Here is a 72,089-nt window from a genome sequence, read left to right as displayed (position 1 = left end):
TAAAAGTGCCATGGTACCATATGGAGGATACGGATGATAACAACATAAGAGGATACTAAAACCGCATTTCCATCTATATAATAATATAGTGTCCTATACAATGCACAACTGTTAAATACATCTTTTGAAGAAAACATTATAAAAACAAAGAAAAACCCACCATGCAGTACATTTTGCTCCCAGCAAACCACCCACACTTCTCAGTTTGGAAATGTGTCCTTAGGGTATTTTTGCCAGAAAATAATTTATCCTTCTCCATGTTCACATGTTTAAAGAAATCTTTCTCATTTCTCCCTCTACTTAAGGGGTAAATCTATACTTATGAGACATAGGCTTAGCCTATGTTTTAATGCATTTTTCCTTTGGCAAAATACAAACTCGGTATTCATTATCTTTGGCCTCACAGAAAATGAGTCTAAGTGGATTCCAGGAGCGTTGGCTGGAGATGACTTCCACACAGTGACAGCCTTCGCTGCCAGGTTGTTATGCTCTCAGGGTTACGAGCATATGCTAACTCAGATTCCAAACTCCTGGGAGAGAGAATAGATTAGAAAGAGCTGAGGTCAAGCAACCATCATCTCTAATCCATTTACCTCTGGCCAGGCTTGGGGCTGTATATTAAGAACATGGCAGCTTTCAGGGAAACGTGGCAAAGGGCTGAGAGGAAGCCCCACAATTATCTACTGCACAGCTAACCAGGGCTCATTCACCCACGAGATCAAAAAGAATCAGGGAAATAAATCGGAAGAGTTATCCTTGCGATGTGATTCACAAAGAGCGTGAAGGTTAATAAACGGCTCTCCAGGCTTGAGGACACACTAGTGTGGGAACGGCAAAACAGAAAACCTAGAGGTATCTTATTTGGAGATCTTATTTTTTTTATCCAAGGTCAAGGAAAGGCAAGATAGTTTAACATGACATCATTCCTCTCACGAGGCCACTGAAATAGAAAAACGACTGTTCCAAAAGCTCTGATCTTCTGCCGTGCTTTTTTAAATGTGATGTATGCACACGTGGCCACAACGAGATACCATAGTTAGCCTTTTCCGACTCCATGCTTTCTCAGACGAGTGGCACTGCGTCTGAGTGCCAAGTGCTCTATTCTTAACATCAGATTTATAGTAATAAGAGCACATATTTCATTTTTAATAAAGGCACTTGCTATGTTCTTAGTTGCAATATTATCTTTATTTAATAATAGTCACAATAAAGAAGAAGAGAGGGGATATTTTATGCTTTTAACTTTTAAATAAAAATTCTCAGCATGTGAAAATCTAAACTAATATAGACGGGCCTATTTTAAAATTTATATTGAAAGGTACAGGCTTAGCATAGCTAGGCCAATCTTGAAAAAGAAGAATAAAATGAGAGGAATCTCTCTGCCTTGTACCGAGCCTCACCATATAGCTACAGTAATCGAGACAGTGTGGTATTGGCGAAGGGCTAGACATCTAGATCAATGAAACAGAATAGAGAACCCATAAATGGACCCGCACTAATATGACTAACTTGTCTCTTTGGAAAGGTGCAAAAGCAATTCGGTGAAGGAAGGATAGTTCGTTTATTTGCTTTTTAAAGGGTATCAATCTAAACCTCACATTTTATACAAAAACTAACTCAAAATAGATCACGGAGAAAAATGTAAAACATAAAACTATCAATGTTCTAGAAAAAATATAGGAGAAAATCTTCAAATTTTAGGCAAAGTATTTTTAGACTTGATGCCGAAAGCGCAGTCCATAAAAGGATAAATTGACATACTGGACCTCATCAAAATTGGAAACTTCTACTCTGCAAAAGACCTTCTTTAGAGGATGAACAGAGAAACTACACACTGGGAAAAATATTTTCACACTGCAAAACTGACGTATTTAATCCACTGAATGTGAATGCTTAGCCTTAGATTCAAAAGCTAAGATCAGTGAGAAGGAGACAAATACTCCCTTCTGAATGGAAATGAACACATATAAATTCTATAAATTCTGGACATTATGGCTTTGTTCAACTAACGTCCTTTTAAACTATAACTAATTTGGGCAGAGTGTCTTGCTCTACCAAATGATTCAGACAAAGCAGAAAGACTAAGACTGTGGATAAGCATAAGTCGTCTCAGAAGAGAAAACTAGTATCAAGTAAGCCAACCTCCCTAATATTCTGACATTAGAGACTCCACTGAGATTTCTGGTAAAAGCCGTGGACTCTCTCTTAGGTACTAAGCCTTCACTAAAATATTTACATATGTGTGTGGGGAGCTTCTGCATCCCTAGAAGTATTTCTGTGTACTCTCTCATTACCAGAAAGCCAAAGTCAAACCTCTGGTCATTCGTTATTTTCCATTCCCAGTGTCGCCATCCTAATTTAAGCCACATTTATAATATTCCTGGCCCATGTTGTCCTCTCCCATTCTATCTTGCTGAGTTTACACATTGTTCAGTATGTCACTATCCAGCTTAATATTTTAAATATTTTTTCTCTACTACTAAACAGAGTTCAAACGCCTTGACTCATTATTCAGGCCTCTCTATGATCTGATCAGTTTACATTATCTTTCTATAAATGCTATAATCCTGCCTGCTTTATTTCTTGGCTATTCCTAATAGAACTCTTCCATCTTCATGCTTTTGCTTATAAAGTTGCTTTTCTTGTAATGCCTTCCTTTTCATCTAAACCTATCAAGTTCGAGGCTCAATTCAAACACTGAATACTCTTTAATATTGCCCTCATATCTTTCCATACTCTATGTTCCCGTGGTATTTAGGTTGTGTCTTTTATATAGTACTTGGTATATATTTATTTATGTTGCAATCATTTGTACAAGTGAACTACCTCCTTTTAAGGTAGCACTTTGGGTTTGGGATATGCCTTATATATCTTTTCTTTACCCACATTTATTTATTTAATAAAATTTTATTGATACCAGTTATGTGCTTTAAATCCAGTATAAAGTTATTAGCAAAACATACATGGTCCTTGCTACCGTAGAAAGTATAGATAAACGAAACGCAGACAATAAATTAACAAATAAACAATTATGAAATGTAAAATTCTATGAAAGAAATAAACAGAGAGCGTAGTCTAAATTTAACAAAAAGGCCTCCTCAGAATGATCAGGAAAGGTCTCCCCAAGTAAGAGACATTGAACTGAGAGCTGCAGGGGGAGAGAGAGGCTGCTATGAGGAGAGCCTACGGGAAAAAACGTTTCAGGTTGAAGCAACAGTATGAGCAAAAACCCTAAGATGAGAAAAAGAAACAGCTTGGAATATTCTCGAAAGTAAAGGAGGATCCACGTGACTGACTGAAGCATAGTGGATGAGAATGGGAATTGCACCTAATGCGGATGTAGAGAGAAATAGGCCTCAGATCTTTTAGGGCTTGAAAGTCCATAATAAACCTTTTGGATTTTATGCTACGTGTGGGGAGCAGATGAGACACAGGGTTCGATTTGTGTGCAAAAGCCCTGTGGCCTCCTGTGCGGAGAATAACCGGAAGGTACAGGAGCAACAAAGCATCTGGACTTGACGCTCTAAGAAGGTAGCAGAGAGAGATGGTTGGTGGCAGCCACAGAGAAAGGGCACCCTTTTAAGGAAGACGATTTCTTGAAAAGAAGGTGAAATGAATGGACCTCAGGGATAGATCTCAGATGAGAACGAGAGACAGAGAAGAACCACACGCCATCCGTTGTGCCAAAGCAGTGGGATTTCGATTTCAATTCACAGCACGGCAAGTGAGCAAAGGTCAGGGCCCTGGCCAAGCCACACTGTCACAGACGAAAAGGTTCTCTGCCCATCCATCGCCCAGGCTGTCATTCACAACTCGAGAGTACTAACCCTGTCTTTTCAAAGTAAAGGGACTACGGTCCTGCTGAGACGCCTCACTAGGAAACAATGGCTACAGGATTGAGTTTGTGTGCCCCCGCTGGACTGAAGAAACCGCAGGATTGTGGATTTAAACGTAGAAAGTGTCTTAGAAGCCCTCGAATTTATAATTTATTTTTTAAAGATCAGAAGCGGAGCCTCAGCGGAGTCTAAGTAGCCTGATCCAGCTGCTGTCGCCGCTGGGTGTAGGGCTGCAGTGAGCCCTGCCCGCAACGCGTCCCTTCCACGCGCACCGCGGAGCGGGGACACGCAGGGCCAAAGACTCTCCCCTTGCGGTGCGGAAAACTCAGGCACCACCTTTACCGCCAAAGCCAAAGACCGATAAGTACTAACAGTAACATAAGCTTGTCCCCAGATCGGGTGTACAGAGAAATGTGCTCCGAACGATTTTAAAACAGATAAGATCAAAGAGCAACTAGAGGGGAAAAAACCCTGAAAATTTGATGTACGGTTGACACTTCAAGAACTTGGGTTTGAGTTGTGCAGGTCCATTCACGTGCAGAAGCTTTTCAGTAAATACGTACGGTACTATAAATGTATTCTCTCTTCCTTGTGACTTTCTTAATAACTCTTTTCTCTAGCTTACTTTATTATAAGAATCCAGTATATAACACATATATCATGCAAAATATGTTAATCAACTGTTTGTGTTACCGGCAAGGATTTAGGCAACAGTTGGCTATCAGGAGTTAAGTCTGGGGGAGTCAAAAGTTACACGTGGGGGTAGGAGAGTAGGGGGTCTGCACTTCTAACACCTACGTCATTTAAGTGTGTCAACTGGATATAGAATTTGAAATACCTATTCTGACTTCAGCGGAAACATTCTTAAGTATTAATTCTACTATTTTAAAAAATGTTTACATGGACTTGTCAAATACGTCTTTTCAACAAATTTACCCATGGAAATAGGATAAAATCTGGCTCTTGGACAAATAAGATTATATTTTAGCTAATGCTGAAATTATCTTAAGCAGTGCTAAATATGGCAAGAGCGTGAAGTAAGCCTATTATTCAAGAACAGGCTTTATTTATCCTGTTAACATTTCAGATAAAGTGAAAATTTCAGCCAACAGCATATGTAGAAAGGCATCTTAATTATGAAGAAGTGAAGAGATTTCTTTTCCTGAGGTTTAAAACAAACTCTCATGACTATAACTTGTACCAATAGCATAGTCCTGATTTTTATATAGTATAATAGTTATATAAAGTGTAACCATTGGCGAAAACTTGGTGAAAAGCAACTTCCTATCAATCTATAATTATTCTTTTTAATTTAAAAAAAATTAACTCATGAGGAAGTTAATTAATAAAAAACAATGCATACTCATTGCACATCATTTCTTGACCTATTAATAACATGATCGACTGTTATTACATTAGTGTGTAGTTGGTCTCTTGTTTCTGCTGTGACATGCTAATTTTTTAGCCTAAGTTAAGCACTATCATAAATTTAAGGTAGACTCATTTCCAATATCAGCATCACAAGCAATTAACTAAATGCCAATACATTTTTTCATTAATTCAAGCTGTAATTTGTACCATTTAGGTACCTAAATCTTCACATCGGTTCATATTCCACTTTGCCTGATATTATTTATTGAAAAATAGTACGTTAATCTCAGGTTACAGAGGAATGTCCTCTGTATTGGTTCACTTAAAGATGATCAGGGTTGACTTCTTTTAGTTGTTTAACTTCTTAAGATGCAAAAAGCTTGGGTCGAGTAGAAATGACTGTGCTGCCCCGGCTTTCACATCAGAGGACTCCGACAAGGAGGGCCGCACCTGCCTCGCCCACCTGCCTGTCTGGCCGGCAGGGAAGGGAAAGAAGTTGAGTAATGGTGAAGGTAGAAGCCAGGTGGGACCACAGTGAAATCTGGAGTGAAAACCAGGCCGGTCCAAGGTGTCCTGCAGGCTGTACAATGCAGTTTAATCAGAGCGCCATTTTTTGTTGTTGTTGTTGCTCAAATGATTTTAATTATTGGAATGCACGAGTTTTTCATATGCAAATAAAAAGTTTTAAAACCTGAAAAAATTTAAAAAAGTGCAGAGGAGAGAGGATAGAATGACCTCACAGCAGGAAAGTACAAGTCATGAGCACGAATGAACACTACAATCACAGATCTTCAGATTCAGAAAGGAGATAATTAGGACCCGGTCCTCAATAGCCTCCTATATCTTGACCAGTGGCTTTTGATTCTGCTTCAATATCCCCAATCATGGGTAATTCACTATCTTCCAGAATAAATGGTTTAATTTTCTGCCTTTCTAATTGCCTTCCTAATTCTGTCCTTCCTAATTAAGGACTGTCCTTAATTTTCTTATGTTTTCTTATGTAATGGTTTGAGCAGGAAGTAAAAAGAAGGGAAAATAATAATAATAATAATAATAATAATAATAATAATAGCAGCTCTTGCTGAATCTAGGCCTAATGGTTGGCCAGTATCACAATTTCATTGGTTTTACTTACAGGAATAATTTAACCTCAGTATCCATGAATTGCTATGGATAAGCAATTCTTGGTAAGCATTTCCTTTGAACTTATTTTGAATTTTATCACCTTAGCACTGTTTAATTCTCAAAAAAAATGTCACATTATTGTGACCAAGTTTTGGAAAAATTCCAGAATGAGCGGTTTCTTTTTTTTTTTTTTTTTTTAAATATCTATTTCAAATACACAGTTTGATGTTTTCAGGCCCTTGCTGGAAGTGTGAAATTGTTCCCACAGCTCTGGTAATGCTCTTTAAATTTCTTTTAAAAAGAAAAAAAAAAAGTACAGAAGCATAGTATATAGAAAAAAAATAATTTTCACAAACGTGACTAATCCTAGATGGAACCAAACCCACAATGTCCGTAACCATATTTGCAGTCTTCCAAACGGCTAAAAGCACGTTCATTTTCTTCTCTCCTCAAACTGGACATCAGTCTCTGTTTCTTTAACTAGATGGGGATTATCTGTTTAAGGAGGACAATCAGAACTAGCAAAAAATGAAGTGACTGTATTTCAGAGGAATAATTTGTGTTTTTTCTAACTCCACTGTCATCATATTGTAATAGCTAATACACAAGTAGCAGGAACTTGTTTTCAGTCTTCGTGGTCCCAAAAGAGCAGGCTTTTTCAGTTTCTCCGTGTATGTAGCTATGGAAGAGGGTCGCCGTGAGGTCGAAGGGTCTAACTCTCAAGGAGTCATCCGTTTAAGAAATGAAAACTATTTCAAAAGGGCTATTTATCCATAACTGCCTAAACAGTGAAGATTGTTGTAAAGTTATACAAAAAAGAAAGCCTACTGGTTAAATATGCCTAAATTCTTCTAATAAAAGTTGTGAGAACGGGGCAGTGCAGAGTTTTCAGAAGGAAGGCTTCAGGCAGTCCTGAATTTGGATTCTGCTTTCACCATTGATGTTTACAGGACCCTGAGCAAGTTATTTAGAGTTCAACTTGAGCCTATAATTACATGTTTAAGGATAAGGCTAAGACAAGTATTTGACCTCGTCAAATTCCTCTTGTGAGAAATAAATGAGATACACAAAAAATTATCTCCTATAGCACTTAACACATAGTGGTACTTAATAAATATAAACACTATGATGTTATTGCTTAATCCTGAATTTTGGAAATAGGTATTGTGTCTTCTATATTCCTGTTTCTGTGAGGTACTGGAGATACAAGAATTTGAAGTTCTTTGCTTTTTTAGTTCTTGAAATCCTAATAGAGAGGAGAGAACCCCAAATGAATGGCATCTACTCTGAAAACTGCAGTGACAGAGGGACATGGGAACGTAGCCTAAGGGGATTAAGGCAGCATCTCAGATAAGACAGCATTAACCTTTTGGATGGCTTTGTAGCTGAATATCATTCCATCGCTACAGACTTCTAGAAATGCTTCTGATACTTAATCCACTATGCTAGGGGGTCCGCGGGTAAGAATTCTGAGAACAAATTATGTGCTTCTAAAATCTGCCCTAATTTTTCTAGCTTTTAAGGATGCTGTTTGGCCACTATTCTAGTGATTATCATTAGATCAGAGCATTTGGTGTGTTTCCAGAAGTGTCAGGAAGTTCCGTGGGGTCTCCTGGGACCCTTTGCCGATGGGAGAGCATATGTCATCTTATGTGAGGTAGTGGTGGTTTAAGTATGGTCTCTGCAATCAGGCCGCTGGGATTGACTTCTGATTTTTTCCTGAGCACTGGTTTGTTATGTCGAAAATACACAGTTTCTCTAAGCCTCAGTTTCTTCTTTTATAGAATGGGGAGCATAATGTTGCTTGTTTTATAAAATTTTATGAGGATTCAAGGAAATAATATATGTAAGGCACTTGACAGATGTTAAGTGACTAATAGATGTTGGCTGTTGCACTCAGTTGATGAGCTAAAAACTGTTATTATTTCAGAAAAGTCGCCATTTTTGTTTGTTTGTTTCATTTGTCAGGACCACGACCCAATAATCAGAATAAAAAGCAAGCATATCTATTGGCGAAAAGGAACAATCTAAAGGTGCCAGAAAGAACACCTCTATTTGTAATTTAGTTATTTTCTATTGCCCGGATAGCAAAGGGTGAAGGATTTTTTAAGTGTCAAATTAGATAAGGGCTGGTTTCCATTTACATTGCTGTGATAGCTCTGTTTTCTGTGTACTTGTTCATAATGTTCTCATTTAATGTGTAAATATGTTTTAGTCCTGACATAATGTGCTCTAGGTTTTATGACCAAATCTGTTGCCATGCTGCCCGTAGTTTCATTTTTTTTATATTTAATAAGAATCCACTGGTTTATCCTTTTCATCAATTTCTTCTTGTGAGAAGATTCATGTGAGAATCAGCCCGAGCTTAATAACAACCCTTTCCTAAGTATCCGAGACAATAAAGAAAGGAAAGAGCAGGGTCTTGCGAGGAAGATATGTCATCCATAGAAATATCAGTAATTGTCTCTGGACACAGGAAGTGGTGGGAGTGTCTTTTATACTAAACTAAACACGCTGATTAATTAAAATTCCCCTCACTAGGCCTTGCCTGTAGGCTCTCGCTTGTTAGTTTCACCAGCAAAGCTGTGTTGTCATTCTCTGGTTCCTAGTGATTATTGTCTGAAACGTTTTTTTTGTAACTGAGAAAGCAGTTCCAGAATCACCAACCATTCCCCACCACATAAAAAATTTTTTAAAAATCATACGTTTGATAACTTCTAATAATTATGCATGTATATATATTGTTTCATTAGGAAACCAAACTTGTATGATTTAGTTGTTTCAATTTCTAACCTCGAATTCTTAATATATTCAAATTCGATGGTATTTATGGGAGACTTTCTGCTTACGCGGACTTTTTTTAGCCTTTTTAAAATTGTGAAATATCACATACATACAGAGAAGTGCGCAAAGGATAACTGAAAGCATAATTCATAAAGTGAGACATGCAACATGCTATGCTCTGAGACTTCCTCTACCGTCTCGTCCAATCCCGTTCCTTAACTCTCCTGCTCGAGGTCACCATTGCCCTGACTTTTACAATAATCACTTTCTCTGTAATTTCTCTAAATATGTGCGCACCCCAAAAAATGTAGTTTAGTTTTGTGGGGTTTTTTTTGAAATTCATGTGAGTAGAATCATATACGAAACGTATTATTATTTGTCTATTTTCATTTATTCAATATTATCTGCGGAAGAATTGGAATAGAGTCAGAGTTTATTTAGTTTTATCGCTATAAAATATTCTAATCTGTGAACATGCTGTGATTCTTTATCCATTCTACCATCTTTGGACATTCAGATTGTTTCTAGTTTTAGATAATTAAGGATAATGATGCTATAGACATTCTTTTGCATACAATGTATTCTGGTTCATGTGCAGAAGAAATTTAGCAGGATCTGTTCTTAGGGCTGAAAGTGTAGGATAACATATTCACATCTTCAGCTTTACTAGCTAATTCCAAACTGTTTTCCAAAGTGACTGCACCCATTTACAGTCCTACCAGCATTGTATGCAACTCACACTATTCCCATTTTAGCCAGAGTTATAGGTATGCAATGGTATTTCACTGTGGTTTTAATTTGCCATTTCCTGATTACTAAAGACACTGAAGAAGAACTTATATTTTTAGCAACAACTTAAATTTCCCTTTTGATGACACTCGTTTTTTCCATTTTTTTTACCTAAGTTTTCTCCCTTTTTCTTAACATTTTAAATAAAATCTGGATACCAGTACTTTGATTTAATTTTCCCAGCTTGATCGAGATATGATTAACAAATAAAATTGCAAGATTTTTAAAGTGTACAATATTTAAAGTGTACAATGTGATGACTTGATATTTGTATGCATTGTAAAAGGACGTCCCCCTCCCCCCTCGTCCCCCCCCCATCAAATTATTTAACATATGTATCACCTCACATATTTACCTTTCCTTTTTTTGTCAGAACAGTTTTGTTCTCCTTTCTTAGTAAATCTTAATGGTACAATATACAACATTACTAACTGTAGTCACTGTTATAAATTAGATCCTCAGACTTGATTTACCTTATAACTGAGAGTTTATACTCTTTTACCAGCCTCTCCCTTTCCCTAACTCCCAGCCCCCTGCAAACACTTTCCTACCCTATTTCTATGAGTTCATTTTTTTTTTTAAGATTTCACATATAAGTGATACCGTGAAGAATTCGTCTTAGCATATCATGCCGTCCAGTTTCAACCATACTGTCACAAATGACAGATTTCCTTCTATTTTAAGGCTGAATGATATTCCATTTTATACACACACACGCATGCGCGCGCACACACACACACACACACACACAGCACATCTTTTTTATGCATTATTCCACTGATGGAAACTTAGATTGTTTCCATACTTTGACTACTGTGAATAATGCTGCAATAAACATTGGAGTGCAGATATCTCTTTGAGATACTGATTTAATTTTTTTGGATATATACCCAGAAATGGGATTGCTGGTTTATATGCTAGTTCTATTTTTATTTCTTGAGGAAAGAAATGTTCCGTACTATTTTACATTCTTACTACAGTGAACAATGGTTCTCCTTTCTCCGCCTCTTTGCTAACACTTACCTCTTGCTTTTTTGATAATAGACATCTTAATGAGGTGATATCTCATGGTGGTTTTAATTTGCATTTTCCTAATGATTAAGAACGTTGAACACCTTTTCAAATGTACCAGTTGGCCATTTGAATGTATTCTTTTGAAAAATGTCTATTTTTGTCCTTTGCCTATTTTTGAGTTGGATTTTTTGTTACTATCTCCTTATTTTTAACCTATGTGGATCTTTATATTTACAGTTTCTTGGATATTTTGTTAAAATTTGGTCAATAAACTGAAAACTTGGTCCAGTTGCCAGAGGTAGAACACATAGGGGTCTCCCTGTGACTGGGTCCCCTTGGAGTTTTTAACTCTAAGACTTGTCCACGCTAAACCTCCACCAATTCATCAATTACAATTCAAAATTTTTTTATACCAACACTTGTTCCTATGGAGTTGTCAGCTTAGCAATTTCTGCTACACAAAATTGTGATTCTCTGTGTCTGTCTCTCTACTTTGGGGAGCAGCAGTTTGTTCTGTATGGATTTAAGAAGAGTTATTGGGTTTCCAGTTCGCTCAGCCTTTTACTTGTTAGGGCGGGTGACAGCTTCCAAGCTCCTCACTTGCCAAACTGGAACCAGAAGTTGGGGTTTCTTTTTGGAGGTACGAATATGCTCTGGAATTATAGAGTGATAATGATCGTGCAACTCTGTGAATATACTAAAAACCACTGGGAAACACTTTAAAAGGTGACTTTTATGGTATGTCAGTTATATCTCAAAATAAATAAATAAATAAAATAAGAGAAAAAACTGGCCAGAAATCCAAATGACTGTCACAGTTTTCATTTCTAATGTCAGAACAAACAACACCTCAGGCAAGGATAGTTTTCACAAAGGTAGTCCTGTAATAAAATAGAATTGCTTTATAAAATGTCAAAAAAAAAACCCCAAAAACAAAAAACAGTCTATAATGGTCTATAACATAGGTGAAGGGGCAGTTGTGTAATTCTGTCAATAAAAGTTGCACGGTATATTTTTTGGTTTGAATGAAATAATGTTCACTTTCAGTAAATTTAATTCAGGGTGCTTTGCATTTTCTCCCGAGCAGGATTCAGGATGTAGAAGTCAGGCAGGTGGCAGTCCTTGTTCAAAGACTATTCAGAGGGCAATTTCTCAGCCTGCGGGTTAGACCAGGGGACTGAGTACGCAGGGCGATGCTTTAGGCTCCAAGCAGAAATTGGTTTAGTCAGGTTTAAAACTCTACTCTTTTATTAGGAAAAGGATCCTAAAAGTTGACTCAGGCATTGGCTGGGAATCTGGGAAGACCAGGGATAGTATAAACCAGGAAGGCATTGGGGATAAAGACCTGGAAAAAAAGGAAAATGGATTTGCACTGATCATCCTTGGGTGGAGCAGATCTGTGTCTCAATGCTGCAGCTGTGCCTAAACCACCGTGATTAGGAGTTCGTGTTCGACTTTAGAGAACGGCTTTGAAAAATATCTGCTTTAGACCTTTCTGAGGTTGGGTAGAGTTGGGGCAAGCCTAGAGTGCAGCTAGAGTGAAGATAGATTTAATAACAGAAAGACGAGAGGCAGAGCTTGGGGAATTCAGGTGGAGCCTGGCATGTGCGAAAGGTTTTCAGTGTGTTAAAGACATTCGGTCAGGAACCAAATTGTCTGGATGTCAATCCTGGATGTCATTTACTAGCTGAGTGACAGAGAAATTACCTCTTTATGCTTCAGTTTTCTTTTCTATGAAATGAGGAAAGAAATAGTATTTTGTAGGGCAAATTGCGATAACTGCTATATAGGGAAGTTTTCATTAAAAAATAAGAAAATGAATAGCAATAAACATAACCGCATTGTAAAATTATATATATAATGTTATATATATATATACCCTTATGATGTGTGGCATGTGCGCACATGCTTACCACAAATATATTAAAAAAGAAATCATCGAATAAAAAAAGATTTAAGTAGTCTTATTAACTTGCTCTAAAAAACTTATGCTCTCATTTTCACGGGCTCAGGCTGTTAAGTCTAACACACGTTGTTTGATGGACCACAGGGATAAGCAGAAGAAGAAAATATGAAGGCTGTGAAAGAGTTCACACATCTCACTAAAAAATGCATTCTCCAGCAGAATCCTAAATTGCTGAGAAAAGCAGTCCTGGCTGTGATGAAAGACCGAACAATGTCCATAAACTCAATGAATCGCAGTAAGGGAATCAGGCTGGAGTTACCCCTAAAACCTCAGCTCGAATCTGCCTCTTTCCACCACTTTTACTGTAGCTGGGGAAACACTTTCATTAGGAAAATATCCATTTATTTGAGTGTCAAATTTTGAAGTTATAGTACAATATGCATTTATATTTCCTTGGAAATTTGCGGAATAGAAGAAGGGAAGAGAATATCCAGTTAACAGTAAATAAATAAAGTTAATATGAATAATCACATTTTATTTTTAAGTATACTCTAATTCAAAATGAAATTTTGGATGAAAATAATCATAATGGCCATTTTCTCTCAACTTTTATTTTTCACTCCATTTCTTGTAGCAGCTACAATCGGAAAGGTGAATAGTATATGTTATACCCTAATAATGTAACTCGTAAAGAAAGGAAAAAATTGTTTTCTAAAATTCTATCTCGGGTTCCGCTCCTTGATTAGTTTACTAGCACTGGACAGACCTGGGTTTGATTTCTGCTCTATTTGTTACTCAGTGCGTTACTCAAATTTTTCAACTTGAGCTTCAGTTTCCTCTTACGTAAAGTGGCCATATTAGTTACACATCCTCACAGGTACTTAAGTATTTGACACAGTACTTAGCACATACTGTTTAAAAATCCTGACTATTATCATTTTATCCTAAATTTATATAAGCTACACCGTAACTATGTTCTTATAGTAAGCCAATAATTATGTTGTTCTTGGATTTAAGAAAACCCAATGGTTTTATAGTTTGTATTTAACATGGACATTTTTTTCTTCTTGAATGATACTGGATCTGCCTTGACCCCCAGACTTTACTGTTAGTTCATCAACATTTTTGGATAAAAGAGAAGAATTTGATATTCGGTTCATTATTTCTGTAAAGCAAAGGAACCAGCAGCCTGCACAGCAGAATGAAAATCCTAGAAATGGCCATCTTAGTAAAAGTGTTGACAAGGAAGCACCTGCCTATTAAGCCTGGTCTCAAGGAGCAATTTGTTTCCATAGCACCTAAGGAGAGAAAGACGAAATTTCCCATCGTCCTCCAAAACATAAAGACATCAAATAGTTTAAATTGCCAGGTTTGGGTAAGAAAAGATGATGATATTTTCCAATATACATTAAAAGTTGGTTTCAGAATATTTTTTCTTATTCAATACAACTAAAAGGCATTCTTAGGCTATAATTTGAATTCATATTAACATTCAATGTAAAAAATCCTTATACTTGTTTGACTCATAAGACTAATCGTGCGAGTTTATAAAATCTACAAGTCCTTTTTGCTTAGTTTAGAAGGGAAAATATCATAGTAAAAAACACCTTCTTGGTAAAGATGGACATATGAGGAGGAGAGGCCAAGGAAATTTCAGGATGTAAGTCAATTCGATCATAAATGAGAATGAAGGAAATTGGGTTATTATTAATTCATTTGTTTTAGAAATATTTTGTTTTAAACTTCTAGGTTCTTGGCACTGTGCTAAATGCACTGAGGACACAGTCCCTGCCTTCAAGAAACTTCAAGAAATAAAGAAGGGAGATTGGGCCATCAACAGTAATACCACTATAAAAAATGTTTTATTAGCAAGCAGATACAGGTTGATGTGGGAACGTCATAGGAGGGAAGATATGAAACCACACACACATGCCCGAAAGAAAGAAAGAAAGAAAGAAAGAAAGAAAGAAAGAAAGAGAGAAAAAGAGGAAGAAAATAAAACTGAAGAGATACAAGAGACCTCAAAAAAAGCAAACAGAATTTTTAAAAAGAAAATGTCTACTCTTCTAAAATCAAATACATTTAATACTTTGTGTGTACAATACATCAAAGATATGTCTTGTTCTTTAAAATATCTTTTCTCCAAATGTTTCTGGGGCTCAATCATGATTACAGGATACATGAAATTAAGAGTATTAAAATGACGCAACTACTCAGCACTCAATATAGTGCATTATTTATAAGACTCCACAAGGCACACAATTTATACAAATTAACATGGACTATACGAAGCGTTCCCAGTTTTCAGGTATTTATGCCTGCTAGCCAGGGTAAACGTTCTTTTAATCTTGTACCTCGGTGTCCTCCTTTGAAAGACAGACATTGAAAATTTAAAATGTTACTATATAGGCACTGATGTATGAAAAATATACTGTGTGTTTTTTATAGACTGTAAGCTGGAAATGCTGTTTGGATTACGTGTGTATTTATGCTAGAAAGCTTGACAAACACTGAACAGTATGTGAAGAATGGAAAGCCTCTTGACCATCAACCCAAATAAATATAATCCAACTATCTGCAGTATTAATTTAATCGCTAAGCTGATTACTCTGAAATCCTTTGGTTGTCCAGTACCAAGATGGTTTTAAAGTTAAGGAACTGCTTTCTCACTTAATTCTTGTGGGTGGCTCAATTCCCCATGATATTCAGAGCTGTGAAGTTACTTTTGAATGCATTTTTATCTTAAGCGATAATCAATTAGGAGCAAAATAAATCCTGTCTTATAATTAAAAAAATGAAGATCACTCCGGAATGACTTTAGTCTGTATGTTTGCAAGACACAGACTCTCTTTTACCTTCACATCCCGATTGCTGCTTTTGCATGCCGTCACCTCTGTAATGGACCAAAATGATGCCTATTGTCACACCAAGATCGCCCGATCTAGTGACAATCTAATCTAATCTAATCAGGATGGCCCAATCTAGTAAGAGTATCAGGTGTAGTCCTTCTAAAGTCAGTTAATAGTATTACTTTAAAAAAAGTTCGTTCCAATAAATACAACATATGCATAAGTTTACAAAAAGCACTTCAAGAACGTCTGGTCAAAACTATGGCCAGAAGATTGCGAAGTCCGTACATTTTGGGTCCAAATGTAATTTTGACAGCTACAACAAAAGCAGTAGAAAGCAAGACAAGAAAATCCTGGTTTTTCCTCAATGATTTCAACCCCATTCCTTGGTTGAGTAGGTAATGAAAATACGCTGCAGGTTGCGCCTCTTTTGAAACAGATGTCAGACGAACTCGCACACTACAGCAGTTTCAGATCTTTTCATTGTCATTGTTGTTGATCTTTTTAAATGCGACTGGGCTTGCTTGCTTCAAAGACGTCTTAGAGACATCCGTGTGCATGGTGGACATGGCTATTGTTTCATAGTCGTCATCCCGAGACCGGAAATCGCAGAAGTTGAAGAAGAACTGCAAGTCTCTCTGGAAATTTTTGTTCAGGAATCCGTAAAATATGGGATTGACGCAGGTGGATATCATCGCCGTGAGGTGGCAGAGCAGGAATAACAGGTTATGGTTGCACGTGGCAATGATCTGATGGTTCCAATCGAATACGGTGTTGAAGATGGTGAGGGGCAGCCAGCAGACTGCGAACGCCACCACGATGGACAGCAGCATAATGTTGATCCGTTTGGTTTCACTGGACCTGTATTTACTGTCTCTTATCTTGTCCATCATGTTGTTTCTCCTTTTCAAGCGTATATAGATCTATAGAGGAAAGAGAAAAAAATGAGTTCGAGTGGAACCATTCAGTTAAGAAGACATTCTTGGGAAAGAAGATCAAAATGGAAACGGTAAGTGGGGAAAAAACGTTTTCTTACCTTGAAGTAACAAATAAAGATAAAACAGAGCGGGCCGAAATACTGCAGCGCCAAGAGGAGAGTGGTGTAAGACAACCTGTGAGAATCTGACGGGAATTTATCAAAGCACACGTACTTGTCCTTGTATGCGTCAAGCGTAACGTTTTGGAACGGTTCATCGGTCAAGACTTGGTAGATCAGGAAGGGTAGAGAAGAAACTACCGCAAGGGCCCAGATGACAGCAATCCCTACGTAAGCGTGTCTATTATTTGGCCTCCACCCTCGTGGGTTGATTATCAGCTGATGTCTTTCCACAGCAATGAGAACCAGAGAGAAAATGGACACGGTGATCGAAACACATTGCACGAAAGGATTCAACTTGCACATCGCCTCGCCAAAAACCCAGTGGTCCATTAAAGTGTAGACGAATGTGAAGGGGAGACACATAATGGCGACGAGCAGGTCTGAGAAGGAAAGGTTCACGATCAGGATGTTGGTGACGTTTCTCATCTCCTTTTGTTTCAAGATGATTATGATCAAGGCCAGGTTTCCAGTGACCCCAAGAATTATCACGGCTCCGTAAGCTAAAGCTAATGTAAATATCATGGCCAAGGGCAGATGACAATCATCATCTTCGAAAGCCAAAAACTGGGAATTCTTCTTTGAAAAGTTATAGTAGATTGAATGATTTTCGACCTGGGAAAATACTGTTGAATTCATTTCGATTGGTTTGGTTGTTATAGATTACTTTAGAGAAATGGACAGTATGTTCCTTCGAAGCAGGTCAAATGTTCAGCTTATTCTCATTCCCCATATTGGAATCCACTTATCAGAATCATCCTGAATTCTTCATTCCCTTGAACTGAACAATCTGTAGAGAGAAAACGACTGATTGTATTACTAATTTTATTGAGGGCAGTCAAAACAAATTCTGACTGATAGTACTACCTAAAATGAAGACACCGAAATAAATAAACGAAATGAAATCTGTATAAACATCTTTTTAAAATAGCAGAAACAGTGCCAACACTTTGAAAAAAAATCTCACACTATTTTCATTGGACTTGCCTATACGTTGTTTCAGCAAAACATAGTAGCCTGTAAATTAGTAATGCTCAACATCTTATATAAACAGTAGTATCAGCACGTTCCTCAACACTGTAAGAATATGAATGTATAACAAAAAACGTAATGCACAGCTCAAAACATAAGAAAAACAAATGAAACAAGCAAAGAAAAACAAAAAAAAATTGACCTAATTCTTCCTCTTACTAGAAATAAAAGAATTCACGCAGGTCAAGTCGTACTAATAGCTCTGCCATACACTGAATTACTCTTTAAGGCAGACGTTAGTTAACAGGTATAGTCTAAAGGAGATGATTAATACAGTGAAACATCAGAAAACTTTGTCATATGAAAGACTGTTGAAGGAACAGATGTTTAATCCAGAAAAGACTTACTAGGAATGACACAGAGGCCTTCTCATATTTGAATGGGTCGCTTGTGGCATAAGGAACTGGGCTTAGAATAGTATGTCTAAATATACAAGTTAGAAGTAGAACCGAAGGAAGTATGTTATATTAAAAAACCAAACCCAAACAAATTTCACATCATTATGAGCAACAAAGTTTTAATCAAATGAAATGAATTGCCTTCGACTCTAGCTAGTGTTCACACACGGAAGTTTATTCCTGCTGCATGTAAGACATTGGAGGATTGTGTAGAAGATTCAATTGGATAGTTCTGTTCTTCCCAAGTAAGAGTCTATGATTTTATTAGTAAGGCAAGCTTTCAAAGGATTTCTACGGTTCTTTTCGTGTAAATACTCCCTCCCCTTTAGAATGTACATACTTACAATACAGAGATCTAATTTTAGTCATAATTTTAATCTTCCACAGCATTTTTCTGATATAAATGCTCTTTGCTTAGCAATAAATTCGTTTTGTAAGATTAAAAACTCCTTTTTAAAAATCTCTGATTTACCCTAGATTACTAGGTAAATATATGAAATGAGATTTCTTATGTTAATTACCAGGTCATCGTGCCTGAGTTATGAAAGTGAATTGGGTTTACTTCTTTCTTATGTGAGAACAATAAAGAAAATCATGCAGATTTGCTTCTATTGAAAAGGAGATCAGACATTTAATGAACCAACAACATGTTTGCCTTTTAAGTGGTGCCCCTAATGAACCTTCCCTTGACTGTTTCTGCTTTCTAGAATATGGAGTAATTTTTTTTATTATAAAACCACAACTTGGATTTATAAAACTGAAGAAGAATAAAAATAAACGTTGCTAATATTAAGTGAGAATGAAAGTATTAAGATGAGAAATGGTAGTGGAATGATTTCAAATGAGAATATTGCTAGAAATATGGTTCTCCCCTCCTCTGGGCGAAAACCTATAACTGTAATGATTCCTAAACTTACATGGTAATCACACTTTTTCTCTCAGGAATACCAAAGGCAGAGAGAACGATTTCTGTCTCTTAGTGTCTGGGAATAAACCTTGAAGAAGCAAGTAATAATCTAAACATTCTTCGGAAATTTCTCACTTAAGATTTCAAGAAAACTTTGCATCATACTTCATATTCGGGTTGTTATCAACATATTTAACATCGCTTATTAGTTAATTGTGAGTTTCCCTTCACTGTTTCAAGTAAAAATAGCTTGATAGGAAAACACATCTTTATCCCATGACTTCTCCTGGCTCCCTGTCACCAAGTGCCACCAGGGAGAGTAAGTACCCAGATGTGACCCAGGAGGTGTGGACCGCTGAGTACGTTCCTCAGCCTGATGCTTGAAGAGCTCTACATTATGCCTCTCTTCTGCTCTTCGCCCTTGCTCTAATAACCCCATTGTGAATGCTCTGTTCCAGGCAGGTCGGTCTCTTCACCGTCCACCAAGCGTGCCTGGCTTGTTTCCGCCTCTGCATCTTTGTCCTTGCCATTCCTTGCTGGGCGTTCTGTCTCATCATGATCCAAATTCTACCTCTCTTTCAAAGCATCATTTAGTTTCATGAATCCTTAATTGGCTCCTCTCAATTAACATGTAACCTCTTTAAGGTAGGTGCTGCGTACACCTCATGGTTAATACCTTGCAAATATTAGATTTAGAATCCAAATGTGTTGACTGATATGGTCAATGTGTGGGTAGAACAGCAAGTTCTTTCTTGAGTTAATCTTAACATCAATAGCTAAACCTATCCTAGCCCTTTTACAGGCCAAATACATGCTAATTACAATAGTCGGTTTATTGGGTCAGGTATACAGGAAAAACGTTCCACCTGGTGTTAAAAAGAGAAATTGTTTCTGAAAGAAAATTTATTCATCCAATAAGTATTTATTGAACACTTATTTGGTGTCAGACTTGGTTTGAGTGGAGACAGAAGTGACATTTTCATTGAGTTTCTAGTCTTGTGGGCAGAGAAAGACAAAATAATAATAATAATAATAATAATAATAGTAATAAAAACAGTGTGCTGATTATAGTAAATGCTATGGAGAAAATTAAAGCAAGTAAAAGAAACTATGATTGTTGGTAGTTGCAATTTATTCCTGGGTAACAGGGAAGGCATGTGCATTAAAACTTGACAGTGCTGAGCAAGGAAGCCATGCGAGATCTCAGGGATTGCAACCCATTTGGAAAGAGTATAAACTCTTAAGGCTGCAGTGTACCTGGGGTGCTCAACAGCAGTGAGAAGTTGAATAAATACAGGAGAGACTAGTATGAAATTCATTGGGAAAGGTAAACGGGGGAGGAACAGACCGTGTCAGGGCCCCCCATTCCAGGGGACAATCTTTGACATTTTCCCCTGAGAAAGATGAGGAGTCACTGGAGAGTCCTCGGTAAAAAGGTGAAGTTATAGAACTTGTTTTAAAATGATTGTTCTGGCTGCTGTTTTCAAGAGACTTAAGACAGAAGAGAGACGTAGGGAGATTCACTAAGAGACTAGGGCATTGATCCAGGTGAGAGATGATGAAGGTGCAGACCGAGGTGTTTGCAGTGCAAAGGAAGAAGACTAGGAGTTGTCCATCCGTGACTGACTTTGACAAAATTCATCATGTATGGGAATTAATGCAAATATTTCTTAAATTATTACAATTATGGGTTACAAAGACAGCTCTCTTGCAGATGAATTTAGGTAAGTACACTGAAACTCTACTCTGATACCTTTGAAATTATATTTGATTGGCATTTCCTATGAGGAATAGCAGTTAAGAAGTTAGCTATAGAGAAAATGTAAACTATTTTTAAAAAGTATTTGCTAGCCTCCTTTGCTAAATGCATGTTGAGTAGTCATTTCGTTTGGGTAAAACAGTTCCCCATTGGATAAAATGTATATTTTAAGCCTGCCTTAGTATAATTTAGGAAAGGGTGATTTTCAGAAAATAACAATACTCGGAGAGAATTTATATACATTATCTTTGCAAAAGAAAATAACTCGATATTTGCTATTCTAATATATATTTCTAAAATAAGGTATGTAACTACAGATACTGCTAAAATTAAAGATTATTAAATCTCACGATAGCTGTCATGTGCATTTACAGACAAAACAGAGACACCGCAGACATCACCAGTTGTCAGATTAACCCCTTTCCAAATAAATGGAAATTTCTCCTTTCTGGTCAGAACACTGGCCTTTCGCCGCTAGCTGTTCTTCGTGCTGTTAGTGACTACCTGAAAATACAGCTCTCTGGTCATATCTGCTGCAGATAAATTTTTCCATATACTCAGCATTAGTTAGCTGTTCACCTCCTTTGCTTTGGAAAAGAAATGCCAGCCTTGTTACCTGCAGCCTCCCAAAGTTACTGCGAGTTTATCTCCCATGAATTACATAAGTCTCTGTTCCTTCCTCCCTGGGGAGGGCTTGCTCAACAGACGGCTGCCCTAAAGCACTAAGGAAGACTAACGAAGCCCCAGCGACCCACGGAAAGGCACTGGGTCTTTAGTGACGGGCGGGGAACTGGGCTGGATAGCTTTCTGCCGTCTTGCTTCACCAGGAAAGCAGCCTGGAGTCTTGGGACTGACAGCTGCCGTTTCCCTGTTCACAGAGAGAGACAGGCAAGCCCTGCACTTACCCCTGCCTCTAGGTCACCTAAAAAGTTATGGTTTCTTCTAGGATGCAGGTGGCGGTGGCAACTCTGAGGGCTTTTTTTTTTTTTTTTTAAAGGGAGGAGGGGTGGAATGTCTAATTACACTCCTGCTCTCCCCCATCCCCTAGGTTTTTCCTGTGCTGCAAGCTTAGGCGCCCCCCTTTACTGTGGAATTAGGTGAATTGCCCCAAATTTTCCTCATTCCTGACGCCCCCTCCCGCACACACGATTGCCACTCATCTATCAGGGAATGACTGACTCTACTACCTATGAAGATGAGACTGGCAAAACAGAAAACATCCAAACCAACTAAAAAGAATCAAGCAGAGCCCAGATTCGGCCGGTTCCCTCTGGCCCAACATCGGTCCCTCAAATGCTGCTGCCTCTGCCCAGTCTACTTGGGGACCCACGGAACACTCCAGTCACCTCCACCTCCGGTCCATGCCCAGTCTCCCAAGCCAGCCTGGCTCCGACGACACTTCTAAAAGGAGCTACAGAGTTCCACGGTTAAAACTCGACAACAGGACGGGGGTCAGAGTGTCGACCAGGGCGCAGCGACAGACGGTGGGGACCCACCATAGGCGAACGCGGCTCCATCCCAGCCCAGTCGCCGGGACCCACCCACAAGCGTCCCCGGGGGGCCACGCCTGCACTGGGGTCCACGGCCCCCGGGCGGAGCCCCGGCCTCCACCCGCTCCCCGCCCCAGCACCAGCTCCGGGAAATCGAGAAAGAAGGGAGAGGTGAGCGAAAGACCACGCAGCGCACCTGCCCCCGCCCTCGGCCTGAGCGGCGAAGCCGAGGCGGGCAGAACTGATCCCGTCCAGAAATCCATCGGGAGCGGGGCGTGCGGGTGCCGCGTCCCCACAGCCCGAGGCGGGAGTCCTGGAGTTGTCGCATCTTCTGGAGCATCGTCTCGCAACCTGCCCGAACCCGAAAGGCTGACTCCACGCCCCGCCACAGTTCCCCGGAGCCAATGTCGGGCTCTTGCACGCTTTATTCTTCCTCACCGTTCACTCCAGCTGCGGGAGATTTCTCCGAAGTCCTCTAAAAGGGGCCAACTTGAAACTTACCCCTCTCTGCTGGATTCGTCTTTTGCGCCCTTGCCGGGGGGAGCGGGGAGGGGGGCGCCGGCAGGGAGCGGACAGGGGAGGGAAGAAGATGCGATCCGCTGGCGTCTCTCCTGCTCGGATGCCGAAGCTCGATGGAGAGAGGAGCAGAGACGCCCCCTTAAAGCCCGACTCCGGCTCAGCCCCGGATCACGTGACGCGCCCCACGAGGAGCGCCCGAAGCTCCCCCCACCCCCCCCGCCCCCCGCCGCCCCCCCAACAAACACCTCACCTTGGATGTGCACCTCGGGGGTGCGTTGCCTAGGAATTCTGCAAAGAGACGCGATCAAGCCAATCCGGGCGCGGCGCAGAGGGAAGTCCTGGCTCGTTCCCACTCGGTCCTTGACTCGGCGAGGACGAGGCGGTGCGACGAGGCTTTTCAAAAGTCGATGCCTCTGCGTTTCCCTTTGTTTGCAGGTCAGTGCCATCTGGTGGCCAAAGTGACGCGCGGCGGGGAAAAAAGCTGGACCGTGGAGCCCAACTCAAGAATGAAATGGGAAATTCACCGTGACACACGCTGCTATATGTTTCTTGCTTTTTTTTTCTTTTTCTTTTTTTTTTTTTTGGTGACGTTCAAACCTTTCTTAAGCCAGTGCTGAGGTTTTTGGGTTCCCCTCCCCCTTCCTTTTATAAGTGAAAAGATTTTTTAACAAGGCAAAAAACAAAAACAAAAACAAAAAACAGAGAATTGGATGAGAGAGCCTGGCCTTTCGGTCCTCCTTTCTTGCCACTAACAAAGTGCATTGAGTCACCTTTGTTCTCAGCTGCTTTTTTTAAAGGGGAGCACGATGAACGGAACATTTCCGTGGTCAAAGAGTCAGGACCATTTCCTCGGCGCCTAATCGACTTCTGTCCCGAACATCATGGAGAAAAGAATAGAACGTCCACAGTGTACATCGATGGGGACCAGCCCGCCGTGGTCCCCGATGATTCAGAATAATTAATGACGCCCTGATCGCAGATGTTTTACATAGTTCTATTCTACTTTGAAAAGTTAGAAGTCGTGGCATTTACACACACGGAAATTATTTACCGATGTGGATGAATAAAACTCCTTCCGAATCAAACTGTCACAAATAAGAAGTCTTCCTGAGTAAAGCTACAGGGCACTGCATTGGAGATGTATAAAGGTTTTATTACATAACAACTATGACTCCATTCTGTTTCCAAACTAAAAACAAAACAAAATCCCAAGGCAAATGGAATTGCCTGAACTTTCCACTGCTAAGGAATGTTTTCTTTTTCTGGTTGGTTGTTAGGCTGAATAAACACTGTTTAAAGTTCAATATAAGTCATAGCTCATTTATTTATGTAGATAGTAATATACAAAATCTGTTTTTCCCCCCAGGAAAGCTTTTTAAAATATCTGTCATTAGATATTTTTATATAGATGGAAAGGGATATGATCAAGAATTAAAATATCATGATTATGTACTAAGTGTACTATAATAGACATGAGCATACATTTTTTTTTAAATCCCACTAATGGTTAAACAGAGTAAAAAGGCATTGATATTTTCTTTTCTCTCCTTTTTTTTAACCAAAAATGAGAATTAAGACATTAATAGAAGCCTAAATGAGTTATAGCTTCATTCAATTGTCTTTTGAGTTATAGCTCATTTAGGCTTCTATTTGCCCTCTGTCCACTCCATTCACTTAAGTCATATTCTGTTCTTAGAAACAAGTTTACCTCAAGGTTTGGATCATCAAATTGGCTATTTTTAGCCTGCTGTGAGAATTATAAATGAAATACTTTAAGTCTCTGAGAAGAACATATTTTCATGTAAACGTTTTTTGCTTTATCAGCAAGTATTTTGGACTTGAGAATATAATTTAGACTCGATAGATACTTTCCTTTATGTATTTTCCAAGAATGCTAATAAAGGCATGTCTGCAAGAATGCCTGAACTACTGTGGCCATTGTATTTTGTTATCTTAATTAATTTTTATGAAGTATCCCCCTAAGGCAAATTTATAAAGCTGCATTCTTGAGATAGTCATATCAAATACCAACCTTCGATTGATCATTGGTCTCAAAGACTTTTTCTATGTCAAATTTTGTGGTACAAAGAGAAGTTCTGAAATGCTCCTCAATGTTAGCAAAATTTTTAACACTCTGGAAGTATCATTCACCAAGTACTCTTTCCTAAGTGTAAAATAGAAAAATTAAGCATAGCATAATCAACAAATATAATGTAAGATCCTAGTATAATATAATCTTGGAAAGACAGGAATAAAGTAATCTGAGTTCCTCAGAAGATATGTGTCAAGTATCCGAATTCCTCAAAAGATGTGTTAAAGAGACATTAAATAATTAAAAATCATTTCTTTTTCTACTCTTAGGCGAATAGTCAGTCACATACTTTTCTATTTAGGGTTCAAATTAGAGAAAACCTTTGCCAGGGAGAGAGAATTTTTTGCATGTTTTGTATTTCCTTCTGAAATGTCATAATAGTAAGACCTATAAACCATAAGTAGAAATAAAGTAATGACCTATTCTCATAATCTCCTGAGCATCAGTCTTGTTCTACCATTTAAACTGAGGGGTAGGATCTATTCATTAAACCTCTGTAGATCTTAAGTTTAGCAGACAAAAAATAGAACATCTTTATGATTTGACCCTTTAAATTCTATGATTCAATAATTGTCTACATAAACGAGTGTCACTATACTTGGTATAGGAATGAATCCACTGTAATTACGTTATTGATCTCCTGATGAATTTCTTCGGCAAGTGCTAAAGTTTCTGAAATACTATTAGGCCTCGATACAGGAAACTTACAATAATCATTTAGAAAAAATCTTGATAGGCATTAACACTATGTACAATTAGAAATGTAAGTAGAAAACTAGAATGTAGATGATATTGATAAGGAGGAAATTCTACTGGGGTAGAACTTACTATCCAGTATGTTGGTGAATCAGTTCATATTTTATGAATTAATTAGGTGCCAGGTTTTTTTTTTTTTCTGTGACTTATCTACTGCATTTTTTTTTTTTTTTTTTTTTTTTTTTTAGATCTATGATGCCACAGAATATAAGTTGCATTGTTATTTGATCGACCACCAAGAAAGAAAAAGATGCTTCCAGGAAAGCAAGGACATACAATCAATTGCAAATGAATCTCAGAGTATTAAAATGGTAAAGAAAAAAATCTTGATGCTAGAACCTATAATATATAGTAGTTAAAGAGTTTTAACTAACTTGATTAGCATGATCAATTAGTCAATACAATTACTTCATTCAATTGTCTTTTGAGAAAGTTAACTAGCAGAAAGAACTGACAACGAATTTAGTTAAAATGTTAGCATATTAGTATATAGACAAACAATTCAGTTATCTTCCTAGAACAGAGGTCACCAAATACTATTTATGGATTCGTTCTTGATTTGAAATAGAAATGCACTTCAAGAAAGTTCTCATTTGGTTACATAGACTACAAATTTAGAGCATTTTCTTTTAAAACACTGACAGAATAAGACTTTAGAGGACCAGGATCTTAAAATTTAATAAATATCCAAACATTTTCCTGAAGATCTCATCTTGTCAGACACCCTTTAGTAATTTGACAAACGTGTAATGCTATTTTTCAAAAGAGTAACACTTCGTATTTGTTGCATGCCTAATGAAAAGAGCTTTGCCACTGTTACTATTATTTTTTATTATAATTATTACCATTCATGTCTCCTTTCAAAGAAATGAAGTAGGAACCGTTAATGAAAAGGGCAAGTCTGAATGCCACCACTGAACCTTCTGCGATCAACAACAAATGTCTCTGACTGTTCATCTTGCTCCCTCTCACCCCTACCTGACCCCCACCTCCATCATCTCAGACTCAGCATTACACCTCTTCACAATACAGCACTTCAGGGAGGCAACATGAGGAGATCGGATTTGACCCCAGGATGTAAAACTATTCCACATCCCTGAGATAGGGCAATTTCCCCAAAGATAAGAAAAAGATTCCTTATGTGCATCTAAATAATATCACAAACAGGCACAGGGGTGGTATAAAGTATTCCCAGGTATCACTTTGTTTAGGTCAGTATCTTTTTTTTATTCCTTTGTTTAAGATCTAACTGTTGCTTTTCTCCTCCCACCCCCCAGGTATGTATAAATCTAGAAAGAGGATAAATATTCAAGGAAAGAATGTGGAATAATCTGACTCTTCTCCACCCAAGAAATTACTTAGCTACCACTCTCTGCTGGCATAGCATGTAGTTAAAAATAACTCAACAGATTATTACAACTACAAGTTCAAAATCATAGTTCAGCCTTAAATATTACCTAGAAATTCTTGGGCTTGAGTGACGCCCAATTCCTCTCATCTTAGAAGATATTTCAGATTGTCCCCTCACACCTTCGGTCTCAATGGACTCCTCTTCCTTCTGAAGTGAGTTAAAGCCGTAGGGTATTTACTCCCTAACTTTCACATCCCTCACTTGGGCAGTGGGACCTTCGGCCCAGCTGTTGCGGCCTCCAGGCTTTGAGTCACCTCAGCTCACTGAATTTTCCCAGCTGATGCCCCAAACATCATGCAGCAGAGACAAGCTATGACCATTGTGCTCTCCCGCTCCACCCTTGAGCGTAAAATCCACGGGTAAGGCGTTTTGTTCTACTGAATTCCGGAAGGTCTGTTAAACAATAACGTAACACCCATGTATTCAATAATCCAGTTGTCTTGGGTTAACATTAAAACAAAAACAAAATCCCTCGCTCCTTCTCGTTATAACTCCCTCACCCACGTCATGGCTTCTCTGGCTGGCTTCTCTTTCTCCAAGAATAAGGTACATTACCGTCCTCTCATTTACTCCTCGAATATGGCCACCCTGAAACGGCTTTTGCCCAGGACACCGATGACCAAAACCAGGGGACACAACTCAGACTTTATTGCATTTATTTCTCATGTTGCATTTGACTCTCTTGACCATTCTGTCCTCCTGGAATTTTCTTTTCCTTCGACGTCACTGTGTGTTTCAGGCTTTTCTCTTTCCTTACTGGCTGTTCCTCAGTCTTCTCCCCCAGGATCTGCTGTCTCATCTGCCTCTTAGATGTTTTTCTCCCTGGGATCCTGTTATACAAATGGGCCAGAGACGGCACCTGTGCGTTGAACCTTTTCAAATGGTCCTCATATTGTCGACTCCTTCAAAGCAGGCTACGACTATCAGCCCGGAGCCAGACAACACCAAACTCAAATTCTCATACATCTAATTGCTTTAAATGTAGTCCAAATAAATGTATTTTTGGCTAGTTAAACCCTACCTACTTTACAAACTCTGAGGAACGGCACTCATCTTTTGTTAACTATGGAGAAGATAAATCCTGTAGCCATAAAAGACACCAATCTGCTGTTATCTTTGGAGCTCTCTGCCTCAAGTCTCTCTACCTTGCTGCTGAGGGATGCTGCCTAGGCCTAAAAGTTCCCTTTCTATATTCTCCTCCTCCAAGAGTCCCCTTGTCCTATCCCCCTTCTGGGTGGTGGCCCCGCATGTCGTCTCCAGAAGGTCTCTTACTAAAAAGAGACTTCCCCTGTCAATCAAGCCTGTCCAAGACCACCAAATAATGCTTGTGTGTTACTTGCATTTTGTGATTCTGTCTCTTCTGCGATCAACCCTGAATTGCTCAAATTTACTGAAGATTTCATTCTTAGTTTTCTCCTTTTTTCCCCCACTCATAATGCATAATCAAACCCCCTGTCATCAAGTACATGCTTGCAGGCTCCTAACCCTCAATGCCTATCTAAAGTACAGATCTTTTCCACCTGTCCTTGGCAATGTGCTTCTCAGAGAGCGGGCTAGATGGCCATCATTGCCATCATCTCTATCTCTATCCCTTGAACCAGAATCTAAGAATCATCCCCAGTAGTTTCTTCTCTCATACTCTCAAATTTGATTGGGCAGATTCTCATTTTTCTCATTTTACTCCCTACGTACCTCTCAAACGTGTTCTCTGACACCCATCGAGCTCTACTTATTTCTCTACTAAATGGTCTCTCCGTCACTAACTGCTTTCACAACGATCCAATTATATCCCTTGCTCAAACTGTCTAGTTGCTCTGCAGATCCTTCCAGTAAAGCACAATGTCCTTTTTAACTAACACTTTCAGCATCATCCTCCATCACTTCCCACACACTGCAGTCATACCAAACTATTTGCACTTCTCTGAATGTTACACTCTATCACCTTCACACTGTTTCTCCACTTCTTACTCGCCCATCCCTGCCATCTGCTTTTTTGAACTCTCACTAGCTCTGCAAACTCCAGCTGAAGGACCTTCTCGGCTTAGAAGGTCTTATACCCTCTCTTATACCTTGCCCTCTCCCCCAAACTCCCCATTAGCTAAGTTTGTTTTATTTTTATTCCTGCAGCTCTCCAAGTTTATTTCTGACACAGAACTTATCACACCGTGTTGCAATTTATTATTTATTCGCACAGATCTACAACTACACTGTGGTTACTGGAAAGCAGTGACTACTTCTTTTACCTTTTTAAACTTAGAGATTGGAATGATATCTGGTATACCAGAAGAAATTGGAAAAAAGTTGTTGTTAAAGGATCGAAAAACATTAAGGTAGGATTGCATAAATCATGAGCGTCACAAATCAAGCCGTTGTTCATCCCAAACATTTAAAAAATGCCTTTGGCATTTTAGCTACGATGGATTATTGCTATTTTTATACATACACATAATGCTGGTATACGTGTCTACATTTTATGCGTACATATGCTTCCTACTGTACTACTCTTGATGATTCTTCTCATATTTTTAGATGAGAAGAGGCTCAAATAATGCCTTTGAAAATGCATACGATGGCTAGCAGAGATGTCTCATATCTTTTTCTTCCTGCTAAATAATACACTTTTAAAAGCTGAGTTACCTGTAAGAATAAGAGTAAGAATATGGAAACAGATGCACTTTTCAAGAGCATATTATTAAATCATCTTAATTTTTTGATTCTGGGCTTATGCTTTGAGCAGTTTTCTAAATAGTCTTTTTAAGGACTATTCAAAACAAAACAACATTCCAAAAATAAATAAGTTCTTTCCCTTTCATATCCGCTTAGAGTAAAAACTATATTTAGGCTTACAACTAGACAAAATATTAACTATTAAAAATTAGCTAAGAAATGAAATTTTATTTTTAAAATACAACATTGAGGAGATACTTATCAACAACACCACTTTTTGTGAAGAGTTTTGATTCGAAAGAGGGGAATTTATGGTCATATATGGATTTACGTGATAGAATGTATGTCTCCAGAAGAATCCATGCTTTTTTTTTATGTCTTTTGTGCTGGAATTTTAAAAATAATATAATTAGATAAAGAGTTGACCTGTAAGACACCCACAACTTTTTAAAAGAATGAATCAAATATCATTATATAGTTATTATATAGCTACAGGAAAGAGAATGTGCCAGTATATTAACGGGAAACTTAACAATATTTCTTCATTTTTTCTTATGTGGAGGGGAGAGAAACAATTTCTATGACCATTAAATTTTTCTGAATATCCAAAAAAGTTATTTTTCTACACATATGTCTGTAATGCATGCTTGTTAATGGCATAAAGTCATAGGTATTTAGAGCTCAGGGGGGTGCTCCAGAACTGCTAGTCAAAACATTTTATTTTTTCAGACAAAGAAAGTGAAGACTTAAAAAGATCAAGTGCTTTGTGTAAAGCTAGATCATTAATTGGGGATAAAAACCTGGCTGCAATATAAGTGTTCTGACCTGTATTGTCCCTTACACAAATATGTATGTGATTATACAACTATATATACATATGTATCACATATGTGTGTATGCATTATTAACTTGGAAAATTTACTTTAAAATACCCTGTTTACTTTTTTAAAAAATAGTTGTGTTCCTTAGAAAATGGTATGTATTTCACAATTATAAGTTTTTCCTTGTTTTAAGTTCTAATATTGATGATATGATAAACTATTACTATTCCACAAAAATCAATGAAGCAATGAGCATAATGAAAATATTTTGATAACACACAGAAATGGTTCTTTCCACATCTTTTAAGAATTAAGGATTTAACTTTACCATGATAGAAACAGTGGATAAAGAAGTATTACTCTTAATTCATATATATAAAAAAAAAATTCTCAGAGAAAAAAATGCATCAAATAAAATAGTCCTAGTTTCTCTACGTTATCTACCCCACTGTTCCTATGACTAATATATCCAGATCATGTCTCATTCGAGATTGTACCAAAGCACTTAGTAATTTTCCTCCACAAATGGTAACTGTTATTAAAATGCAGCAATAACTTCAACGAAAACAACAGACACGTTTCTCGAGAGAAATGTTACCCCAGGCATTGTTCGTAGCATGTTTTACTATTCAATAATTTGTCTTAGGAGTCCCAAGTTATTTTAACTTTCACCTTTATAGGTAAGCTATTTTTCATAACTGTTAAAGAATCATGACTATTGGGAAACAGCCAGTTTAATTTTGCAACACACATAAAATCCAACTTAATTTCCCAAATGAGCATTTTATAAATAGTGAGTAGGAAAATTACTGGAGCAGAGGTGGACATTACTATTTCTGTTCCCAGAGGTAGTACTATCCCTGTTCGCATGTTACTTCATAAAACAGAAACAAAATTTTTCTGTTCTACAAAGAGTGATGATGATTAGTCTTGAATCCCTCCTGGGAAATTTAAAGATAAAAATATATGTATTTTCATATCTTCCTCTTTGTGTAGAATATCGTTGGGATTTTCAAATTGCAATTTCTTCCCCGAAAAAGGATTCTTAATAATACTTTTTTTCGACTCTGTGTACATCTTATGTGTATTTAAAGAAAAAATTCTGACTCCCTTTTTAAGATTTGTGTGTTTGTGTGTGTAGTAGGAAGGGAAATGGTAGGCTAATCAAAATCTTCATCTTAGTGACGTGTCGGCCTTTTATTTTTAATACTCTAATAACAGTTAGTTTAGCCTAAAGGTTCAAGTCCTCCAAAGAACAAGAAAATTTGTGGAAAAGAAAAAAATAAAATTCATCCTATATTTTTCATATAGCATAGACTCGTTTTTTGGAAGACAGTCACAAGGAGGTTGCCTTGAAAATTGTTTGAAAGCCACTGTGCATGTGACGTAAGTGTGTTTTATACCTGTGCAAGGGATGGGAGAATGGAAAGTTACATGGCAATGTATGGTACACTAACTGTCCAGATGTTGGAGTTGAGAAAGTCTAAGAACCGAGCTCTGTTCTCTCACTCATCTCCCTTCTTGAGACTTCCATCCCTCCATGGGTCTGCTGAGACTGCCTACTGGGTTAAAATGTGAGGGTGAATAGACTAGAATTCCAGAAATAGGAAAGAATGAAATAGGAACTAGATATACTTGAGGTATTTTGAAGCTCTCTGGCTGGTACGAAGACCATCTATACAGATCCCTTGAATATCAAATGCTAAAATTCTGCAGAAAAAGAGCACGAGAGTTTGTGTCTGCTTCTGGAATAACGTAAAATTAGATTTACAAACAACATTGCTCCCAAAGGATACTGTCCTCTCTCCTTTACAGAGTTCCAGTCCCACAGAACTGCACTCATCGCCAGTCCCCAGACTCACCATGAAGTGACCGTCATTTAATCGCTTTTAGTTTTAAAGTATACAATAAATACACCCTTCCTTGTGCGCGGCTCTCGCTCTCTCTCTCTCTCTCACACACACACACACACACACACACACACACACACACACACACACACCCCTAACGACTAAAAACAAGGCAAATACACAAATACACATCTGGGGATGGAAATCGCGTTGGGGAGAAACAACAGAAAGTTGTTTTCTCTTTGTCTTTTTAAATCCGCTGTAGCACTTTGACGCTCTCGACATCTCTTTGTCACTGAGCCTCGGTCCCCAGCTCCAAGCTCGCCCAGGCCCGCAGCTACTCCTCCCGAGCCGGGGGATCGATTCATCTTTTCCTAGCACGCGTGGCGCGTCGCCGCCGACTCTGCGTCCCCTGCACGTGCAGGTCAACCTCTGCGCCCAGACTTCTCCCTTCCTCGCTCCCAAAAGGTGCAAAACCGCCATCGGCGGTCTGTTTTTGCTCGTTGGTTCTGGTTTTCGATCTTTCCGGACAAAGAGAGAACCTGGGCCTGACGGCTTTTTCTCCGCGAGCCTCAGCATCTTGGAGATGCCCCTGCGCCCCGAGTCCGCTCCCCCGGGCCGGGGTAAGCAAGGGCAGGAATCTTCCCGTTCGTCAAGTTAACTTGGCTCCGGCGACGCCGCGGCGACACGGTGCCATCCCGGGGGGGGGGGGGCTGCGGCTCCTCTCTGGTGCCCCCGAACAGCAAGGGATGGGCTGGGATGCCCCGGCCCGGTCCTTGCGAAAGGCTGGCGCGGAGCAGGCGCCCTGGAGCAGGGTCTCGGGGGTCGCGGGGGGTCGCGAGAACAGTCACGTGTCCCCGAGGCACCTCTAAAACCCCTGCGGCTCCCCGATCCCTTCTCCTCACCGCCACCTCCAGGTCGCCTCGTGCAGCCGCCGCGCTCCGCCGCGGCCCCGGGAGCAGCGGCGCCGGCAGCGGCCGGGGCGCCCCGAGGTACGGGGTTCGGCCTCCCCCCGCCACCCCCGAGCGTGGGTGGCCCCGCGGGGAAGGAAGGGCGCGTCGGCGCGGGGCGCTGGGAGCCGCGCTGCGCTCTCCGGCCCCCCGGGCGATTTCGGGGCTCCGGAGAGGGCGGGGCGGGGGAGCCGAAGGCAGCTCGGCTGCAAAAATGGGGGTTTGGGGGTGGGGGCGTGAAGGGAGAGCGGGGAAGGGATCCGGAGGAATTCCTTGGCGCGGGGCAGGTACTCACCCGGGCCGAGTCCGGGGACAGGGAGGGTGTCGGGGATCCGCGGGGATGGGGGGGCGGTGGATCGGAGCGAACCCCGCGCTCCCCCTCGGCGAGGCGAGCCCGGGGCGCAGCCCGGCTGGCGTCCGAGGCCGGGGCACCGCCGTCCGCAGCGGGAGGCCCCGGGGCGCAGTCCCCGCGGAGTCCCTCGGGGCGCCCGGCTGCCGCGCGTCCCGCAGCCGTGACCCTGGCTGTGCGCTCCCGGCTGCGAGGTGGCCTCGGGACAAACGCGAGCAGTAGTGACACGCATCCACACACACCTCGGATTCCAAAAGCTGGGGTTACCCCCAAGTTTACCGACCTTGAGCTTATTATTATTATTATTATTATTATTATTATTATTATTATTATTTTTAAAGGAACTGAACTATCCCGGTGGGTCACAGCCAAAAGGTTTTGCCATAGACCATGGAAATAGCCCCTAAAGCGCTCTCAGTAGAATTGTGCAGCCAGAATGCAATTTGAAATTTCAGATTTCTCAAGGGGAAGAGAAACTCTGCCCTTAGAACTGAGAAGAGAGGGGGCCGAGTTGCCTGCGTGTGTCAGCCGAGCAGCATAGCTGTGTTTATCTTTCGAATTTTGTCAGATGCTGGCTTTAAACACATAAATCATGGGAGTGTTTGAGAACCTGGAATCTCGCCCTCGTTCCAGTATCACAGCTAAATAGGCAATAGTTGATATTTTGTCATTGCTGGAGGGGAAAAAATTACATTCGTTTTATTCCGGCGTGTGATTGGCGTCCTTTGTGAGAAGAAATGTGTGCATTTTTATCAGGCAGCAAATTATCCTAATAAAGAAACGTTATTTACATGTATAAACTCGATCTTTCAGCATCTTTTGAGTTTCCTGCAATGTCTCCTATTATTCTAAGAACTATCCACTTAACATACTTAAAGTCTACTCCGAAAATTTCACTTGTCATTGTCAGATATAGATAAATTTTTATTAAAAAATTACGATGAACACAATTTGATGAAGAACTTTTTTTTTTCACTTTTTACTCAGAAGATTAAAATTGTATGTTTCAGCGTGATAACTGAGACGGTGGAAGATAAAGCTAGATACAAAAGAGAAGAACAAAATCTTCTATTTTTAAGCACAACAAAGGTTTCACACAGTCGGTGTCAAATTACCTCTCAAATAATGTTTCATTTTGAAACATTCTCTCTTTGGGTTATATTTCATAATTTCTCTGGGATCTGAGATAAAGAAAAGTTCACATATAAAATTACTTTTATTACATATAAAATCTTTATCTTGCATATATTGTACAGCATTCTAACACCGTTGAAAGACAAACATATTTCCATTATAAGTTTGCTTACTGTGCTCTTCAAGAAAAAGGAAGTGAAGGAGTAAGTTTAAGGAAAGAAATTCTTTGGGCATTTTTTATCTTTTATTTTAAAGTGATTCCTCTAGCTTAGATTTTCAATTAAAAAAAATAAAACAGAAGACTTACATCTTATTGGATAAAATTTTCCTTATGTTAAAATAGTCCCTGGCTATAGGAAGGCACTTGTAAAAAAACTGCTTAGCATCTGCCCCTGGCCCCATTTGCCATACCATTATTTAGTTGTCTGAAGTCTTTCAGTGGAGCAAAGAGTCATAGAATGCTCGTTTAGTGCAGAGCACCAAGTAAGATGTCATATGTGTGTATGTGTAGAGATGGGGTGGGGTAGGGCTAGAGGAAGACCAGGAGAAGATTGACTGCATAGTTGCACCAAAATAAAATGAATTCATGAATGTTGAGAGAGAGGGAAAAAAAAACATCAGAAAAATGATAGTTTATCAATCTACCAATAGGTACAAATAAGTATCCGTTACATTTAGGAACAGTGCAAGTAACTAGGGGGAAAAGTACATCACCAGCAGTCGGGAGAACGTCATTCGTTTATTCATCAATTATCTATTTAAGGCCTTTTGTATCTCAGGCACTTGCAGTCTGCCATTACTCACTGTGTTACCCTAAATGAATCCCTCACAGAATATTCCTCACGTAGTACCTTGTTTTAACTCTTTATGCTACCAGAGCCTAGTAGAGCACCTAGCATGTTAAATGTTCAAGAAACGATAGTTGAATGAATGAAGGAAAGAACCAATCATCTTTCTTAGCTACTCATTAATAAAAGGGGCTTACCCTTTACAATTACATATAAATTAGTGTTTTTTAGGGAGGGAAAGAAGAGTTGCCTCAGTTTTTCTGGTGTCCAATGAATACTCAGGATAATGTTTCCTTCGTCTGGTTACTAAGGAGGCAGTGATTTTCTAATTGAATCAATGCAATATTGTATGTACATATATTCAAAATTATGTTGCTTATGTGATAGCCTTTATCAATGAAGATATCTAACTAACTTAAAATTTTAAAGTGTTAAACTATCACAATTGTCCATGTAGGTATTTCCTTGTTTCATTTTGGACTTGTCTAATTTCAGTGGTTTAAATGTAAAAAACTTTAAAATGTAAAACCTTGTCTAATTTCAGTGGTTCATATGTGTGTGTGTGTGTGTGTGTATACATACATATGTATATATATATGTATATACACACACACAGAGTCACAATCTAACCATATTCCCAGGATGATTCATTTGTTATTTTAAAGCTGAAAAAGTTTAACTACATTTCTAAAATGATTAGTAACAAATATTTACTTAGTGTCCCCTATGTACAATATACTTTATTAAACACCATTATTATCATGAAAAGAATTAAGATATTTTCTGTAAGCTCCATTAGATTCTAGTAGAAAAGACTAACCATATCTGCTGAAGGCATTCTGAACTCGAGACTTAAAACCACATTGTCTCTATTACCACAAACTGTGTATTTCCTCTTCAAAAAATTTGGACAGTAATATTTTACTCTAAATCAGTGTCATCTTACAGTTAGTTACATGTCCCAAGAAAGCACAAAGCGTATGTAGAATTAACTATCCGATGTTTTTCTTTTTCTTTTCTTGGTACTAGAAAAGGCAATCAGTATGTACTGATTTGCAACAACAAAAAAGGATAGTTTCAAGAAAGCGAATCAAAAGGAGAATAACTAAGCAAGGTCACAGTAACAAATAGCCTGAATACATTATAAGTTTAAACAGGATCATGGACAAGCTAGATGGAGCCACAAGGGTCATCAGAACTTATGAAATTAGGTGGAAAGGCCAATCCAGGCTGCTTTGATTAGAAACTCACTCACGTATCGGGGGTATTGCATGAGGCCATTGATCAGTAATGTGATGAATAAGATGATTCAGTAGGCCACGTGAGTTACTTTCGGGCTAGTTATTCTTTCTAACTTGGGGAAATATCGATGCAAGTTATTAGTTGGTATCTAAGAATAAATGAATAAGATCCTGAGGTTCTGAATTAATTTCCTTTTCAAAGGATATAATCAGCTTTCAGAAAGCAATTCAATCAACACAGAATCAGTTGTGGAAGTTGTAAAAAACTTCAACTTTCAAATTTTCTCATTGCAATGGTGCTTATTTGAAACTAGCTGTATATAAAACTGAAGTGAAAGCTATTTATAATGAATGTATGTACACAATAGGATTTACTATTTGGGAATTTATTAGACCAGAATCTATAATTCCCTTATAAACAGAAGATAATAGTGTTTACTATAAATTTAAATATATAGTATTTTTACAGTTTTAAGTATAATTATCCAACTATAGATCTGGAAATAGGTAGATTGATGTGTATTGATATGAGGCAAATTGTTTTCGTGAGCTACATATAGATCGGGATCTCTGTAACAATGTGTATTCATCAGAACTAATAAACCATTGCTGTCCTGAGTATTCTGAAAAACATTTTTGTTAAAAAAATAAGAGCACTTACTTTTTAAAGGGCACTTACTTTTTTATAAGGGGTTCCTTTTACTTTTTATCGACATATTACAGGCAGTTTTGTGTTTCATCAGGAAATACTGTCAAATCTGTAGTATATAGCAGCAAATAAGTAATACCATTGTGATAGTAATAGTATCACATTATTAATTTCTTTTGAAATGAAAAAATGTATTGTGGGACGTTACGTAAGTATCACTTCTACATTAACTTTAAGGTATAATGTTTTTCTTAAATGATACGAATTTATTGAATTTTTAAAGCTGACATCTATTGTTCATTTTTAAATCAAGAAATAAACAGATAAATTTTGTTTTTAAGAAAATCGGCAATACTGCTGGTCAGTGGTTATTTTAATTCGTAGTAATCTAGCACATCTTAAAGGACTGAGAATCGATCATGGAAGGATTTTATCATCCAATATTGTGTTCACATAGTCAACAGAACAACTTGATAAACGTGTATTGAGCGCCTACTACGTATAGGTAGGTCCTAGGATCGTGTTTTTACACTTGAGAAGCTTTAATCTGAACACTGCATGAACTAGATACTATTTAGGATTTTAGAGTTTTGTTTGAGTTTTTAATTTTTTCATACATATTTATTTAACATCTATAATGGTGAAGTCACCGTAGTATGTATTATGATAGATACCACAAGTAAGGGACAATTTCTGCTTTTTTATTGCTTATAAATAAAGAAGGTAGATGGTACACATTGTAATTGCAGTGCAAAGCAGATTGTAACATGTAGCATCAAACAATTATAAACAGAGCATTATGGGATGTAGAAGGGGAGATCACATCCAATTGAGTAGACTAAGGAATACTTCAGGTGACTCTAAAGTTTAGCCTTGATTCAAGTAAGATTCAGATAAGATTATATGACTACACCAGGCACCAGATACCTTGACTAGAGCATAATATTAATGAGCCATTCTAAATGAGGTATCTCGAAGTTATTATCTACATTTGCTTTTTCCTTCCCTAACATTATTTACCTACATAAATTTAAAAGAACAAAATCTGCTGTTTTAACACATTAACACACCATAGAGATGATGATAGACTTACTGCAATTGTCATTATTTGTACTACGCTTGGAACCAATTAAAGACTTCACTAAACTTTCTTAGGAGATTAATCAGGTAATGGGAACAAATTTAAAATTCAGCTTTTTCTCTCAGTGGACTAATTTACAGTCGTCACGTAATATTTTTTATGTTGCTAACTAATGTCTTTCTATTCCAAGCAGGACTGTACTATGGATTTAGGGCTCAAGGATTATTATAACCAGACACTTGCCACAGAGAACGGTACTGCTGCACCAAGGAATTCTGATTTCCCCATCTGGGATGACTATAAAAGCAGTGTAGATGACTTGCAGTATTTTCTGATTGGACTCTACACATTTGTCAGTCTTCTTGGTTTTATGGGGAATCTACTCATTTTAATGGCTCTCGTGAGAAAGCGTAATCAGAAGACTACGGTAAACTTCCTTATAGGAAACTTGGCCTTTTCCGATATCTTGGTCGTGCTGTTCTGCTCACCGTTCACCCTGACCTCTGTCTTGCTGGATCAGTGGATGTTTGGCAAAGTCATGTGTCATGTTATGCCTTTCCTTCAATGTGTGTCTGTTCTGGTTTCGACTTTAATTTTAATATCGATTGCCATCGTCAGATATCATATGATAAAGCATCCTGTATCCAATAATCTAACAGCAAACCATGGCTACTTCCTGATAGCTACTGTCTGGACACTGGGTTTTGTGATTTGTTCTCCCCTTCCAGTGTTTCACAGTCTCGTGGAACTTCAGGAAACGTTTGGCTCCGCGTCGCTGAGCAGCAGGTACCTGTGTGTCGAATCGTGGCCATCTGATTCATACAGAATTGCTTTTACTATTTCTTTATTGCTAGTTCAGTACATTCTGCCTTTGGTGTGTCTAACCGTGAGTCATACCAGTGTCTGCAGGAGTATAAGCTGTGGATTGTCCAATAAAGAAAACAAACTAGAAGAAAACGAGATGATCAACTTAACTCTGCATCCATCCAAAAAGAGCGGGCCTCAGGTGAAACTCCCCAGCAGTCATAAATGGAGCTATGCGCTCATCAGAAAACACAGAAGAAGATATAGCAAGAAGACAGCATGTGTACTACCCGCTCCAGCAAGACCTCCTCAGGAGAATCATTCGAGAACGCTTCCGGAAAACTCCGGCTCCGTGAAAAGTCAGCTCTTTTCGTCCAGCAAGTTTATACCAGGGGTCCCCACCTGCTTTGAGATGAGACCTGCAGAACACTCAGACGTTCACGAGATGAGAGTAAACCGCTCGATCACAAGAATAAAAAAGAGATCTCGCAGTGTTTTCTACAGACTGACCCTGCTGATCTTGGTGTTTGCCGTTAGCTGGATGCCACTCCACCTTTTCCACGTGGTAACCGATTTTAATGATAACCTTATTTCAAATAGGCATTTCAAGTTGGTGTATTGCATTTGTCATTTGTTAGGCATGATGTCCTGTTGTCTTAATCCAATTCTATATGGATTTCTTAATAATGGGATCAAAGCCGATTTAATGTCCCTCATACGTTGTCTTCATATGTCATAATTCTCACTGTTTACCGAGGAAAGAACAAATGTTGGGATCATTGAAAATATATTTGTGATAACTATGTATAGTAAACAGATTTTGTTAACTTATGGAATTTAATTTATGTATAAGACTTCTGGATTTGAATGTCAGTTCATAACGTGGAAGAAAATTTTAATATTGTACAATGAATCCGTTTTGTTGTATAAAGTCAGTGTCAAGTCAACCCGTGATTTCATTTATAAAGGTAGTTATATTACCTTTCTTTTCATCTTGTCTTATAAACAAATAAATTGTAATTTTTTGTTTAAAATAAAAGTTATATCTGCCAACTCAGTATTTTTATTTAAAATTATAATAAGCAAAAATATTTTTCCCAAGGAACGTTCAATTTGAAACATGAGGAATATCTATTATCTATTTATCTTTATTTCTACTTCACAAACTTCTTCATGTTTAGTTTGTAAAAATATAGAAAATGTTTAGTTTGCCCAATAAATCATAACTAAATGACAGATATATGCCAAAGTCATGAGTATAAATGTAAATATTGGGTACAGTTTTAGAACTCCTACAGGAAAATGCTTATCTCCTATTATTGTAATTGGCCAACGTGTCAATTTGTCCTCACTTTCCTAGTAATACATAATTAATTTACTCAATAAAAATAAGTGTTAAGTCTTTTCCAGACTTATACCACAACATTAATACTATCAAATATTGTTTCATATATATCTTTTCTGTTATGAAATGCAAAATATAAATGGTATTTGTATTTCCAAGTATTAAATAGTTTTAAAGAATACTTAAAGTGTCCACAGGAAAAAAAAAGGTCAACAAAATTTTTGGGGGCAGCATATAGAATGATTAATATACTTTATGGTATTTTAGTACTAAGGTCTCATATGCTGTCTTACTAATTGAGGTCATTCTTTTCATTTAGACCTTTTTGTTTGTTTTAACCAGTTTTTTAAAGAGGCGAAGCCCTGAAAATAACTGAATTTCTCACATATGGCCCAGACGTGCAAAATAATGTTGCTAGTCTTCAGTTCCTATAACTGATTTAACCATTCCCTGTATTGATTCCCGTTCATAAGGGAAAACAACAAAACAAGAAACTTTTTAAGTTCGCAAATAATTTGTAAGTCCGGTAGTTATTTTATCTATTAAGAGTTCAAATCTCTATGGGGGGCTTTCTTTGGTCCCCTCGCCACCTTCTCTAGATGGAAGCTGAAGCATCACTGGTTCACACCGTGCCCGCTGTTGGTTCCTTGCAGCTGCAGTTGAATACAATGATGAGCCTGCCTGTTCTCCATACTTCAGCTTCTGCTGTATGAATGATCCGTCCTCAGCAAGGTCGGGATCTGAGAGTCTAGCCCCAGAACCCCCCACCCATGCTGACGCTGTCAGACGTCAACTCTCACTGACTGTGGTCACTCTCGAGTCTCAGCCACATCCTCTGTTTTGTTCTGACCCAGGCCGTCTGTTTGTGGTGTCTTTCCCCTGTGTCAAGAGTAGGGGCTGTTCAGGACCTTTCAGCTCATCTCTGAGAACTCTTCAGGAACTTCTGAGATTCGACTCCTCATGTAGGTCGCCGTGAACCGAGACAGGCAGCGCAGGCTTACGTGGCCTTTCTCTGCCCAGACACTGGTAGCTGCTCTATCATGCTGTCGTGTGCGCCCCACATTGCTGCAGAAGCACTCTGCTTTTCAGTGCCTTCCTCGAGTTTCAAATACGAGACCATGTACAAGCCCTGTAGGCTTTTAGCTTCCCTCTAATCTATCTGGCTTTATAAGAGTGCCTTCTCCAATAGCAGATAGAAAAAAGTGAACAAACTCTGGTTTCTGTTTGCTTTTATTTTTTTTCCCCTTCTCCTTTTTGTCTGAAGGGCCTCTGCTTCGTTCTGCCCACTAACATCTTCATTTCTCTCTGCATTATGGATTACGGTAAAACTATGCTTAGAACGTCAAGGTTTGCTTTTGGAAGACAAAGCCTTGTGATTTAAAACCTTCTTCCCCTTCAAGGATTACATTCAAGTCTATTACCTTATCCTGACCCCAAACAAACAAACAAAAAATCTAAGCTGAAGAATGACTTTTTATTTAAAAGCAATGTGTATTTTCACTTTCACTAGGGCAATTTCAAGGTTTAACTTTAGTGGCTAAAGTGGGGAGAGAGGACCTCTCCGAGAAGGGCAAATAGAAATACGTGGAAAAGTATTTTATTCCATTACTTTTCACAATTGCACTTATATTAGCAAACGTGCAATAATTGTCAATATCACAAATTTTATGGTTGCTGGTAGATGAGTATAGTTAAACTGTACAAACTGATTTGGGGCTCAAACTATTGAACCCAGTAGAAGCAATTTATTTTCCCTAATGAGAAATGACTGAATGTTCTTAATAATTGAAAACTAAGAAATTTGAATGGGTGGGTAGATAGAAGTCATTCAAAAGGGGATTAATGGTTTTAGAAGATTATTATGAATAATAATTTCTTCCACGGAGACTTCTTAGTGAGTTAAAACTATTTATGTTCAACCACCTCTCCATCGTTCATGATCTGATTAACTTTTTTCCCATTCTCTCCTTGTGTCTGACTTGATTCCTTGTTCCATGGCACCTCCACAAAGCATGGCTAAGGGAAATAAATGGAGATGAAATTATAAAGAGTTAGCCTCATTACTCCTCATAATTATTTTAAAATATTTAATTTAGGAAGAGGTGTTAAATTGAGCTTTAGTGGTTAAATTATTCCTGCTAGCTATATTGTCCATTACTATGGATAATAAAACACTAAATAAAAAAAAAAAAGCTGAGAAATACACAAAGAGAAACTAAAATGATTAAATGGTGAATAATGTAGATGAGGATTATTTTATTCTGAATACCTGCTGTGTACTAGGAACTAGTCTAAGAGCCTGGGATACTGCAGTGAAAAAGATCCCTGCTCCTTTGATGTTTGCCTTCTGCAAAGTGGGGAGTCAGGGGCAGGAGGTGGACAAACAATAAGCAATAAGAACAATAAAAAGTGAATTACATAGAAACGAGATCGAATGGAAGCAGATGGATTCATTCCCTGGGGCTACGTATGGTGACCTGACAGAACCGTTTGCTCTACACTTTATAATAAATCCACTCGATATCGGTGTGGCATCTGTGTCTAGCTAATCATCCTTATCTGACAGAAAATAAAATGCGATATATCTCTCCAACAAGCAGGAGCCAAGCGCCTAAGGTAAACACAACAGAGGCAGGAAGATTGGGCACTATCTTGATATTTTCAGTTCAAAGAGAGGGCTCCAAGACCCTTCAACTTTTGATCCATCGAATACATTCTTCATTTCGGTTATTGTATTTTTCATTTCTGACTGGTTCTTTTTTATCTTTTGCCTCTCCATTTTTATGTTTCCCATCTCTTTGTTGAAGTGCTCACTGAAATCACTGAGCATCCTTATAACCAGTGTTTTGGACTCTGAATCTAGTAGATTGCGTGTCTTCATTTTGTTTAGTTCTTTTTCTGACGCTTTGTTCTGCTCTTTCATTGGGGACGTGTTTCTTTGTCTCCTCATTTTGGCTGGCCTCCCTGTGTTTGCTTCTATGTACAAGGTAGACCTGCTAAGTCTCACAGTCTGAGTAGCGAGGCTTCATGTAGTAGATGTTCTTTGGGGCCCTCTGGGTCATCTGAGCCAGGTGCTCCAGTGTGTCTCCTTGTGTGGCTTGTGTGTGCCCTCCCGTTGTAGTTGAGCCACGATTGCTGTTTACAAGTCAGTGGGACGGACTGACCCTCGGGATGGCCCTGACTAAAGTGGAGGAGCCATTGTGCGCGGGCTGACCCTATGGAACAGGATTTGCTTCCGTGGGACTCTGGTGCTAAGCCTTCCCTTAGAGTGGTTCTCTCACGGAGGAAGCTGGGTGGTGCTCTGGTTTGGTCTGAAGGCGGCTACTAGGTGTGCCAGCCCTAGGGCCTCCTGGAAGGGCCAAGTTTAACTGTAGCCTATGCCCTACCTTGGGCCACCTGACATGAGCCACAAAGCAATCTGCAGATGGCTGCCACTCATGCTGGGCTTGAGGCTGCTCGGCAAGAAGTATGGGCTACAGGGAAGCCAGATGTTGTTTGCTCGGGGTTTGTGAACCTTTGGGAGATTTTAGTCTGCAGCATGAGCTGAGCTAAGACACTTGTATGGAAACAGCTAGGGTGGGTCTGCAGGTTGGGTGGGTTGGCGTCTCGAGGAATCACCAGCACAGGCTTGGATCAGTATCTTACCAGTCATTCAGCTGATGTGTAACCTGGGTCCGAGGGACTCATTTCTCTGAACCTCAGTATCTTTACCTATTAAATAGGAATAAAAACAGAATACAGGCAACTATGAGCTTTAATCAAAACAACATAATAAAGTGTCTTATGCAATGCCTGATACATTGGTTAGGCCCCAAATAAAAAATATCTATGATTAATAGCAAAGGGAATAATAAAATATATCTGAATAATGCAATATAATAAAAACTGGGTTTAGGCTGGTCATCACATAGATGTGCATATAAATCTCAGTTGCACCAGTTATAAAGTATGTAAATACACAGAATACATTTGCGCCTCTGCTAAGTTACTTACCGCTTGTGAAAATGAGTCCCTGTATCTATAAAGTAGAAAAATGATACTAATTCATAGGATTTAAATGAAAATTAAAGGAGATTGTGTGCGTGGAAGGCTTAGCACAGTTTCTGTACTTGAGAAGCCTGTAATCAATAGTAGCTATTGTACTATCACTGTTAAACGTTGTGAAGACTAAACGAGCTCAGGTATGAAACGCTCCCAACAGAGTCCCTGAGCTAGAAGTGTTAAAACTATTCATTGGAATCGCCATTACTGCCTCCACCACCTCTGTTAGAGACTGACTCTGCAGTTCCGAACTTCTAAAGGTCAGAATTGAACAGATGAGAGTACAATTAATAAAAGGTGTTCATGGCAACGGACCCCAACCTGTCTGGCACCAGGGACTGGCGCTCCTGTGAGAATCCAATGCCTGATGATCTGAGGCGGAGCTCAGGCAGTGATGCTGGTGCAGATGCAAATTCAGATGAGATTCTCTCGCTCTCCGGCCTCTCACCTCCCGTTCTGCGGCCTGGTTCCTGACGGGCCACAGACTGGTACCAACCTGTGGCTTGGGGCTTGGGGACCCCTGATGTAAAGGACAAAATAATTCCCTACACTTGCCACAGTCTTTGCACACTCACCTTTATCCTGTGAATTAACTTCTCACTGATAAACCTACCTTCTCGAAATATATTTTTTTTTCTTGTTGGGTTTTTTTAAGTTCTGATATAGAAATAAGATCTTGTGTTTGTCATCTCAAAAATATCACCTGGACTTGTCTACGAAAAGTTGTTTAAAACTGGCTACCTGGGTGTTCTCACCAAAACCCAGCAAGACCATGACTGTCACCGCTCAGGCACTTGAAAGCCCTGCGTTTTCTTCCCTTCGGCGTCTTTAACCTGCTGCTAATCACATTGTCCGGACTCCAGTTAGCTTCCTTGCCTCTTATTTAATGGTCTAGGACCTTCATTTCCTGAACAGGAGCAGATAGGCATGAATGACTTTTACCCATTAGGACACAATGAATCATTTTCCTAAGAAACTGTTAGGTTCAGTGGCTGAGAGAACCACAAAAGACTTCTTCCTCTTCCATGCTGTGAACCTAAATGCCATCTTTTTAACTCGTAAGTTAGACAGAGACTTACTCCTAAGAGTGACTAAAGGATAGTACATTGGCCTTTAAAAGAAAGAATATGTCCCAGAGGACGAAGAAATAGATCAGGAGGTGAAAGATGTGGATTTTTCTGGATCCTACCTGACCTTCTGGGTAATCTGATTTGTTTCTCACTGATGATTTGTCATAGTTCTTTCTTAAGGGTAATCAGAAATCTAAAGAAAGGGAAAGGAGTTAAGATGAACTAGGAATTTTAACGTTCATTAAAATTAAATTAAATTTTAATATTTGTTGCTTCAGTTAATTATCTCGACAACTTAATGCGGTGTTATCCTCATTTTAGAGAGGAGGAAATGAGGCTTATACAATTGGATTATTTATACATGTCCACAGCTTGCCAGTAGCAGAGCCAGGATTTGAGGCTCAGTTGTCTGGGTTCAAAGTCGCCGTTCTCCTCATTGTCCCCTAAATTGCCTTTTTAAAAATGAACCTGGCATCCTCTTGCCCTCCATGACATAACTGACTTTATTCACCTTTGCCTCCATAGGGGGTCATTAAATTCTATAAGGATTACAAACAAGGGGTAAATAATCTATGATCACCCTATCCTGACTCAACACCACTTCACATGCCAGGGAGAACATGCCGGAACAAACGGACAGGAAACCACAGAGGCAGGTTTAGGTGAACGTATAGGGAATTTAACACACAGGCCAAAAATGCCCCAGGCCAAGCTCTGTTTTCTAAGAGCTGCAGTTGAGCTCATTTGCTGATTCCTAAGCATGAGAATCTCGATTGTTACTATCCATTGAGGCTCTTAAAAGTAAGAATAATTTTACTCTTAAAGGAGTACTTTTGAAAGAAGTATTCTCCATGCTCCTTATTTTGTAGTTTTATACTAAGAGCTTAAAAGATTTATTGAGATGAGCAGCAAACTATAAATTTAGATCCCATTGCTCTAGTTTTGTCTGATGCTCACACAGAAAGACTGGTCCTTAAGAGGACAACCTGTGGTGGAAGTTTATTACCTCGTGGGCTGGCTAAGACTTTCTAGGATGTCTATTTCAGATACTTTTTTTTTTCCAGTTTTATTGAGAAACAATTGACACACATCACTGTATAAGTTTAAGGTGTACGGCATGACGGTTTGAGTTATATATATTGTAGAATGGTTGTCGTGATACATGCCGTTAAAACCCAACATCTCATATAGAAACAATAAAGAAAAATTCTCCTCGTGATGAGAACTCTTAAGATCTACTTTTGAAAAATTTCGCGTGTTTGTACATTACATGCTCATGCCTTATTTATTTTATAATACTTATTTTATGTACGAGGATGTTCTTTAACGAATTTTTTATTCTTTGAAATATAAAGTCATATGTATTAGAGAGAGAAGCATGGACTAATGTTCAGGTGTTCATACCAATTTTATTCAGGTGATAAGATTGGGAGTGAAGCGTTTACTTTCTTCTTTTGCCTTTCCATACACCTTGAATACTTTACAACAAGCATGTGTTGTTTCCATATAAGGTGTATTTACATATGTTTACAAATAAGGGCAATATAAGGTAACTCCCACCGTAACAACATAAATGGGATCTACGAAATTCAATTTCTTAAAATGGAAGTCATGTTTCTGAGATGGTAAGTGAAAAAATACTATTTTTCAGCTAGTCTGTATTGTCATAAACGTACAAAAGTAAAGATGGTAAAACCTATGGTGTACACGAATGAACTTACGTTGAACAGAGAAAAGTCCCACCCCCAATGATCACAAGGCGGTCACTTCCAACAACCCCTCACAGGTGAGCCTAGCCCCATCTGAGCACAGATGCTGAGCAAATGAAGCAAACCAAACAATAGTCGCATCATACCCAGACTTTACAGCAAAGTGTGCTACCCAAGCGTGGTACCATATTTATTATGCTAAAGTAAGAGTTTTTAGATGACTAAGGATAAATGTCGTGTGTTAATTTAGCTTATAGACTCCTTACGCCCTAAAGAGAATGTTTTTATTAACTCACATCGTGAGCCCTAATCTCCACCTCAAGTATTATCACATATTTGCCTGTTTTCTGCATGTGATGCAAAACCCACAGAATGAATAGAGCTAAGAGATAAAGAAGAAGCAAGTAGGCTAAGCTGACCTATATGGCAAAGAGGGAGAAGAAGGAGAGACAGAAAACCATACAGGTGGGGTTAGATAAACATTTGAGGGGTTTAACAACAAAAGGTTACAAAATACTTTATATATATATATATATATGTGTATATATATATGTATGTATGTGTGTATATGTATATACACACACATTTTTTCATAAAAATATAAAAAACAACTTTCTCAGTTCCTTTACTACTGTTTCTAAGTGATTTTCCCAGCAACGAACTTCATTTTAATGTTTCATAAAATAAATATGTTGTCATATTTCTTATGTCATTTTCACTATTTTCTTTGGAGGCAAATGAATAGCATTTTGAAAGTATTTGCCCACAAATTCTTATGTCTAACATTCCAATTAAATATGCAATGGCTGAAATGTAAACATTTAGTTCAAAAGTTCAATTGGACATAAACTGGTCGCTTACCGCCGGGCTTCTTGTTCAGTGTGAATGTTTTGTCTATTTAGAAAGGGAGAGCATCAACTATTATCCTATTAACATTTTTCTGGTTTGTTTTGTTTTGTTTTGTTTTGTTTTTTTGTAACTTTCCTCTCAAATTGTTCTTGTGTGTTTCGCTCTTCTAAAAACAGGCCTGCTGGTTTTAGTTACTTCTTTGCCTTCACAGCTTAAAGAAGTTTTTAAAAAAAGAGATCGCCCTAGCAGCCTGGTTTAAGGGAAGTGATGCATCCTACAAAATAATAAAGCAAACCTGCATCTGGTAGATTTATTATTGCTAGCCACTTTCTAACTGGTCATGTTGTCCTTGTGAAAAGCGAACAATGCCAGGTCTTAAAGAAAGGTGTTACCAGTATTTCAGAGGGCACGCTGTCTGTGATGGCAAGATCAGTTAATTATTCTCGGAAGTGTACAGTGGTGGCTAACTACTGGGTTAGCATGAGTTATCTTTTTATATAAGTGCTTAGCAACAATTAGAACTGTTCAATATTCAGGCTGAATATGAATTGGCATAGCCTGAGAACTTATAAAATTATAGATGTTATCTAGAAAGAAGGTAAAAAATTGAATGGTATTGCGATTTCAGTGAATACACACATTGTCACTTTTTCTTCATTATCAAAGAAACCAAGAGCTCGCGTCAGGTGGCTGCACACAGACAGACTCACAAATAACACGCAGACATCAAGTTCTCTCTACTACGCTTCATGTGTGGTACTGAGTCCCAGACTTGTGAATTTTTCCATCAGTGAAGGGTTTCCAATTATGGATTAATACTTTTTTCCCCTTTATCTTTCTTCTGTAATATCCAGATCAAAGCTGAAGCCAAAAATGTTTACACACTTCTGCAGTGAACATGTATCAAAAAATTAGGAAGACTGAAAAGAGCTATTAATGAAAAGGCAGAAACAGTTCTCAACATTGTATATCACTCTTATTTTTTCTTTTTCTGTTTATTATAAGATTTCAACCTGGACCAAGAGAAAGAAAAAGTAAAACAAAGTAAATTTCAAGTAGATGAAAGGGACATTTTGTCCCCGTGACAGCCATATTATTACAAAGCTAGCAGGCGCTAGCTCTCTGGTAGCTCTCTCTATAAATCATCCCCAAATTGATAATTGTCCAATTTCTCCCACACTAAGGAAAGGATTATGTTATAGCAGAATCTCCACTGAATTCCAACAGCAAATGACTGTTGGCCAAAAGCTAAATGGACTCTTAAACATCATCTTATCTGAATAGCTTCAGTACTGATGGAGAAGATCTGAAAGGAGAACTGTGGGAGATTCTCAGAGTATGGTTTCTTAAGAGTCAAATTTAAGAGTGAGCGCTCATGTTCTTGCTTCCAGGAAAACTACGTTTTGATCATTATGATATTACGAGATAGGAGCGTTAAGAGAAAAGGTCTTCACGAGAATTCAAGAATGCAATAAATTCATAAACAGCATACACGGCCCGTGTTCTCTATAACCCGAAGACCAATTAACTGTGCTATTAATGGAAGGCTTAGTACTCATTTGATGTCATTGCCCACTTTCCCTCCATCTCAATTTTCTTTTCTCCTATATATTGGTGTCTTTCTTATACCTGATCCTATTAATTCCTAAAATATATTAATAAATGATGGCTTAAATATTGTCTGACGACTCTCAAAACCTTCTCAGAGGACTACAAATTTATGCAGCCTTTCAGGGGAATAATTTACAAATACATTTCTAAAGCCTTAAAAAGTTTATACTTTTTGATTCAGAAATTTTATTTCAATACATTTTCTAGTAAGGAAATAATCAGAAATGTGCATAAGATTAGCTATAAGCTATTCACAGAAAGTCATATATAATTTTAAAAGTGCAAATGATCAGAATGTCCAAACAGGGGACCATTAAAGCTAATTTTTTAGAGAAGATAGCATCGGCCAGATGGCAAAATAAGAAGCCCTGGACTTCTAATGGACTTTAGGTGATAATGAGGTGTCAAATAGATTCTTCAGTTGTAATAAATGTAGCAGTCTGGCGAAGGGTGTTGATAACCGGGGAGGGTATTCATGTGTCAGGCAGGGCTTACATGGGAAACTTTCGTACCTTCCATTCAGTTATGCTGAGAATCTAAAATAAAGTCTATTGAAAAGAAAAACGTATATAGAGAGTGTTATAGGATGTTGGGAATAAGATGTTAAGTCATCAAATTAAGAAATAACAACAACATAATAAAAAAGTGACAGTCTTCGGATACAGAGAGATGGGAAAGACAGGAACAGGAATTTTCTAACTAAATATAGATGCTTTTATTACTGATGCTGTCAAATATTCGTTTGTCCTCTGAGGACATGTGCGTATTTGTCCTCTGGGTTTTATGTTACTGGATGACTTTTTGCTCATTGCCTCATTTTCTTTCATGTTCTCCTGTAGTTTTCCATGTATTCATCCCGCTTTTAGCTAGGCTAGTCTGCCTTCCTGTACTTTTATTTCTTCTATTCTCCAGTATAAAAGAAATGATAAATATGAACTCAGAGACCTGAAGATTTGGGGCATGTGGCTCCCCAGAATAAATACTTTATTATAAAACACTCGATAAAAAGACTCCAGTCCAAAAGCAATTATAGCTTTAGGTCTCTGAGCATGCAGGGGGAAAAAAAGAAACCAACATCATCTTTAAAGACAAAAGTATAAATATTAGTTATTCCGGTAGGAGATTATTTCCAGCTGTTCACTGTATTTATCTCAATGAAAAGGTGAATTCATTTAACAGACATCTTTTTAGAAAGCACTGATATGCCAACTGAACAGAGACCCTGATAGTTTGCTATTTGTTACAGACATAGGAATAATCGCCTTATTTCTCCTTTACTTCAGGAAATAAAGGAAATGAAGATTTGACATTCTAGACTACTTCAGAAAAGTTACCAAATTCTATTATATGTATAGATGAGGTATGCTGTCTGCTTGGCTAAGGATGATAGCTGTTACATGCCTGTCACTGTGCTTCTTGTAGCATTGGCAATTGTAGGATGTCTAGTGTAAGGGTTCACTGTCCCTTTTTACTTGCTGCCCCTGACTGCCTCAGGGTACAAGTACAGAATGTCAGCAAGCATGTTAAAGAGACAGCCATCAGCGTTGGACAGAGTGCGAGTGGCTATAGAAACCTCCTAGCACTCCAGAGGCTAGTGGAATAACTAAATAAGCCCTCGTGCCAGTCACGTAATTCTACATTAAGGGAGGAATTGGAGACAGCCAATATAAACTATTCTATTGAGAATCTTTGACCGTTAGGCCAGTGGAAAAATCAGGTGTGAACAAAGGGGTATATGGAATCAGAATAGGATTGTTTTCAAAGAATGAGAGAAATTACAGCAAATTGGCCTGACGATGGTATGATTCAGTAGGAGGAGGGGAATCACGCAGGGAAAGGTAGAGAGAATCGTGGAAGCAACGTCCTTGACCAGATGAGAAAAAAGTGCTGTCTAGCGCACAAGTGGAGGAGTTATCCTAGGATGGAAGGTCATCTATAAAACGAAAAGGAAGACAGAGAATACATGGGACAGATCATGACATAATTTGGGGCTCAAGTGAACAATTTTGAGCCCTGGCCAAGAGCAGAGAAGTCACTCTCTGCTTCCTAGGATATGGCTACTCTGACTCATGGTGGACAAGTATATTAGTCAGGGTTCTCCAGAGAAACTGAACCAATAGAATGTTTATGTGTATGTGTATACATAAAATATAAAAATATTTATTTAAAGGGATAAGCTTATGTATTTACCGCAAGTCTAAAATCTGCAGAATAGCCCATCCAGGAGGCTGAAGACCGAGAAAGAGCCAATACTGCAGTTCAAATCTGTGATGATTACTCTTGTGTGTCAACTTAACAGGGCTAGGGAACACTCAGCTAACTGGTAAAACATCATTTCTTGGCATGTCTGTGAGGCGTCTTCAGAAGGGATTATGATCTGAATCAGTCGACTGAGTGAACGAGATTGCCCTCAGCAATATGGGCGGGGAACATCTGATTCCTTGAGGATCCGAATAGAATAAAAAAGCAGAGGAAGTGCGAATTCACTCTCCCTGCCTGAGCTGGGACATGCATCTTCTCTTGTGCTCAGACATTGAACATTGGAGCTGGTTTTCAGGCCTTGGACTTCAGATCATCAGCCTTCCTGGTTCTCCAGCTTACAGACCATACATCACGGGTCTCCTCAGTCTCCATAATCACGTGAGCCAATTCCTATAAGAAAGCTCCTGTTATATATCTCTATGTATTCTACTCGATCTGTTCCGCTGGAGAACCCTGACTAATACAAAGTCCTATGGCTGTCTGCTGGCAGATTTTCCTCTTGCTCAGGGAAGGTTAGTCTTTTGTTCTATTCTGGCTTTCCGTTGATAGAAGGAGGCCCACCCACAATATAGGAGGCAACCTGCTTTACTCCAAGTTCACCAAATTAAATGCTAATCTCATCTAAGAACACGCTCACGGAAACTCCTAGAATAATGTCTGATGCACCGTGGCCTAGCCAAGTTGACACATAAAATAAATCATCACAATGCGTGACTCCCGAAATATGACAATCCCTCTGAGATATGCTCAGGCCTGAGATCAGGAGAGGTCTGGAGGTGGTGACATGCAACCTGGGGCAGGACCCGGGTTCCAGGCCTCTGCAGCATGCTCCATTGTCCTCTGGGACTTTACTTACAATACACAGATTTGAAGATAAAATGATTAAGAACTGTATCTAAAGACAAGGACTGGAGAGCACGAAGCCCCAAGAGCTGGGCCCTGTGAATAGCGACCTCAACCCCACCACCAAGCATGTTCCTACCCAGACAGAGACAGACAAGCAAATGTCTTAGTGGAGTTCATGGAATTCTTCTGATCGCTTTTATTTTTTCAACAGAATGAGGTTATCAACTGAGAGGCAGAAGGGGGACAAGATGGTGGTGGTTCCAGGAGAAAGAAGAAATTTAAAAATCATTTAGGAAGGGCGGGAGAGAGAACACGAACCAGGGAAATGTACCTGGATTTCTGGGCTGCTCAAGGGCCCTACTTGGGTTTAACAGCCGTGACTCTGAAGATACACCGAGCAGCGAGGTGGTATTTTCTCCAGCAGCACTCAGGAGTGTGTAAAAAGCTGGATTTAACCAGTGCGGGAATTTTTCCAGGCAAGCATAATGAAGCAAAAGAGGGCAAAGGAGTCAAGCTTACAGGTAAAGGAGTGATTAGAATGTTAGAAATAAAGAAATGAACAAACAAACAGACAGGTCAGTGAAAGATTACTTAGTAAGCTCCAGACACTTTGTGCCAGATAGATTACTTTCATTATCTCATTTAATCTTCAAGACATTATGAGCTATTATATTCATTTATTTTACCCAACAAATATTTGCTGAGTACCATTACGTGCTAGACACTTTTCTGTAACTACAGCTTATTCGCAGAAGATGTGTGTTCTCATGGAGCAGGAAAAGGAAAATAACCATAAACAAATAAACAAGATCATTTCAGGTAGTAGACGGTGCTTTGCAGGCAATATAATTGGGTGCGAAAGTGGAGCTTAGCTGAGGTTGGATGGAATATTAAATCAAGTAGTGAAAAAAAAAAGGTCTTTCTGAGATGATAACTAGAGGACACACACACACACACACACACACACACACAGCTCATACGAGAAAGGCTAAAGAGATAGGTCCTGCATTCACGAGAGCAGCTGAAACGCAGTTTTAAGCAAGCGCATTCAGCATCTATCTGGTCTGTCCAGCGTAGTCTATGTGAATGGCGCCCCCTAGAGGTGCGCTGCGCACGACGTGCACAAACAATACTGAGAAGTGCATCCTATGATGAAGAATCTGTCCCAATCGCAAGTACATGGTTACGTACAAGTAGAAACCACTAAAATACATATACACATACATATAATTATATATATATGTATAATATACCATGAGATGCTTATTTCCGTATCTCTAGGAATCTGAGAAAACCCTTACCAGAGAGAGGTTGTGATCACTGCTTCTGATTCTGCCTGGCACCTACTTTTCTTCTGTTGCTGAGCCCTGCTGAGTCTTGTGTGTGTTCCCTACTCCTCTGTTCCCACCCCTGTCTGTGCCTGAATGCCGTTTGCCTTTAGGAGAAGGCTTATTTAACGCTCTGTAGAAAATGATTGGTTTTTACTTCTACCAACCGCACGAAGTCCGTTTAAAGTACAGAGTCATTACCTGTTGTATTGCCTGTGAGGCTTCCATTTTCTCCACTGGGCTCTGCAAAATACCTCTTGCCAGTTGTACATGTGAGCTCCTATTTTGGAAGCCGCTGTGACTGCTTGGTTTTCTCTGCTTTGAGTGTTTTCTGTTCTTTGGCCGGATGCCCCAGTATTCTCTGTTCCTTCTGCACTGATGCCGACAGAAGACATTTTGTTCTCCCTTGCATTATGCCAAAGTTTGGCATGAAGAATAATTTCCTGATTGGGTATGAACTAAAAAGGAATCTCCATTGGGTTAAGCATTTACCAGCTGGCTAAGCATTTACCAGCTATTGTATCACAAAGTGAAAAAAAAGGATGAATTAAGAATCTGAAGGTCTGATTGATCTTCGTCGATCTTTATATTCCTCTTTCTAAGTAGACATGGTCGTCTGGGTCCAGCGTATAGTGTTCTTTGGAACACCAGAGAGAAAATGTGGGGAAAAACAAGTTATGTATTAGAAAAACACTTCATAGTCCTAAGGCATTATTATACAGAGACTTTTGCTGGTTGTTTCTCTATAATTTTAAGATTATAGTTCAGAAAAGGGTACAAGTGAAATTATTTCTGCATAGTATTAGGGAATATGTAAATGTGAATGTCTTTAACCTTGTCTCCTAGACAGGAAGTTTTCCAGGGCCAAATCTTTTTGCTGATGTGTGACATCCTAAAGTCACTCTGTTCAACTTACAATCTAGGAGACAAGGTTATTAAAGATATTCACAGTAATTGATCTTTTTGAGAAAGTGAGTCATGGGAAATTGAACTGCCCTAATGTACTAATGGCTTAAAAGCCCATGAACTGACCAAAACACACATTTGCACATGGAAAAGGAACATTATGGCCTTGTAAAGTACTGAGACCACGTAGCTATCTTGAAAAACATCAAAGTGGAAGAAGCTTTATGATCTTTTCTTTTTCTTGTTTATTGGAGGTTTTATTAACAAATTACCTCTAAATTTAAAAATACAATGAAAATTGATATGGAGAAAGAGATTTAAAAGGCTCATGGATAAAACAAGAGTTCAAGAAAAATGAATAAAAAGAAAAGTTGATTTTAGAAGTGAAATAAGTCTTTTTAAAAAAATGAAACTCATAGCAGCATTATTCACAGTGGCCAGGACATGGAAGCAACCAAAGTGTCCCTATGATAGATGATTGGAAAAAGAAGCTGTGGTACATACGTACAATGGAATATTACTCAGCCATAAGAAGAGATGAAATACTGCCATTTGTGACAACATGGATGGACCTCGAGATAATCATGCTAAGCGAAATAAGCCAGACAGAAAAAGTTGAAAATCACATGATATCATTTATCTGTGGGATTTAAACCTAAAAGCAAAACAGGACAAACAAACGGAGATTCATGGATGTGGATTATAGACTAGTGGTTACCAGAGGGTAGGGGTGGGGGAGGGAGGGGTAGGTAGACGGGATAAAGAGGGTCAAATATAGGGTTTAGGGGGACGGTGGATAAAGGGGATCAATCAAACATGTGGCAGCTAAAAGAAACTGGACTTTGAGTGGTAAACACACAATAGGATAGACAGATGTCAAATGATAATATACACCTGAAAATTATATAATTGTATTAATCAATGCTACCCCAATAAACTTAATTAACTTTTAAAAAGTTAAAAAAAAAACTTCTGACAGTTGGCATTGATTGGAGAATCAGTGGATGGAAAAGGGAAGCTGAACCAAGAGGCATTGATTCTCTCCCTTTGATTCTCATCTTTTCTTTGGGTTCTTTATGATTCCATTGCCATGAATATGCTGGTTCCCCGCGCTCTCCTTTAGCATGCAAACAGCTCTGCCTTGATTCTTTCAGTCCGAATCTAAATCTGTGGAGTTTGGGCCTATCCTGACCTAAAATTAAAATTAGAAGCTCAGAAGTAGCTACTCCCACCACATTTCACATTCTTGACATCACCGGACATAATCCAAGCACAAGCTCCTAATGCCTTCCCCGGCCCATCCATCATTTCTGCTCTCAGATCATTCGTTTACATCCTAAACCTCTTCTGGAAATGGAATACTTCTTCTACTGTCTAGAAAGTTTCCTTCTGCAAGAACACCACTTGTCCTGTATCTGTCTCAGGGGGAGGGTGTTTGTCATCTTAAGGACAATGTACCAAACATACTCAAATACTAAAGAATGGAGAACTTTTAGTCTGAGGAAGATTAGAAGCCAGAGGTTCTTACAAGAAGCAATATGATCTATTACGCTCTTGAAAGATCACAGCAAGAGTTAAAGCAAAGGGAAGTTATCAAATAGCTTTTAATATTTTGAAATGGTGTCTTGGACCAGAATGTCAACAGCACAGGTGACGAGAAGTGGTGAGACACTGAACAGTTTCCAAGGCGGAGCTGCAGTATTTGATGCTGAATCGGACGAGGGAGTAAAGAGAAGAAGTCAAGTTGTGGTGTGTTTGTGTGCATACGTGTGGGTGTGTTCCCATGATTTGCTGGGTGGAAGAGAGTGTCATTTACTGAAATGAAGACGATGGGGATGGTGAGGATTGTTTAGTAGGAGTGCTGGATAGAAATTAAACAACAACAAAAAAACTGATTTGGACATTTAAGTTTGAAATGCCAATTAGATATTTCTGTAGGGATGTGAGAAAAAAAAAAAAAAGCTGGATTTTCAAGCCTGGAGTTAAGGGGCGAGGTTGGTGCTAGATGTATAAATTTAGAATCAGCAATGTAAGAACTGCACACACACACACACACACACACACACACACACACACACACGTAGAGGGGATGTGGTATTACGACAAAGGAGACAGGAGCAGGAGCAGTTAGTTAGTGAGGCAGGAAAACCTTGACAGACGAGTATTTTGAGGACAAGAGAAAAAAGCATTTAAAGCAGGAGGAAGTAATCAGTTAATGCTGATGGAGCAATAGGCAGATGGAGTGATAAATCTTTCCAGGACATATTTTATTTCTTTGGATTTGAAGTTTTCAACTCAGACAGCTCTTTTTTGTTTTTTTTTTTGTTTTTTGTTTTTTTTAATTTTTTTTCCCCCTGCATTTAGTTGAGGATCTTTACAGAACCCTGCTGTTGAAGAAAGTCGTATTTTCCCGGGTGCTAAAAACCCCATGTTAGATAAGACTCTTAAGTACATGCAGTAGTCAGCGGCAGTAAGAACAACGATGACAACAATGACATCATTAAGAAATAAACGAAATAAGAAAAATACGGGACCTGAATGAAAACAACTTAAAAACTGTACTGAGAAATATTATGATAGGCACAATGAGAGTCCTCCCAAGATGTCTCTGTCATATTCTTGAAGCCTGTGAACAAATTTTATCACACGGCAAGAGGGACTTTGCAGATGTGAGTATATTAAGGAGCTTGAGATAAGGAGATGACCCTGGATTGTCCAGGAGGGCCTCCTGCCAACATAGGATACTTACCAGGGGGAGGCAAAGGGGTCAGAATCAGAGAAGGAGATGTGACAAAAGAAGCAGAGGTCAGAGGGATAAAGGCCACCAAGCGAGAAATGCAGGCAGCCTGTAGAAGCCAGAAAATACAAGGAAATGGTTTTTCCTCTAAGCTTACAGATGGAACACAGCCTTGTCAATCCACCTTTGATCTCAAAAACTGCAAGATGATGAATTTGTGTCGCTTTATTCACTGTTCTTAGTTAATTTATTCCAACCACAATAGAAAACCAATACAGATTTCTAAAGACTTGCACCAATGAGAAGAAATCACGTATCATACACACAGAGACCAATCTGTACATGCCAGGAAAAGTCTCCAGAAGAACTCCCAACTGGTTAGTGAGACTGGGAATAGCCTCAGAAAAGAACATTTCCCCTCATCTTTGACCTTCCTGTGCTATTGGAACCTTCTTATTTTTAATTAGCTATATACATAATTACATATAATAATCGTTTTGAAAATGACATGGATCAGATGAAATTGAACCAATTCATTTCCTCATTGCCAAAGGGAGTTTCTCTCACCATTAGTGAGAGTTTCTCTCACCATTAGCCTCTGCCGCTGGGACGGAAAAAAGGTTTGAGTAAGAAATATGTGGACGGTTGGTTTGTACCGATGCTCTTAAAGATAAGCAGCCATGCCTCACACGTTGGCGTAGAAATACACAGAACATAGAATCACAGAGGAAAAAGTATAGCTAAAGTTTTCAGGGTTTGTCGGGTACTGTGCAGTCTAAATAATAAGAAAGCATTACATAACAGTGTTTGCTCACACTTAGAAATGTTAATAGCTTTCAAGCAAATTTCATGTCACCTGTTAGTATTCATTTTATTTTAGCAAAAAATTGAAATAAGGAAAAAATAAGAATAATATAAAGGTTTGTGAATAATAGTCCAATAGCTTTGGTAGAATCGGCCTTTTGATAGAGACCCGCTGTGATTCAGTGTATTATATTTTGCTTGAATGATAAGTGGGTGTTGTGTGAAAGGGAATAAATGTTGCTGTTTAGCAAGTGGCATGTTTTGTTTAATGCAAATCACTAAGACATAAATCCTTTTATAAAACCTGCAGCATGCCTATTTTATTATAAAATGATGCCACTGACAATCATCAGAGTAATAATTGTGTGTGTGACCGAGAGAAGGTACAATCAACAGTGCTTTTCTATTTGAGGACGGTAAAATCATTTACAAAACTAATTTTTACTTATTCTGACAGACAGTTTCTTGTTTTTCCCAACCATGAACTATTCTGATTGCTATTCACTCACTATTAGGTTAAGCATTGCTGTCTTTTCTCAGAAGGTCACACACATGTGACACACCTGGCTATTGTACTATCACGTTTTCCTCCGGTTACTTGCTTTGCTTTGACTCCATATAACGAATTATACAGGCTGGTACGAGACTTCAGTTTTATTCAATGTTATTCTAATTTTATAACAACTTATCGACATGTATTTTCTGATCATCATTTTTTAAAAACTCCAAAGCCTAACAATATTCCTAATAAACAAATATAATTTTGGCATTTTATGCTTACACACTAAAACTAACCTTATTGTTATTATTATTTTTTGCTGGATGAAGAAGTTTCATGATATTTATAAAACTGGCCTAAAAGACTAGATGTACTTAGTTTTAAATATAAAGACTTCGCTTGTATCAAAAGCACTGTGCACTTCGCTCCTTGATCACAGAATTGAAATATAAAAAATACGTCTTTTGGAAACATGAAATGTTTATCATAACCAAAGAATATCTTTGTCTTTTTCCCATTGACAGTAATCTTGATAGTCCCAAAAGTTTTCATTTAAAGCTATTTCATAGCTTTTAAGTATTCTTAGATAGTAATAGAACTTAGGAATATAAATTTAGAAGATAAATATTGCCTAAAAATATTGCTTAAACATGTTTTTAAAAATATTAAAAAACATATTTCCTTCTCTTTCTATAGTATAATTTCAAGAGTGAAATTGGCGCCATGCTCACTTGGCAGGGTTCTTTCGTGAGAGTCATTTTACTTTGTGAATTTGGGTTTGCCAAAACAAGAATTTAGTATTTTGCCTGTCTTTAAGATACGCCGCTGCCAGAATGATTGAGGATGTGCCTTCACTATAATCCAGTGATGGCAATTACCATAAGAATTTCACATGCTTTCCACTCAGCGACCTTAATAAACGAAACCATAAAACATTTAACAATAGCCAAATGTATCACTTTTTGTAAAATAATACTAAAATATGAAAATTTTTTAAACAAACAAATGATTTCAAGTTTGATATTTTTATCAATACTACTAATCTTTGCTAGTGTGATATTTAATTTATCCTGGCAGAAATAAATCTTATTAATTCGGTATTCTGCAAACAGTGATATTTTCTTGTTCGGCCCACTTGAAACAACATGATCCTGGCCACAGTAGCCATTTGGACTTCTCCGCATCTCTGAATTTATGGAATGAGAACCCTGTACTATGATAGTGTCATTCGCTGAGCATAGTTGAGCATTAAACAATATAGAAAGAGGCTGACATTGGTTTAGAATTCTCCACACTAAGGAAATGGTGAAAACTCAGAAATAATGCCTTCCATTCTGGCCTAGCTTAATTTTCTATGTTTCATCCTCGATATTGCCAGCTTCCTGGTTTCTGAGTACAAACTGCTTTTTTTTGCCAGTTCTCGAAAGAGATTAGAAAACTCCCGATTAAACAGGGAGCAGGAGTTACTGTGGCCTACGCACATTCAATCAGCTTTCTCGGGCTGAGAGTTCTGTCCTTCGAAAAAGAGAGGAAAATACGTCTTGCAATAAAGCTCCAAATATGAGATCTTGAATGGAGCATATCATTTCCTTTCTTCAGTCAGAGGGAAGATTTGAAGCTACTGTTTATTTTAAACTTACATCTTTGTCTTGAAGCTTTTTAAAAATGGTCGTTTCCAATCGTTGATATGTATTCTATTAAATGCAATACTTTGTTACGCTTAAGTCTTTTCCTTAAATTTTTTAGCCATACTGATATTTATTAATGAATTTATTCATACATTCTGTCGACAAACATTTATTTAATGCCTACTGCATGTGAAACGTTGTGCTTGGCACTGGGGATACAATTGTCCTAGTGCCTAGAGCCATTTATTCTAATCAGTTACAGACATGAAACAACTCTGCTTTGCCGGCCACAGTGATTTTCCTATCTAGAGGCCTTGAGCACTTGAGGAGCTGAATCTTAACTAGGCGGAAAGAGCGTGAAATGCTTATGGTAATTGCTGTCGGTGGAGTATGATCAAGACACATCCTCAGTCATCCTGGTGGTACCTTAATTACAGGCAAAGCTGTGTTGCTTGGGCCTCGATGTATTGTACAAGTTAAGCAGATATTTCGGTACAGTCACTTTTCCCCTTTGCATGGTTTTGTTACACACAAATTTCAGTTATCATGGTTTAGTTAAATAATACTAGTTCCCCAACAACACAGTTCAAATTTTAATTACCACGGTACATTAATTTTGAGGGATTATAAAATACAAACCTCACTGCTCAAACTCTTCAGTTCACAAGTCACTATGTAAGTAACAGGTGTGGATCGTGATTAGTGACCAATCACATCACTTCTTTCAAGTTCTGTTGGTGATTGGTCACTGCACATTTGTTATTCGCTGAGTGCTCAGACAGCGAAGCCTGCGGCCGCACCGCCTCCTCATCTCATGGTCATAAACTCCCTGACGTTTTACAAAGTAGATGACTGACAGAGGAAGTTGGCCAGTAAAGACACAAGAAAAGCAAAGAAATGAAAAATGATAACGGGTACATGGATTTTGAATCAAACCAAATGGAGTTATAGAAGAAACAGCGAAGTTTGAGAATGTTAACATTGCTGATGTTTGAGAGACTCCTGTTTTGCAGCCCGTGGGACTCCCTAAGGTGAACTTATCAATATAAACGAAAAAAGCAGTTGTGAGGAAAATTCCTGGTGGAAGTGACGCCAGCAGCAAACTTCCCATTAAACAAACGCTCAGAGATACTTGGTGACATGAAAAACACGAGGACAAAATGCTGGAAAATGACCCAGATGTAGAAAGAAGTATGAAAACCAGCAAAGGCACAGGAAAGATGCTCACTTATATCATTATACAGTAAGTTATACGACGGGAAGGCAGCAGGCACTTTTCAAACTAGTCTTGGTGAGGTTTTTTCCACACACACACACACACAAAAATTAATTCTCAATATTTCTGTTTTTCATTACAGTGTAACAAACAAACAAACAAACAAATAAATAAATATTTTACCATGTTTTAATTTATCTACTCATTTCTAACCAATAGTAAGAAAAATTTTTTCAATGTTTTAAATTTTTTTTTTAAGATCAGAGAACACTTGAAATATTTACCATTAATTTTAAAGAATTCTTTCATGGTTTCAGCTTGATTTTTTTTTCTTTCTTAAATTTGTGTGTAACAAAACCATGCAAAGGGGAAAAGTGACTGTACCGAAATATCTGCTGTGTGTGGCGGGGTGGGAGGGTGGGGAGAGGTGTCCAGGAGTGGTTTAAGTGCCAGTCATCAAAAACAAAACTCATATTCCTCTGCAATGACTAAGCATTAACAGTGCTTCTGAGCCCTTCTGCAAAGTTAGTTTCATTGGGCAAGCTCACCATTTTGGTTGGTATGACAACATATGCCTGAAATTTGGAAGGATGTATAGTTTAAATTATTTTTCAGGCACTTCCTCCGCTGCTATGTTCATACAATCAATGCTAATAGGATCCATTTCGGCAGATCGCTAGACATTTCGAGTCACGATTAAATCTACAATGGCGAACACTGCCCCACTTCAGATCCTTGTTCCACGACAAAAATTAACATAAAAGAAGAAAATATTCAAATAGCACAAAAATGGGTTAGAATCTCAGTTATCGTTGCGAAAGAGTTGTAGAAGTACTTATTCTGAGAACAGTAGACACAATATATTTATTTCTAGGACCTATGGCAAAATGATCTTGGTTTTTAAAATGTAGTATAATTAAATTAAAAATACTGTATCTTAGAAAGAGATTGTTTATTCATATTTTCTCTCGTCTCAAATACACATTTGTATCACACTGAATATTTTCCATCTTCCTGGTCAGCCCTTGAACAGTTTATTTCTCATTTCTTCATGTCGAAGCACTAAAAAGATATGCAAAAGAAGAGAAACCGTCATTTCTTTTCATTTACTTTTTGGGTTTACCCTTCATAAAAAGGAGCACGAGCAGTATATTCCTTTTCTCTAGCTAAAAAGATAGTCACATACTTCGCCTTCTGACGTTTCTAGAGATAGATCACCAGTCACTGCTTTACTTTATTTGTTTGATTTTGAATGTGTATTTGGGTGGGTAGCCTTGAAAAAAATTAAATTACAGAGAAAACAATTTTCAACTGCGATTTGATTATGGAGGTCACATATTTTAACTAATGAGTTTTGGGCTTCGGTGCTATAGTTCGAGAGGCCTGGAAATGAGTCGTGCCAGTCGATGGTTACATAAGTAGATAAACAAGGCCGGATCAGTTCAGCAAAGCACCCAATTACCAGTGAAAGGATAATAAAAACAGCTTTCTATTTAGCAGCTGGAAAGAGCGCAAGACCTCAGGTTCACTCCCATTTAATATGGAGTAAAGTCCTTTTTGATAGTAAATATCCTCATCCCGCATCATAGACAATAAAACATGAATCCAAAGAAATGAGCTGCACTTTACAGAACTCTTATAATGTTTACACTCTTCCAGAATTGAAGAGTACAAAGCATTTTGGATTAAACCATTTAATAGCAGCTGAAGCACGTACAAGTGAAAACAGAAACAAAATCTGTCTAAAATTTGAAGGCAATATGTATATTGAATAAGTTTTCTAATTCTTAAAAATCAAAATTAAGTTAAATTAAAATAAGTAAAAGCCTTTGTTTGGCTCGATTCATTAAATTTTGGACCTCCCTTTATCAACAATATCATAGCTTACACTAGAGGAAGGACCTTGGAACAAAGAAGCAATGAGAAGATGCAAAGTCTAGCCTCGCCTTTGCCACTAATTAGAATTCTTGAAAAGATAAAAAAGAAATATTCTTCACTGAGGACTTACTCTATGTCAGGCATTTAGACTCTTTGTTCCTCGATCTCATTCAGTTCTCTCAATAATCCTGTGAGATTGGTATCTCTGCTTTCAGGTTAAAACTATCAAGCAGGACCCTAGGCTTCCCAAAGCATTCAAGAAGCCAGTAAGGAGTAAACCCCAGATTAATATAGATCCACTGCTCTCTAAAGTCTATGCCTTTCCCACTAAGTTAAGTTTCATTACCTCTCCACCAACCCAGAATAAAATGGATTCTTTTTTTCCTATCAAACCAGTTTCAAATATAAATCCAGTGTTTCTCTTCTGGCATTGAAGTAGCTCCCAGATCTCACTGAAGCTCTTTCCACTGCATCGTGTTATCACCAATACTTTGAGATCTTGTTGCCTTTAAATTACTGCATTTTGTATTTGCATTTTGTTTTTACCCTCATCGACAAAGGGTATCTTCATATCTGCCTCCGAGTAGTAATGTGAACTGAAATCATCAGCAGAGAGGTGTTTTGAAAATGTAAAGGGAGTAGACAAACCGAGGTTGTGATAATGCTTCCATTGTGGAACAAAAAGGAAAACTTAATTTCTAAACTTAAAAATACTTCAGGAGAGCATGCAGCCACATCCTTTATTAAATACCCTCCCCCACCTCCAAAAAAAAAAAAAATCCCAAACTTTAGACCAACTTTATATGGCGAGAAACAGGTGGTCATCTGCTAAGAGTATAAGGGCAAATACAAATTTAAAATAAAAAGCTTAATTCTCCCTGTTGAAAATATGGAGTCCCCTCTCTCTTAAAGCATTTCCATTAGAAAACCTGCAATTGTGAGTTCTTTCTCTGTCCCTTTGAAATAAATGTAAATTTTGGTGATGTTTACTGAGAAATAATTGAAACCATCACTACATCGTAAGTTTAGGTGCATAGCGTAATGGTTCGAATTGCGTACTTTGTAAAATGATCACCACAATAGATTTAGTTAGCATCCATCAATTCATATGGGGACAATTATTTAAAAAATTGTGTTTCTTCTTGTGCTAAGAGCTCTTAAGATTTACTTTCTTAACAACTTTCCTGCTTCTACAGCAGTGTTGGCTATAATCATGTTGCATATTTGTATGTAAATCTCGTTAAAGCTAAGTAGGCCAGCTTTATGACCCAGGAATGTCTTTCTTAGCATCTAGCAAAAAAAAAAAAAAAAAAAAAAATCTCTTTGAAATGTAATCAAGGAACAGAAAGCCCCTCTCTTCTCTTTTCTGTGTGAGGGGAGGAGCCTAACTTCATTAAGCTCCTTGCTCCTAATTACAAAACTACCTCCTGTCTTAAAGAATGAGATTTTTCTTTGGATAAAGCCCATTAGCTAATATAAACGGTCATCGCAATTATCAAGTGAATTTAAGATGAACTGTGTGTGACAAATGGCGCCGTCAAATCCTCTTACTCGAAGATTAGATTTTGTTTGGGAACATATGCTGTTATCTGCTTGGCTACATAAAAAGGTGATATTTCTATCTTTGTCATCCTTCGGCTGATTGTGGTAAGTGTCACAGTCCGGTTGAATGTCTGTCTATTCAATAATACGATGATTTTCTTTGTCTTCTACCTTGATCAAGAGGTCTCCTGAATAGGGAGAAGATTTTATTTTTAATTATACCTCCCTACAAGATAAAGCATTCTTCAGAGGGTCAGAACTCCTTATAAAACTCGAGTCTTGAGCACAGTCAGGACAATAAACGAGGAGCATTTAATCAGTGCACATTTGAAGAAACGTATGTGACAAGAGAAAACTGTATTCAACGATTATTTTTGGTATTAAAGAAGTGTGTGTTGTGCCCTTTCGGAAGAATCCCAGTTAGTCTAAATATCCTTACCCTGCATCACAGGTAATAACACCTTTTTCTAAGATTTGAATTGAATTAATGGCTATATTGGGAATATGAAGTTTTACATATTTAGGCATTACAAAACAGGATAGAAAAGTAGTAGTTTCAGATGTGCTAACCTAGTAGGGCTGTGCTCTTTCTCTTAAATCTCAGCCCATAAGGTGTTCTGTTTTAAAAGAGGAGGAAAGGAGAAAGAAGTTTTGGAGACTGCATACCATATTCTGTTTTAAAGGTTCATGGTAATATGTGCTAAATAATAATAATATGCTAAATATGAAGAATTAATAATAATATCTGCTAAAAATATGCCCGCGGTACCGTATTAAAAGGTATGAGATATCTCGCAGTGGAGAAATTCATCTTATTTTGTTCGATCTCATTTTCTCTAAATTTATTTGACGTTCGAGAATATTTTCTCAGCTACTTGTCAGTATCGCTGATGATTCTACTGTTCCACACAGAGCAGAGCGCTAGACTGTGAGGAGTCCCTGAGGATTGAAAAAGGAAAAAAGTCAAACGGAAACATATTTTGAAGAGTACTGATTTAAAGCCAGCACAAAAATTCACATTTCCCCATTTCCATTTAATCATCTGAACTGAGAAAAGAGACACCCATCTGATTAATCACGAAGCGAGGTTATAAAGCAGCTTGCTTCAGAATTTAGCATATGGCAACAATGGCAATTCGAGGTTTTCGGTTAATGGAGATTAACAAACACAGCTGGATGCTTCTGTTAATCATTCAGAAAGAGTAATCTGTAGAAGTAGTTTTAAAAGTGCTTTTTTTTATTTCTTGTATTTTTGGATTGTGCTTACTCTAATGGATATGGATTTCATTTCCTTGGGGAGTAAAATTGTCGTAATTCTTTTCTATAATTAAACGAATCATTTTTAATCAAATCTACTCTTCATGCAGGCATTTCCCCAAAATAAATAGCAAAAAAATAAATAAATTTCCTTTGTGTGGAAGCGATTGTTTCCCTAAAGGTTTAGTCTCCGGAGTAAGAACTAAAACCATCTACCACTATATTCAGCCCGGATGCAGAGGACTGAAATTACTGTCCCACAAACACTGCAGTAACGTGGCTTTGCTACATCACCATCTTCATCAACACGATTTTGTTTCCTAAAGCCTCCTGCCCAAGCAACCAGTTTGACTGCACTTCACAGGGACTTCCTGAAAGACCTATCCACTCTTCAGTGCCGACCATCAACATTATACCTCGAAATCCCCTTACTATTAAATTGTACTCATGAAACTTATTGGATTTCATTAATCAATGTCACCATAAAAAAATTAATTAAAAAATAAAGATAAATTAAAAATTAAAAAATTCGGTCTCGTCTTATCAAGAGGATGTACTGCTTATATTTGAGATGTCAGCATTCGGTAGCCATTCGGTGCCACTCTTTCTGGTTCTCTTAGGTTAAGCTTTTTCAAATCCGAAATCTTTTGACTCAGATGTTATGTTGTGAATTTTCAGTAATGAGACGTATATTCATGATTCTTACTCACAAGGTACAACAAAGGGGTGGCAGAAAATAAAGCCTCAAAAAGATGCTTGATAATTTTTAATGTGACCAAATATTATTTCCTGATAATATAAAACTTCCCGATCATAGTAAAGTTCCCATAGTTAGGTTCAAAATCAGAGTGGCCTTCTTTAAAATTGATTTTCTTTAAGTAGATGGGATTCTAGTGTTAGGAGGGGCCCAGATTGAAGGATGAAACTTTGCAGATGAGGTTCAATGTTACTCTGCTCTGGTCTATATATTCAGTTAAATCTTCTTCAAAATGTGGTCTTAACATCTTTCCCCCAACCCCATAAGTTTGTCTCTTACTTTTAAATAAGGTAAGAATAGAGTAAGGAGAGATATCCTAGGTTAATGAAATTAGAACAGGGAAAAGTTTACCAATGTGGTAAGATCAATTATCTTTACCCATTAAATTCTTTTTACATTCTGGTATCTCAAAATGCAAAACTCATAAGTGAGTGATTGGCAAGAAAAGAGTGACAACATACACTTTATACCCAAATATTTGGTTATATAATGAATCTTTGTGGGTAACTATTGACTGATATACAGGCAGAGAGTGACCATCGTACACTCATAGCAGGGGACTTTAACACTCTATTGACATCAATGGACTTATCTTCCAGACAGAAAAGCAATTGGAAAACAGCAGTATTCAGTGACAAACTAGACCACATAAACTTAATTGATATTTTTAGAACATTCCACCCCAAAGCAGCAGAATGTACATTGTGATCAAACATACATGGAACATTTTCCAGAAAAGACTACATGCTAGGCCACAAAAAAAGTCTCAATAAATTTAAGAAGACTGAAACCACATCAAGAGTCTTCTCCAATTACAATGGTATGAAACTGGAAATCAATACAACACACACACACACACACACAAATGGGCGCCAAATAAGATGCTACTAAACACGGAATAGGTTAACAATAAGAACAACAAGATCGAAAAATAAATCAAAAGATACCTGGAGACAAATGAAAACACAATGACCCAAAATCTACAGGACACACTAAAAGCTGTCCGAAGAGGGAAATTCATAGCAATACAGGCTTAGCTCAGGATACAAGAAACATCTCAAAAACAACCTAACTGTATACCTAAAGGAATAGAAAAGGAAGAACAAAGAAGAACAGAAATACAATGAATCATTAATGAATACTTAGAACAATTATAGGCCAACAAATTCAATGATCTATAAGCAATGAATCCATTTCTTGAAGCATGTGACCTTCAAAGACTAAAATAAGAAGACACAGAAAACCTAAACAGACCAATTACTACCAAGGAAATTGAAGCGGTCATCAAAAAACTTTCTACACATAAAAGTCCAGAATCAAATGGTTTCACAGGTAAATTCTACCAAACATTTAAAGAATTAATATCTATCCTTCTTAAACTATTTCAAAATATTGAAGAAAGAGGAACTCGTCCAAACTCATTTTTCGAAACTAGCATTGTCCCGATACCAACACCAAACAAACATCTTAGAAAAAAGATGGACATTAATGAAACATTGGCACATTGGATTCAACAATAATACACTGTAGGATTATACTCTATGACCAGGTGACAAGTGCAAAAGGCCCGAGCAGAGATGGGAGAGTGGCACTTTGAACAGCGTTTTCCCAGAGGAGTCTTGAGCGGGGGAACAATACCAACCTGCAGGTGTCCGACAGGTGAAGGGTGATGATACCCTAAGTACCCAGGCTTCAATCTCCCTGCCATTTGCTTCACGAGATGCATATAGTGAGTGCTGAAAAACTGCGAAGGAAAAACCCTGCCGCTCTTGTGCCGTACGTATACTGTTTTGCTGGAAGGTGAGCGACGCGATTTGGAGAGAGAGAGATTCATGAAACATTTGAATGATATAAAATGAAAAATTGTGGCTGGCAAAAAAAAATGAGTTTAATAATTACTGTATGAATTATGAGGAAGCTTAGAAAAATACTGGCAGATACAATAAGCTATGAAATCAAAGTGCTCCTGCCAAAGGTAGTCTGAATTCTTAGGTAAAGATTTGTCAAAACTAGCAGCACTCAGAGTCTCTTATGCAAAAGAAATTAAATACTGGATTATCTGTCTGAGAATCTGAGAAGTCATAAAGGACGGGTTGAATCTATGACTTCTTTCCTCGGGACATGACAGCTACGTGGAGTAAGGGAAGATAGTGGGCTTGATTTCAAAGTTTGATTCTGGCCCTTTTTAGCTGTATGAAGATGAACCAGTCAGAACGTCACTAAATCAGTCTCCTCATCTATAAAAAAAAAATGAAATTAGTGAGACTTAAGATTTGTTGTGAATATATGTCTTTATGTATACGGAGGTTCTGTTTCATAGTCGGTACAAACAAATGTTGAATTAATCCTAACACAACTTTTTACCTTGGAAAGTACAATATGTGTTATTATTTTTATACGATATTTTACCTGACCATGTGTATTAGTAGTCAAGATAATGAATACTTGGCTATGTTACAGTAGCCCAAAATCTTAAACCAGGAGCTTCAAACAACTGATGTTTCTATTTCAGTCTTTTGCACAGACTTTGAGCGATCCACGATCCTTTCATCTTGGGATGATTCTAGTATATAACACATGCCACTCAAGGAGTCTCCTGCAGAGGGAGAAGAAAGGTAAAAGCAGAATGCTACACTTAAGTGCTCAGCTCGAAAATAATCTGCTTTAGTTTCCCTCACATTTCACTGGCCATAATTAGTGACATGGCCTAAATTACAGAAGAGGCTGTAAATGGTTTCTTCTCACGTGTTCGAGGAGAGCATTAATAGTCTCTATACTGCTGTGTTTGTTGTTAGCTGCCTGTACTGGCGTTTTAATTACTGAGGGTAGAACTTCTTGGCATGAATCAAAATGTACATGGCTTCTATCCTCTAGCAGTTAAATCGCTGGGTACTTATAAAGAAAAGTGTTACTTGATTAAAATATAAATTTGAAAGTCTATTCCTTAGCTATCATAAAGAAGATAAAACTAGCATTGGCAAGAATGCAGAAGGAAGGAAATCCTGGCACACTGCTGGTGGGAATGTAGATTAGTGTAGCTATCGTGGAAAAAAGTAAGGCGTTTTCTCAAAAAATTAAAAATAGAACAACCGTATGGTCCAGCAATTCCACTTGTGGGTATTAGTCAAAGAAAACAAATATACTAACTCAAAAATATATATATACCCCATGTTAGTTACAGCACTGACTATTTACAATAGGCAAGATATGTAAACAGCTGAAGTGTCCAAGTGTCCATCAACAGAGGAATAGATAAAGATAATGAGTACACACACAGGAATATTATTTAGCCATAAAAAAAGAATAAAATCTTGCCATTTGTGACAACGTGGGAGGACCTTGAGTTAAGCGAAAGTCGAACAGAGAAAGACAAATACTGTATGACCTCACTTACATGTGGAATAAAAAACAAAACAAACAAACAAAAAAACTAGCGAGCTCATAGATACAGAGAAGACATGGGTGGTTGCCAGAGACGGAGGATGAGTGGTGGGCGAAACGGGTAAAGCGAATCGAAAAGTACAAATTCCCAGTTATAAAATACTTAAGCCTAGGAGATATAATGTACAGAATGATGACTATAGTTAATATTACTGTATTGCATGTTCGAAAGTTGCTAAGAAAGTAAATCTTAAAAGTTCTCATTGCAAGAAAAAAATTATGTAATTATGTATGGCGATGGATACAATTTACTGTTATTCACTTCATGAGACTATAAGCTTCCTGGAGATCAGGAACTATGTCTTTTTCATTGCTATGTAGTATTTAGCTAAATACTTACATATGGTAGATGATCACATTTAATTACTTATTAAGTATCAGGATGGACGTTAATGAAACTGCCACTTCACAGGCCATTGGCAAGCGTGACATCGACAATGTAAAGACTCAGTCTTCCCCTTTTAGGACATATTTCAGTGATCTTTCCTTGCTTAAAATAATACCTGAGCAGAAATTTTTATATTTTCATTTCGTAATTTATTTTTAATTAACTTTTTGTGATCTAGCTTTCTCAGTGGATTGTTTCTTCAGAACGGGAATCTTGTTTTGTCTTGCATTTGTTCTCATTCCATAAAGCACTTACTTCTAATGAACATTATACTGAATATGTTCTCAGTAAATGTCAGATAATTGCTAGGTTGAATGGATACTGACTATGCAAAACTGATTTAGAACAAAATATTTCTTTCTTTAGTAGAAAGAAAGCCAACCGACAAACTATCAGGGCTTTTACCTGAAACTTTACCTGAAAATAGAGAACTAAGGTTATTTTCGGTGACATTCAAGGTCCAAACCCCATGGCCACTGAATAACTAAAAAATTTTGCCCTAATTGT

At 38.2% G+C, this 72,089-nt stretch overlaps 2 protein-coding genes and 1 long non-coding RNA gene across 8 annotated transcripts; 1 reads left to right on the top strand and 2 right to left on the bottom strand.

Moving 5' to 3' along the window:
* Positions 1 to 13,380: 13,380 nt before the first annotated feature.
* NPY1R (neuropeptide Y receptor Y1) lies at positions 13,381 to 33,816 on the bottom strand. Of its 5 annotated transcripts, none has more exons than XM_016154577.2 (3): positions 33,718 to 33,816; positions 16,711 to 17,560; positions 13,381 to 16,597 (listed from the first exon to the last, which is right to left on the bottom strand). In XM_016154577.2, exons 2-3 carry the CDS (start codon positions 17,407 to 17,409, stop codon positions 16,145 to 16,147), a joined length of 1,152 nt encoding a protein of 383 aa, XP_016010063.1. In that variant the 5' UTR covers positions 17,410 to 17,560; positions 33,718 to 33,816; the 3' UTR covers positions 13,381 to 16,144. The 5 variants fall into 5 exon arrangements, with proteins under 5 accessions (XP_016010063.1, XP_016010059.1, XP_016010060.1 ...); XM_016154573.2 differs by lacking the exon at positions 33,718 to 33,816 and adding an exon at positions 23,126 to 24,210; XM_016154574.2 differs by lacking the exon at positions 33,718 to 33,816 and adding an exon at positions 22,858 to 23,030.
* Positions 32,907 to 40,513, top strand: NPY5R (neuropeptide Y receptor Y5). 2 transcript variants are annotated; one of them, XM_016154571.2, is made up of 2 exons: positions 32,907 to 33,095; positions 38,858 to 40,513. In XM_016154571.2, exon 2 carries the CDS (start codon positions 38,867 to 38,869, stop codon positions 40,205 to 40,207), a length of 1,341 nt encoding a protein of 446 aa, XP_016010057.2. In that variant the 5' UTR covers positions 32,907 to 33,095; positions 38,858 to 38,866; the 3' UTR covers positions 40,208 to 40,513. The 2 variants fall into 2 exon arrangements, with proteins under 2 accessions (XP_016010057.2, XP_016010058.2); XM_016154572.2 differs by lacking the exon at positions 32,907 to 33,095 and adding an exon at positions 33,424 to 33,464.
* On the bottom strand, positions 40,114 to 54,851 carry LOC107515599. The gene is made up of 3 exons (XR_001598046.2): positions 54,731 to 54,851; positions 44,459 to 44,524; positions 40,114 to 40,213 (listed from the first exon to the last, which is right to left on the bottom strand). It is a non-coding gene; the product is annotated as an uncharacterized LOC107515599 (long non-coding RNA).
* Positions 54,852 to 72,089: the final 17,238 nt, after the last annotated feature.

This window comes from Rousettus aegyptiacus, unplaced genomic scaffold, assembly GCF_014176215.1.
Source record: "Rousettus aegyptiacus isolate mRouAeg1 unplaced genomic scaffold, mRouAeg1.p scaffold_m13_p_16, whole genome shotgun sequence".
Taxonomy (NCBI): domain Eukaryota; kingdom Metazoa; phylum Chordata; class Mammalia; order Chiroptera; family Pteropodidae; genus Rousettus; species Rousettus aegyptiacus.
Note: the sequence above shows the minus strand (reverse complement) of the source record. Positions and strands in the feature narration are given on the sequence as shown.

Excerpts from the sequence above, each read along its gene's own strand:
- NPY1R (XM_016154577.2), bottom strand. The coding sequence starts at position 17,409 with ATGAATTCAACAGTATTTTCCCAGGTCGAAAATCATTCAATCTACTAT. Across the intron at positions 16,598-16,710 it reads TCTTTATTTGTTACTTCAAG|ATCTATATACGCTTGAAAAG; the intron begins GTAAGAAAACGT and ends TTTCCTCTATAG.
- NPY5R (XM_016154571.2), top strand. The coding sequence starts at position 38,867 with ATGGATTTAGGGCTCAAGGATTATTATAACCAGACACTTGCCACAGAG.